This window comes from Perna viridis, chromosome 11 (genome assembly GCF_037379345.1).
Source record: "Perna viridis isolate PV_CMFRI_1.1 ecotype Kerala chromosome 11, ASM3737934v1, whole genome shotgun sequence".
Taxonomy (NCBI): domain Eukaryota; kingdom Metazoa; phylum Mollusca; class Bivalvia; order Mytilida; family Mytilidae; genus Perna; species Perna viridis.
The window spans coordinates 212060-284148 of NC_142455.1; the positions used below are offsets into that span (position 1 = coordinate 212060).

Here is a 72089-nt window from a genome sequence, read left to right on the forward strand (position 1 = left end):
TGGATAAAAGAAAATATCAATATTCATATTACCTGGGATACCGACGGTGACTGTAGGTCCACCCCCACCATAATATTCACAACTCCAAAACATCACCCATCACGCTTAGGGGTAACTACTCTGTGAAATATATTATTCGACCTATGCACAGTATATTCTAGGTTAAAAATATATAATTCACAAAGACAAAAAAGTGATTTATTTTCTATGTGACGATTTGTTTTTGTTTTTTGTTTAATTTTTTTTAATGAAGAGTAAATATAGAGTGAAAACTTCATAACGATGTAAAAACTGTGAAAAACGCAAAGCAATTTTGTTGTTATCTGCACTCTAACGCCCTGGACCACTTCATATTCTTTTAATGAACAAGATTGACACATATCCAATATGGACACACATGTTGAACATAGTCAATTATTCAGCAGCAATATATATATAAGCACAAAAACGTACTTTCAAAAATTTGTAACCCACATTAATATTATTGAAGTTCAGTCGCCAAAACGAAGATTTGCGACTTGTGTTTTTTTTTATTTTTCTTCTTGTGAACGTGAAGATGTCCGAGCGATGACTCGACGACCGTTTATTTGATTCATACCAAAGTAAAAAATCAAGCATACTTAGTGCATGCAATTTATGAATTTATGAAAAAGCCACCAAAAGAAAACCCGAAAAATGAGAAAACAATCTATAAAATTACTGGAACTATTTAGTTACAAGTGTGAAAGTAAATATAAATAGCAACTATTGACTTGCTGCCATCACAGGCGTCAACACTTTCTTTAATAAAGCCGCATTTTATTCAAAATGGCCATCAAATCGGCAAAATGCCAACATTGTTTGATTAAGATGAAATTTAATTTCCAGGTTTAACGTGAACACGGCCTTCTAAATTCAATATCGGCTTCGTAGTTAGGTTGATTCCGACTATTTGCAGGTTTTGCCAACTTTTGTGTTTTGCATGCATGCAAACGCAGTATCACTTGTTTCATTTTGTCTTTTAGTTGCTTCGTTAATGTTTATGCAGTTATATTGAAGACAAGTAATATCCGTATTGATTACGATTAAATTATGACTATATTTAGTATAATATACAATAATATAAACCGACTTTAGAACAAAAGTATTTTTAAGCAGTTGTACTGATAAAAATGATCACATATTCTAGTAGACATGGATTGTGAGCCAGTCCGTTAGATTGAAAATCTTTCTTTTCCTTGTTTGTTTCTTTCTTTGTCTTTTTTGATAAATACATGTATTTTTTTCCATTCTTACTGATTGTCTTTTTACCAGAAACATATTTTTGCTCAGTGGAAATAAATGCTACGTAGCACGCATAATGTGCATGTACTCCATTTTATATTACGTAAACTCTCTTGTTTATTTTCCATGTAAACAACGTCAGCTCTAGAGATGCAACTTCAAAATAAGATGCAGTGCCTTAGAATATTCAGTAGGCTAATTTTAACAGGAATGATTGGCAAACGAATATATCAAGCGCTACGTTACACGTCAAAAGTCATATTATACAGACATGTGCCATGTGGATAGATAACGTTCACATAGCCACAATATCAACGGTGAACATAATCGTTTTCTATCGTAGATTTATTTGTCAAATGTAAATGTGTCATTGTCTATGTAGTCATAAATTTATATGATTAAATTCATTTGCCATTAATTATTAATTACAAATACGTAAAAAATCATGGATAAATACGTAATATGCCGACAGCAAATACAGAAAAAAGACAACTTTCTTCTGGAATCATTTATCTCCCGTATAAACCAAACATATGTCTTAAGTGAACAAAAGTTAGGGTTTAAAGTTGATTTGGTTTCCACATCCATCCATCCATCATAAAATTTTCTTACCATCGACGGTACCATCGTTACCACCATCAAAAATGTTATCAAACTTTAAAGTTATGAAAAATGAATAGTAAACTAGTTTACTATTCACTTTTCAATAGTGAATAATGTCCGGTCATTATTTTCTAGTTTCTAAGACTCTTCGGGAATATTTGGCAAATAGCGACAAATGTAGTGATCGTAGGTATCTGAAGTCACCAGGTGATACGGGAGGTCAATGTAGGGAACATCAACACCGCTCTCGACAATCACTATCCCTTGTTTTAAGTAACTAATTATGAGGCACCTGTTTTGGTTATTTTATGATCTTTGTTGTATGTGTCTGTTTTCCGTGTCTGGTTTTTGTCCCTAGATTACATTCTTTTGATCACGCTAGAATGAATCTTTGTTCCATTGATTACTCTTTCAATACTTTTAATGTTTATGTGTCCACGATGTGCAAATAGTCATGGCTTCGTAGGTCACAAATTTCAGTTGCAAACGAAATATTTATTTTATTTTAACCTTTTAAGTGGACAAGAAGAAACGAAATATAAATTTTATTTAAACCTTATAAGAGGACAAAAAGAGTGTGCAATTCCACTGTTTTGTATTAAAAATTTGAAGTACATGCGATACTATCATATAATAAGAAAATCAGAATTTTTTAATTATCTCAATAAACAAAAAATAGAAAAGAATTAATTGGCGTCATTGAAAATATACAGTAATTTTCAATGCATTTTTAATTTTTTTCCTGCTTCAAGAAATGTTCAAAGAAAAGTTGGAGGAAGGTTGCATGCATTGACAAGTGTACTTTTGCGTATCTCTTCGCTGTTCCACATGCTGTTTAAACAACCTTAACCGCCTTGAAAAAAATATAGCCTCCGCTGTATTGTTCATTTGCAGCATAGCTTTTCTTAGACAGGGAAGGCATTCATATTTTGAATTTTTGGAAAGCTGTCACCTGCGTTTATGCCCCAAGTTATGTGTAAAATTATCCCACCATCCGTGGAGAATTGTTAAAATTCGGGATTTTATATATATTCTGAAAAATTACCCGCTTAATTTTAAAATGATATAGCCGGAGCAGCTTGGAAAGTTAAAAGTGAGGGTTAAAAAATGTTGGTGTTCGCTTCTATAGCAATGTATATGCCTACACCATATTACTTTATATGGTAGAATGAAATTTTCTACTACCTTTTCCTCTTGTTTAGTTCGTCTGGTTAGTTGTAAGGAACACTGACAGACATTACATTCCAACCATATTTTGGGGTCCATTTAAACTGAAACCTTACCGTGGGATTTCTTAAAGGATCTACCGGAAAATTGATACAGCTCTGAAATTGTATACACTTCCCATTTTAGCCATATAGCATGCCAAAACGCCCATTCTCTATTGTTCCCATCCCCATTCCCTACAGAAAATTCTCAATATAAAAATTCCCATCCCCATAGAATCCCATGGCTTTTTTCATCAAGTATTTTCTTTGTACTTAATACTTTAACATTTAAAGTGTTATTTTGAATATAAATTGATATTCCCGACTTTCGATATATGCAGTTATCTAACCTGAATCGAGTTATCGTCCTTGACAGTAGGTATATCTACTTCCGTTATCGACCAAGAATGGGGAAAACTACTGCGCTATCAAAGATTGCCACAATACCAAGGGCGTAATAGGACGTTTTGGTATACCAGTGAAGCTACACCATCTCACAAAGGATAAAGATGTACGCGCAGCGTTGCTACGTGCCATCAGTCGTAAAGATTTTAAGCCAAGCAGCTACACGCAGGTAAACAGGAAACGAGCTATATAATGTGTGAATTGACCAAACATACCCACACCCTAGAAGGATTTATTTCTTTTTATCCAACTACCTAACTCATTCATTAAGTGTGCTATATTTCCCTTGCATTACTACTATAGAAAAGTGAATTGGAAATGTGAAATGCACATGACTGGTGATATAAAAAATGTACATTGATAATTGTATTACATAATCTACATTGTCCCTCATTTCTTTTGGTTCTGTGTTTGCCTTTAGGCACTAGCTTGAAGGTTGTGTCTTAGGGTTTAAAGTGTGACTGTTTTAAGTTCACATATACTCCACTTCGCCTCAGCCTGTTTATCAGGGTTTTTTAAATCATTTTTTTAAGCTAAAAAATCCTTTAACAAAATACCATTTTATTCATATTGTTCTGTACTACAATTCTTATTTTTTTAAATGAAAACAAGCTGAGGTGAAAATGAAGTATGCACAGTTTTCCTACATATGTTTTTAGCCAGAATTATGTTTTGAATAATAAGAGGCTGGTTATTAAAGATACATTGTATATGTCCAACTGAGTACTATATTTCATTTTATTGTGCTTCTTGGTCTGAACACTCTATATTAGTGTACCAAACCTTGATCTTTCAGTGTATTTGGCCCTTGTCAGGTTTCAAGCCTTTATATGTATGATTTTAGTTACTTTATATTCTTTGTCGTGTATGTCTGTTTTCCTAGTCTGGTCTTTGTCCCTGGATTACATTATTTTGATTACCGCCATAATCTTGGTTTCCTTGATCACTCTGTTACATACATTTGCTTTTCTCATGGCCATTAAGATAAATGTATCAAATTGACAGTAGAGACTGTATAATTATATTTTGTTTGCAGGTTTTCTCAGATCACTTCCCAGGTGGTAGAGAGAAAACCTGGTGCCACAAAGTTCCAACTTTGTTCCTGCCGCAGAAGATGACACCAGATACACAAAGCCCAGGAAATCAGTAAATAGCAACAAGCATAGGTTTTGGTTCAGTAGTCTTGGTGGTGAAGATGTAAATGACAACATGGAAGTCACTTACACAAATCCAGGATTGTTTGAACATGAAATTCATGCGTAAGGTTTTATATTGCATTTTTATGTAAAAAAATCATAAAAGTAATGTATATATTTTATTTCGATACAGACCTCAGTACTGTACATGTAAGATCTTTTTTTCTAAAATCAGACACATTGTACATAATACTTCATGTACATGCCTTATATTTCACCATATCTGTTCTTTTTGCAATGTGTTTCCAGCTGTGGTTATATGTGTATTTAATGCAAGTCTGTAACCCAGACCATTTTTCTATTAATTCTAAAGTACACAGCAATTAATCAATTCTATTAGATATCACTATGTATATTGTAAATACCTTTAGGGAATAGCATATTTCAGTTATTACATTTATTCTTTATTTTGCCGGTATTTTATCTTCAGTTATTCCAAGAGTAATACTGAGCAAGGTATCAATTTTATGTACACAAGAGGAAGATCCATCCAATGATTAGTGAGGAATAATGTCTTGGTAAATAAAAGTTCTACGGAATTTTATCATCATTTAACACAAAAACCATCAGTTTGTGATCTTGACTTCATATTGCACGTGCAATATATGTGGACATGTAATGTTTTTATACTTAATATTGACCTGTCAAGCCATTATTACAAGGACGATGATTGTGATTTACCGTCTATGTACTGGATTCCTAAACTTCACAAGAATCCATACAAACAACTTTTCATAGATAGATTTGCAATATGTACCACCAAACCTCTTTCAAAACTTTTAACTTCTATACCCACAACTGTCAAAGAGGGTCTGCAGTCCTACCACAACACTTGTTACTCCCGTAGTGGTATTAATTCAATGTGGATCCTGAAAAATTCGAAAGATCTTTTGGAGACAATCAGTTCAAGACTATTATCTGAATATAATAGCATTAAAACCTTTGATTTGTCAACACGGTATACGTCTATTCCCCATACTCAGTCCCGACTTAAAAACATCATGCATCGTGTTTTTCCAAAAAAGATGGTACACCTATATACAAATATATAGTTCTTGGTAGAGATTCCTCATACTTTGTAAGAAATAATTCCAAATCATCTTCCAAATATACAGAGGAAGATGTTTACAAAATGCTGGAATTTTTAATCGACAATATATTTGTCCAGTGTGGTGGACATGTTTTTCAATAGACGGTCTGCATTCCAATGGGAACAAATTGTGCTCCTTTACTTGCTGACATATTCCTTCACTCTTATGAGGCTGACTTTATAGCTGCTCTGATCAAAAAGAAAGAATATCGTTTGGCTAGATCCTTCATTCTGAATTTCCGCTATATAGATGACGTATTATCTTTCAACAATCCTAATTTCGGGGATTTGATACATCGCATCTACCCAAAAAGGATACTACAGACACTGTAAAATCAGCCTCATATCTTGACCTACACTTAGAAATCGATGGTAAGGGAAAACTATTGACCAAACTTTACGACAAACGTGATGACTTTTCATTCAGAATTGTCAACTTTCCTTCATCTGTGGCAACATCCCTTTGGCTCCTGCGTATGGCGTGTTCATATTACAACTCATACGTTATGCCAGAGCTTGCCGAAACTACGCAGACTTTTTGTATCGCGCTAGAACTCTAACAAATAGGCTTCTGGAACAGGGTTATATGTTGCTACAAGAATGAAGTTATCACTACAGAAGTTTTATGGCTGTCATCAAGAACTCGTGCATCGTTATGGTGTATCTATCACCACCACGAACACTGATTTACTCAACGGGTCATAGTTTTCCTTTTCTCGTTCGTCTACCCCGGACTTGACTTTTTATGAGCAACTCGGCGGGTGTTTCTAGAAAAGCAGAGGACGCTTACCCTACCGATGCACCTGGTCCATGCTCCCAGTTTTTAGTGGAGTCCGAGTTGCTCATTTACTTTTGTTACTTTGTATGCATGATTTTAGTTACTTTATATTTTTTGTTGTGTATGTCTGTTTTCTATGTCTGGTCTTTGTCCCTGGATTAAATTCTTTTGATTACCGCTATAACCTTGGTTCCATTAATTACTCTTACAATAACTACATACATATATAATTAAAATTATTTCTATGTGTAATAAAAGAAATATTTAAGATTTTCTAACATATTCTCGTGTCTGGGACTACATTGAATGTATTAATCAAGATAGAAAATCATGCCTAATGGAAATAAGTACAAAGTGTACATGTACATGTAATATCTCTTAAAGAGAGTTAAAAGAGTAACGGAATACATTTTGCCCTTTATGAACCTTGTTACTTAATTGATTTCTCATAAAATCTAAACGTTGTATTTCTTTGATTTTGAAGTCCTAACTGAACATTCTGTAGCTGAGTAGCAGCTTATTTTTTCTGCCAATTTGGAGCTTTCCCAACCTTACTCCTTTATTTTGTGTAAACTTATAAAATTAATGACAGTTCATCTACCTTTTTAGTCTATAAAGCATTTTGTAAATTGTTTTTCATTCACTGCAAAATATCATTAAGTTTAGTGTTGTAGTTGTATAAACAATTGCACATGTAATGTTTTTATTAATTATTTAGTAATTCAAAGAACGAAATCTATGAAAATATATCCAGTGATGAAAAATGTAAAATGGTTGATAAAAGTGTACAAGTTTGTTGTCCAGAAATTACCATAGAAGATATCAGAGATTCAGATGTTCAGGTTCTTTTTTATGCTGGTCAGCCGAACTATAATACATTCATTGCATTATATGAGAGCTTACTGAAGATTGGTGCAGACAGAATGGTTGTCGAAAATGGAACTTTAATGCCAAAAACCCTCTAATCGTAAACTTAGGCTCCTGAATGAATTTCTGATGGTGCTAATGAGAACAAGACTTGACCTACTTTTAAATGATTTAGAAGTTAGATCAGCTGTCAGCTGGAAGAATTTGAAGAATATTTAATTCCTGGATAAATTTAATGGTTCAAGGATTACGATCAACAGTTTTTATGCATCCTTTAGAGATAATGCAGTCAAAAATTCCAAAGTGCTTTAAATTTTTTCCGATACCAGAGTTGTATTGGACAGTACAGAGATTTTCACCAAAACAAATTACAAACAAACTCTAATTACAAATCTCATAATACTTTCAAGTCCCTGATTAGTGTAAATATGACCGGAGCAGTTGTGTTTGTCTCTCCTTTACGTCTGATGTTTATATAACCAGAAACAGTGGTCTCATTGATTTGTTACAAATTGGGGATGCAGGTATGGTTCATAAGGTTTTTTTTCCATCTCCATACAGATTTGAATAAGAAAGGAGTTAAACTTTACTGTCCACCATTTTTATCAGCAGTCAACAAACAGTTTACAAAGTCTGAAATTGAATTTACCAGGAGGGTAGCTTCTGCCAGAATTAACGTTGAACGAAAAACGGAACAGATAAAAAACTCCAGAATATTGCAGGGAATTATGCCAATAAGTTTGAGTTGTATTGCAAACTCAAGTTTCTTTGTGTGCAGTGCTTTGACAAACTTGCTTCCAGCTTTGGTTAAGTGAATAATGCATTATACAATAAAATTCAACATTTATTACATTTAAACATGTTGGAAGAAATTCTTTTAAAAAAAAGTTGTGATCAGAATTTGAATAGATGCGATAACAATAAGGTCCTGCATCATGTACATGTACACAAGTTCTGTTGCGGTGGTTTTGAATGAATATTCTAATTGGTTGATTTTCAATAATATTTTCTACAAATCATTGAACCTATTGATTATGATATTACTATATCATTGCATATATATTTACATATTAAGGTCCTAAACAAGTATTGTTTCTCACTTTTGAGCAGACCAGAATTTCAAAATTGCCACCAAAGGAGATCAAAGTTTGTAACTACTTGATTACATGAATAGTACCATAGATTTATACTAAAATAAAGTAATACATTTAAAAGTATATAGATCCCTTTTTATTAATCTTCGAGGACATCTTTAGATGCTTCAATAATGAAACGAACCATGTGTGTTGCATAAAATTTGCTCAGTACTGGTCTTATTTCAGACCAGTAGTCTTGGTCAAACTATACTTCACTACTTTAAAGTCTTTTAAACAATATATAACAAAATCACACTTCATTGCCTGACATATTGCCATTTGGCCTTGTACTTGAGCATAATATTTGTGTGACCTTTTCAATCGTATTTCATTGTCGTCGTCGATTTCACACAAGAAATCTCGGTCTTTACAGGCATCCCGAATGGATTTAAAGCGCCATTTATACGGACATTTGGTCACCAAGACCCACGACCTGCACATATTCGTTTTGTAGGTAATAATGCCATCTGGACTTGCTCCTAGGTAGCAGCATGATTCACAGAGAAAAAGACCACATTCACGCACACTCACATGTTCAATATGCGGTAGTTTTTTGTAGGTAAGATACTTTTTCCTTGCAATAGCCTCTCGTTTTCTACCCCATTCCAAATAAGGAGTATCACCATATTTAAGTTTGTTTGAAAACGTTTCTAATAGTTTGTCAACGTTTACCTTTTTTCTGTTAAAATTGCATAAAAATTTGAAGTTGTAATTTTGAAGTGTCTCGGGGATTGCCAAAGCCGATTTGCATTTTGTCCTATTGTTCTTATTTCAATTTCTTTTAAAGTGTCTTTGGAATGTTTGAAAACTTTTCAATGATGCCACTTTCGTCAATATTTTCTTTTTTGGCAATAGATAACACATCAATATATTTGTCCGATTCTTTAATGATAAATTCTGAGGTTGAAACCTCTTCAAATCGTGATACATTTAAATCATCCGAAATATCGACATTATTCAAAGGCGATGGTATTAGATCGAACAGTACTGGATTTGCAATTGCGGAGCTTCCGAGGTTAGGGTCAATGTAACGAAGAATTCTTTCCAGGTTTTCTGATTTTGATTTACACTGAAATCCCCTCCATACTTCATTTTAAAACTGTAATTCATTCACTTCCATTAGCTCATCTTCTTCTTTCCGACCTTACTCCAATCACATTGCTTAAATGTACATGGAACTTCGGCCAATTTATTCGCAGTAGCCTCGATTGTAAATTTCCTTCGCCTAACCTAAAGGAAAAAGAACCTTCGACAGACGGTTTAACGCCACTCGCAGTCTAAACAAGCAATACAAATACTGGCGACGATATTATTAAAATAAATTAATGCTAATAATGAATTATTACAAAAATAAATAGAATAATTGTATAATCTTGACTCACTGAGGATCGGGGGTACTTGCATGATTATTGGAATGCGGGATTTGCATCTGAATGGTAGAAACCTTGCCATAGTTTATGCAGACCATATGATATTAGAGATCCAAAACTATCCAAGAAGGAACCGGAATAATTCCAAGCTACCAAACGTTATGGGTACGTTACATCATATAATGTCAAATTCCAATTCTACTTTTAAAAGATCTGTATAGTTAATACAAATTGCTGCATGTGACCACGAAGTACCTTCCATCAATACTGACAAAATGAAAATATGATGATATAGACCTGAAATCTATGCAAAACGAGTTCTTCCTGGGGACAGGTCGACTTGACTATAAAAATGCCAGTTTTGTTTTTAATTTCAAAATCCTGACCGAAATTATTCAGGTCACGCGAATTTCTTGACCAAAAATTATGCAATGATGCGAAAAATCTGACCGGACCGGAACTATCAAAATTGAACAATCACAGAAGACAATCAGAAACAAGGTTAATTGTATAAGCCAAAATGTTCAGAAAAAATAGAGAAGTTTGACTAAAAATTTCAGGAAAACGTATAGCTTTGAACTTTGAACCAAAATCCTGACCTAAATATATCTGCCTCCCCACCCCTCGGAGCTCTAGATACTATACGTCACCAGTTTATTGTGTCTGAATCTTTACTGTAAATACTAACCCGGCTGGGTAAGTTCAATTAGCCTGTGAAATGTAGAATGTTTTTTTCTTTTGTCAACAAGAGCCTTTGAATATATTTTCCCTGTTTCATTGAGGGGATAACACTTGGAGCACCCATCATCTATTGTGTTCACCATAACATCATGAATATACTTTTCTTTATAAAAATTGTAACCCCGTATAAACTGGCGATAACATTGCATTTTTTCTTGGTCCTCTGTTCTATGGGAACTTTCCAATACATACGCTTCTACGTCTTTATGAGACAGTTTAGGGAGTAACTCTTCTATAACCTTGGTTCCATTGATTACTCCTTCGTTACTTGTCCACCCTGAGTAAAGCTCAGAAATAAGAGGTATAAATTAATTTTCATTATTTGATAACTCTCCAGACTTCTTGCTATCATTATTCAAATTATGTATTATGCCTTCTTGTTCTTAGGGCAAGTTTAAATTTATTTCCCAACATTTTGGCATTCGATTTCCCGAGAAAATTGGTAAGATCTACTTTTTTCAAAGTAAGAAAGTCTTCAGGTGTTGTTTTTGAGTTGACATCGTCAAGTGATTTCATTTTTAGGTATTAAAGTTAATAAGATAAATAATAATGTTGCTGTTTTTAAATTTCCGCCCTTGAAATTTTAATACAGGAAATCGATATACCTACTAAAAGGAACGGTAACTCGTCTTAAGAACGCCAACTCGCGTTTGCCGCAAGTAGGGAATATGTTTTACAAAAATAAACACTTGAAAAACTTATTTCCCTATCCCCTTTCCCAATTCATAATCCCAAACTCCTTACACTATCTCAATTCCTCATCGTCACATTACCATCACACCATATACGATAAAAAAGAAAGGATTCTCCATTAAAGTACTAGTTTGATATTTACCGAATGTTACAATTTCATTGTTGTTTTGGGTTGTTCCTTTACATCTAGATATATGATATGACACAAGCTACAATACAAACAATATCTGAGGACCTAGGTATAAAAAGATAAGACACTTTTACCACATATTTTGTCACTGTTCGATTTTATAGACAGATGATTATAGGCACATTTTTGTATGTTCTGAATTTCATATTCATATGATTTGTTGATACTAAAAAGCTATTTACCTTAGACTTGGTTTAATAACGATCTTAATTTTACCTCGAGGTGATATAGCTACATGTGTGTCTAAGTCAAATGTTTTGATAAATCTTTTCTGATGCTATTTGATATGACTTAATATATGTTTCATCAAAGTGTTTAGTCAATGCATGCATCTTGAAAGGAAGAAATAACTGTTCGTCCTAAAACGTTAAATAGCTGCTTAAAATTGTAATCGTAATTTTGATAATACTACTGTTACATTTTAAGATCACACTTTGTTCAGCAGCAATGTGCATTACAAAACTTACATTTGACCTTGACGGTACTGTCGACAACAATATAAGTGCGCACAATTTTACTTGAATGTAAGTGCTACAAAGTACATAGTATGAGCACAGTGAAGTGTATACATGTATTGGTTTGAATTATCCTCTTTGTTCAAATGTATTCACAAGTACTTATCTTAATTTTAACCAAACATCTTTCTTCAGTTTTCATACTCTCATAATTGACATAGTATGTATAAGTAACACAGGATGATGCTATTTATGATATTAATTATATATATTTCCGTCGTCAGTATGAATAAATGCTTGTCCTTGCTGGTGAACACAAACGAGTTCGTACAACTACAAACTTGCTTCAAGGAGGGAAATTTCACCACGTACGTGTGCATTACAATAATATTAAGTTCTTGAATATGAGAAATTCCCCTCTTCTATTACTTCCTTTTTGAAACAAAATAACGTTGTAGATTAAAACAGTATCACGAAGCCATGTAAAAATAAATTAGTTTTCTAATACCACAAATCAGGTTCTATCCCATCTTTAATAAAAATCTTAATTAAAATTCCTTTTTTTATTTCCTAACTGAATAATAAATAATCTATGTATTCACTGTCATGGTGTCTTATAAATGTTTCATAAGAATTTTTGATACTGATGTGTCATTTATCTCCATTCATTTAAACTCGTGTTAGTCGAGAGTTTATTGTTGATTCGATTATCTATAGAAAAAAAACAAAAATTTCTGTGAAAGATTCATTATATCAACGTCTGAATAACATAGTAAAAAGGGGCTTCCCTGTCTGCAACTGATGTCATGTACCAATACTCTTAAACATTTCCCTGTCACACATAACTACACTAGTTAAGGCCAGAATCAATCATATATCTTGAGTCAAATAAACTGATGAGCCATTTTACCATAAGACGTATAAAAACAGTTTTTAATATTGGTAAGATAATACTAAATATATGGAGAACGATGTTATGTTTGAAAGATAACGTTTAAATATCTTCCTGCCATTTGTTTCACCTTAACACCTGTCATATTAACCATTAAAGATAACTTGTATTAGTTATATAAAATATAAATTTATAAATATAAATATTAATATATAAATTTTCAGTCAACAAATGACCTTCTTCAGTGCCTTAAATAAACTGAGTGTGTATTTAAGGCACTGAAGGTCTACTACAAATTTTATCCATTATATACTTTATTATAGTGTATTAACATCTTTATCGGTATCGTTGTACAATTCTTTAGACTTATATATTTAGACTATATATATGTGAGTGTGTGTGTGTGTGTGTGTGTGTGTGTGTGTGTGTGTGTTATATTGATGAAACGTCCGATGAGTACGACATTAACCATTAAATAATTAGTTTTAATGTACGAGAGAACATTTGATTGTCTGCTGCTACACTTATATATAGAATATAAGGTGTGTGCTTCACTGATCAAAATAAAATGTGCTTTATTCTTGAAAGAACTTTGTAAAGAACGCCTGTATTAATTAATTAATTAAACGAATGTGGACAACAATTGGAATCACTGTTCTGCTTTTGTTTATAATATAGCCAGTAATTTGACACTTTTGGCACCTGCGTTTGGAGTGTTCATATCACAACTCATACGTAGAGATGTAAAATATGTTATGGTAGGGGGTTTTATCCGGAACTTCCTTGTAGTATCTGTAGGCAAACACATAAAAAAGATACTAACTTGCCGGAACTACGCAGACTTTTTTGTATAGTTAAACCCATAGTACAGACTTTCCCGTAAAGTACTTCCTGTTACCCATAGATATAACTATAAGTGACTTTTAAGATAAACTATAGTGCCGAAATGTGCAGGAGAGAAAATAGTTGAATTCAAATACATAAGTTGAAGTATATTCATAATACAACTCACTTTCTGGGGGTTAAAACCAACGGTTTTGAAACTTGGAAACACCATGAAGTTGACAGGATTAGCTGTTATTACTTTGGTGTTATTGATAGAACCTGTTAACTCTTGGTCTGGGTAAGACATATCATTGCTTGTTTTATATTTATATTCTTATAATTTTATTACTTTCTACCTCTGTACAATGATTTTTTTTAAACGAATCACCTCTTATTGTATTATGTTACCATTAAGAAAGCGTTTTATACCCATTTAATGTCATAACAGTCACGTTCCTTCTGAGGTCTTACTAATTTGATTGTCAATCATCATACCATGTAATTTACAAATGCTTTAATCAATTGGAATCTTTAACTGCTACATTATGGGTAATAACAAAATAACTAAACTATTGAAATCTAGGCCGTATTCAAAAGGACACATAGTTAAAGGGAAAGTTTCGTATAGCAAAGGGCAATATCAGGGTGTACCTGGAAAATTAGAAAGTTAGGTACAGTCCTTGAACCGATCCGCGTAACGATTTGACAAATCGTATAAATTGATGTTTAAATCTATTACAGTATATAAATATATGTGAAATTGACAAAGAAAACAACTAAAACATTAAAATATATTCACTGCTCTGTGGTTACGTGATGCGATCATCAGTTAAATGGATCGGTTTGACGGATCGATGACTGACCTCAAACTGATCGGTGATCGATAACCGATCGCAATTTTTGTTGGACAGGTCGGTTTAGGTACTTTTCCAGTTTTCGTAGACTTCGTGGGTAAGGTAAACCACGAAATTTGATTCCCAACGAAAAGGATAATTTTCTTTATATTGAATGACAGGATCGCAACAACCACAATTCAAGAATCCACGATCTTTTCCTCTTAATCACGAAAGTTGATACCCACGAATATAAGTACTTTCACAGTGAAAAGAATTTAATAGAATACAATTTATGTAAATCCGAGCCAAAAGCTTTAGAACAAGTTTTGAATTTTGTGGGGAAAGTGAGTCAAATTCGAAATAAAGTAATAAAGTAAACACTGCAGGAAATGCATTTGTAGTCATAAGAGAAAATGCATCATGGAACAGTTAACATGACAATACATCGTCCAATTTAAGCTTTTTGATTTCCCATGATTACTCTTTGATTAAGGACTTAATTTCAGTCTTTTAAGAATGTTTATGGATAACTTCTCTAAGATAAAATGCCTAATAGATAACTCTATTTAAACGTCAGCTAAAATAAAAACGTTTACTGAACACCAATAGGATATCACTACTATGTGTACATTTACTAGTATGGGCATGTGCAAAACTGACATAGCAAGCCTGACAAGGAAATCATTACTCAAAAATTTAGTCGATGAAAATGTGCTTTTGTTTTTCTGATCGTTGTCTCGTATTAAGTACACAGATTATACTTCTAAAATATGTTATGGCAGGGAGTTTTATCCGGAACTTCCTCTTGTAGTATCTGCAGGCAAACACATAAAGAAGATACTCTACTTTATATTCTGTGCAGTCACATTTGCTAGTTGAAGGCTGTAACTTAAATTGTATCTTCAATTACAATAATTTTTATCCATTTTTCTTTTTGATTAACTTTAAAATCCTGATTGCTTTAATTTACCATTCAAATACATTTAGTTTTATTTTAAGGTGCAATTAATAAGTTCTTTAGTAAAAGTGATTATTATTTGTGAAAATGGAGAACAGTTTTTCATGCCATCAGTATTGCAAATATTTCGCGTACAAAACGATGGAGAGTCGTTCTTATTGAAAGTATGAATGTGAAATGAATTATTATCACAGGGTAAATTTTGTCATTCTATATTCATCGGATGGGTACTTGTTGTGTTTAATGTGTTTATTTTTTTCAATATCAAATAAATTGTAACGCAGAAAACTACTTGTGACTGTGTATATATTTATGTTTCTTGGAAACATGGACAGATACATGTATGCATTATAAAAATGAAAACAATGCAATGCACCCTTTAACGAGTTACAATGGTATAGTTTTGTATGCGTAAAAGTGTTTGTCATTGTTTTTGTAGCTTTCGGTTTTGAATAACAATATATTTATGATACTATTATTCGGTAAATTCATGTTTTACTGAAAAGTGTTTATGAAACTTTGAAAATGTTAGACTATATATTCAAGCTGTCGTTTGGCATTTTCTGTTTCGTCAATATCTATTTTTTTTTACATTTGGTCACATTACAAGAGGCAGTATTCCCTTGCTATGATACATATACTAGCTTATTTGTTGACATAAAATGTTACAAATATGCGAAGACTTTGTTATCAAATGACAATACAAGGCTGTTAAAAACCTAAAAGTATTTGAATTTCTTTTTTTGAAATACTTTTCCCACCAACCACTTCATTATATTTTTATCAACTTTCAATATCTATATCAGTTGCTTCAGTTTTTAGTTTTTTTCTAGAATTCTCAATAATAACACCAGTTGCATGTAACTTAATATTCTAGCTGCTCTATTATATGAATTTTTCTGACAATACACCCGTTTACCACATGGAGATCTACAAGTATATTTCGCCTCTATAATAAGTTCATCGCTCCAAAATGTATGTGGTTGTATTTTGAACCTATTTTACTGATATTGAGTGTCTGTTTTTAACATTATAGGAAAGCTCCATTTGTCATAGATATTATTTCTCCATCGCTAGACCACCTGACCTGACGGAGTCCGAGTTGCTAATTTACTCTGTTACTTTGTATGGATTATTTTAGTACTTTGTTGTGTCTGTCTGTTTTCCATGACTGGTTTTGTCCCTGGATTACATACCTGTTTTATTTCCGCTGAAATCTTAGGTCCTTTGACTACTCTTTCAACGAACATCAGAGAGTTGTTTATCTCCAAAACGACAGGAAGTGCTCATCTTTTCGGGGTATCTTTGATCACATTCGGGTTTAATGAGAATTCATGCTGTTTTTCTGTGTGAACTGTTTAGCACCAACGTGTTGTGTTATTTTTAGAGATTGGCACAGTTCAAAAAGTCTGCGCAGTAAACTCTTTGTAAAATGTTAAATCATGTATTGTTTTCTAGCGCCTTCTTCCCTCGAATTATTTTTATCTGGTTGAAACCCTTTCATTACTGTTTTCTGATATGTAAATTTTTAAAACCCGACACACATATAATGTATCTTCAATAGCCTAGTAGAGTGGGTGATATGTTTATGATTTAGATATTTTGCCGAAACCATACATTTTTTTTTCATAACAAATTGGATGTATATCAAGCAATATGAATACCACACTAAAAGCGTCTGGCTAAACCATTGCAAGAATATCAACTTCAATACAAATAACACTTTATTTGATTCTTGTAGAGAGTATTTTTTATATTTCAAGTACTGGCTGCATATTTGTTAGTCTTTGTTTGTGTTTAGCTCACTTGGCCCATCCAACTGATTTGGAGCTATTGTCATCACTTGGCGTACGTTGTTATAAATTACTCATTTTCGTCTCCTCATAAAATACTTGGCAGATTAGAACTACACTTAATGTGAATGTTTCATAAGGTATTCTTTATAGAACTGATGAGGGGATCTTTTCATCCGTTGAAAAACATGACTGCTATTACTAAAATAGAACATAGGAGTCAATTTTTTGCATATATCTCCAAAACCCTACGGTTAATTTCTGACTTGTTCAGCATGATTTTATCTATATTTGTAAACTTTTTGTGCAAACCTATTGAGCCATATTGGAGTTCTTGCCCTTTTTGACGTTTTTTTGCGATTTCCAATGCTGTCACTATAAAAGACTACAGGACTAGTTATGGCGAAACTTAAAATGACTGCATATAACTGATGTAGGTTTATGATCCAACGAAATCCACTGCTACTTAAAATGGAACATTAGGGTCAGACAGAAGTTTTGTGCATATATCTACGCAGACTTTTTGTATCACGTTAGAACTCTAACAAATAGGCTCCTGGAACAGGGTTATGTTGCTACAAGATTGAAGTCATCACTACATAAGTTTTATGGTCGTCATCAGGAACTCGTGGTTCGTTAATGGTGTATCCATCAGCACCATGAAAACTGATTTACTCAACGGGTCATAGTTTTCCTTTCCTCGTTTGTCTACCCCGGACTTTACTTTTGATGAGCATCTCGACGGGTGTTTCTAGAAAAGCAGAGAACGCTTACCCTACCGATGCACCTTGTCCATGCTCCCAGTTTTTAGTGGAGTCCGAGTTGCTCATTTACTTTTTTTACTTTGTATGTATGATTTTAGTTACTTTATGTTCTTTGTTGTGTATATCTGTTTTCCATATCTGGTCTTTGTCCCTGGATTAAATTATTTTGATTACCGCTATAACCTTGGTTCCCTTGATTACTTTCTCAAAGACCGTTAGGTTTATCAACTTTCTGACAAGCAGTAAAAGTGTCTAAAGAGATCTATCTGTCGGCAACTTTTCGGGTAAATCTGTTGAGCCTTTTTGAGGGTTTTGCATTTTCCGACGCATTCAGTATAGTTTCGCCTTTTACCCTTTGACCTTAAGGACGCTGTTCTATGGAAACGTTAGTCATCTGATCGCAATTCTGTTTTCTGATTGGCCAAAATGATAACGTAGAAGCATTGTTCTTTTTTTTTATTTTGTGTATTGTATTTTTATTTTATCCTAGTTTTAGGTACTGATATGAAAATTGGTTATGTTTGTACACACTTAAATTAATTGGACTATTAACTGTTTTGAATTGTAAAACGAAGACATTTTATTATTACTAACAATGTCATCACACGTTTATTCACCAGGCACACTTGTGGCCGAGTTTACAGATACTTCTCGAGCTACAGCTACTGTAGTTGTAGAGGATGGTGGGGGTAAGCTAAACAATAATATAAATGGTAACAAAACTATTCTTGAAAGCTTGATTTTGTAATTGATGATAGGAATAACAATTTGATGTATATTTATAGCATACACATTGCCTATGTTTTTTTCCACACAAATTTGAGTTTCAATTAAAATATTGCCTTATTAAGCTTGTTTTAAACACATTATTTTCGTAGTACACTATTTTTATTATCACTGATTAAATAACCAGTATTTGGTTTTTAAAATTGATTTCTATTTGATTATAATACAATGTATCCTAGTATTCATTTTCTAAAGAGTAATGAAAAGTAATATTTGTCATGGAAATAGTGAGGTTTTTTTTATACTTTGCGTTGTGTCAAAAAACTTTGACATCTAATATGCAAATTAAATTCCAGATGCTTTCACTGGAGCCGTATTCGGAGAACACATTATGCAAGACAAACTTATTGTTGTCCCGGTTGGAGACATAATGGCAATTATGATTGTACTATACGTAAGTAAATATTATACAGAAGACTGATGTTCAAAGTACTGTTACAACAAAAATGTCAAGGTCAGAAATAACCTCTGACAATGATTCAGCCAACAAGTACAATGTGCCATTTCTATATTTAGCAATAAAGGTCAAACAAACTTACAATTATTACAAATATACAGCATCCTAACACCCCCCCCTAAAAGAAAGTTTGAATGCAATGAAAACTTTTAAACATGCAACAAATACTATATACATATAAAATGAAATATAAATTCAAGACCTAGATGATGCATCAGGTATAACATTTGCTTTACCTTTGATATGTTTAATTATATTGTCGTATTCCTGTAATAACAAACTCCATCTGGTCAGTCTTTGATTTTTATTTTTCATTCTATTTAGGAATGTTAGGGGATGATGATCCGTTAAAACCAAAATTGAATGTCTAGTGAAACCTAAACATGCTAAATAAACATCAAAATACTGTAAAGCTGACAAGATTGCAAAACATTTATCAAATTTCTTAGAAAAAATATGTTATTGGTTTGTCAACTAGATCAGGTGTTTCTGGTACAACACAACTCCTAAGAGTGTTTAAGACTGGACTACTGATTAAAAGTGACTTGCTATTTTCAAAAGCCATCTCACATTTGTCATTCCACAAAAAATTTGAATTTTTGCCGAAGACGTTGTGTTAAAGGTTCAACAACAGTGGCAAAATTTGAACAAAATCTTCTGTAAAAAACAATCATTCCCAAATATCCCGTAAGTTGCTTTTTGTTGGTAGTATGGAACTGAACAATTGCTTCCACCTCAGCAATTAACGGTTTAACTTGCCCTTTACCTAGAGTACATTTGTATGCCCTAAGTATTCAACTGTAGCTTTACAAAATTCACTTTTTTGCATGTGTTCAGACCAGCTATCACTACATACAATTAAATCATCAATGTAAACATATCAATAATCCAGATCTTATATAACATTTTTGATCATTCTCTGAAATGTTGGTGGTGCATTTTTCATTCCAAAAGGCATAATTTATAATAAAACTATGGAGAGGAATATTTAAACGACCTAACTCCACACCAACAAAGCAGAAGCACCAACAGAAGTGTTCTTAGACGAAGGCAAACACCTTCCAACAACAAAGTCAGAGAAGCAACGGTGTCCATTAAGATGCTAATGGATTAGAAAGCAGAATCTTTTTAAGGCTTTTAATCCTCCATATAATCACAAAAACTGGACTTAGAAACCTGTCTATCAACAGAATTGATAAGTGTTGTACAACCACTTGGTTTGACCTTTTCCTCTCTTTCTCAATGTAAACATAACAATAATCGAGATCTTATATAACATTATTGATCATTCTCTGAAATGTTGGTGGTGCATTTTACATTCCAAAAGGCATAACTTTATATTAAAACAAGCCATCTGGTGTAACAAAAGCAGATAACTTACGGGCTCTCTTTGTCAAGGGAACTTGCCAATATCCTTTTAACAAGTCAAATTTAGTGTCAAATTTTCATTACCGATTTTATCAATGCAGTCATCTATTCAAAGAATATGATATGAATCGGATTTTGAAACGGAATTAACTTTTCAAAAATCTCTGACAAAGCGAAATGTCTTATCAAGTTTAGGAACCAGTAGGCAAGGAGAGCTCCATTCACTTTAACCTGGCTCAATAGTTTCATTTTCTAAAATATATTTGACCTCTTTCCTCATGACTTTCAACTAAAAAGGATTGAGTCTGCAAGGATGCTGTCTTATAGGAGCAACATGAGCAACATCAACTTCAGCAGCAACTGTTTTGTTATGTACATTTGGGAACATTTTTTTTGTAAGAAAGTACCAAAGTTTTAATTTCTTCTTTTTGATCAAAATTCAGATGTACTACGTTTGAACCTAAATAAGTCAAAATGTATTGTTCAATATTTCATGCTGTACGAACTCTTTAAACCCATTTACCTCTGAAGTTGCGTTGTCATGAGTAGTAACATTAGGTACAATTGTGGCTAAAGTGGAAATTTGTTTACGATTGTCAGAGCGTTCAAAATACTCTATTAAAATATTAACATGACACTCTCCAGTATTGTACGCCGACTAGGCGTTTTGACAACATAATTTAGATCATTGATCTTACTATCTATTTTTCGCATGTTAAATTCTGCTTTCCATTTATTCATTTTTTTCTTTTCTTGCATTTCTCTTTCTTTTTCTTGCAGTCCATTTCCATTTGTAATTATTTGACATTAAGTTGATGGTCCAATTCCATTTGTTTCGATTTAATCATATCTACGTTTTCTATTTTCATGTCAAGAGCATCTTCTCCAAAAATGTCAAGTTCAATCATTTTGTCAATTAACAGATTTTTAAAAGTTTGTTTTCTAATTGAAACTTTAAAATCAATGGCAAGCAACACTAAATCATCTTTTTTTCAACTGATCAAACTCATCTTGACCTGGCTTTTTCAAAAAGTCCTAAGCAACATAAACCATTTAATTTCTTATTGGCTTTCTAAACATTAAACTGAAATATTTTTAAAATGGCTCCCGGACGAGCTCCCAATGTCTGTTACAACAAAAATGTCGAAGTCAGAAATAACCTCCTAGAAAGATTTAGCCAACAAGAGACAAATTACAATTTCAATCATTTTAATTTAACTAAATAAGTAACGTGTTACAATTTACAGTATTATAATTACAAAAGTTACTTATCAATATACAGTCTAGAAAGTTTACTAATCCGCCAAACTTTTGATGTCCACTTTTGAATTCTGTTATATATAGCAGGAATCCGAAAGTTAATTTAAATAGTATTAGTCCGGCACGGAATAATTTCAAGCACTTAATCCAAAGAGTAATCAAGGGAACCAAGGTTATAGCGGTAATCACAAGAATGCAATCCAGGGACAAAGAACAGACATGGAAAACAGACATACACAACATAGAACATAAAGTAACTAAAATCATACATACAAAGTAACATGCTACAAAGGTGTCCTCAGTGTTAACGCATGAATGTACTAACAAAACAGCATTCAGTCATTCATCAGTCTATTAGATAAATTTCCTTTTCAGATGTCCAGTTTTTAAATAAAATATCATAAAAATCTAGAAATACTAAGAAAGTTTTAGGACAATTTAGAAAACAATCATTAATGAGTCAGATAAACAATACTTGTTTGTTTACAAATTCTAGAAAGTTCTATTATTGAAATTAAGGTGTTTACAAATGTGCCATTTCTATATTTATCAATAAAGGTCAAATAGATCAGGTCAAACAATCTTACAATTATTACAAATATATAGCATCCTAACAGTACAATGTCAACTAAAGTATAAAAGGTTTTAAAAACCGAATGGTCTATTGATTTATATATAATGATAGTCAATGACGCCTTACCGAATACTTGAATGGAGGTTTTGGACTTCGAACAATGATATGTAAATGTTTAGCATTAATGAGAAAGCAGTTTTTAGTAAAATATGTACACAGTACTGGACCAATTATTTAAGATGGGATACCCCTTTCAACGTATCCCATTTTAGCGTTCGTGCATTGTTTGTCGTGTGTTTACACATCGTTTTATGTTTGTTTTTACGCGCAATAAGCGAACGATAGCAGCGTTGGTGCTAACGCACGATAGGAGCCTTTGTTTAAACATTTATATTTATACATTCATTATTTCTTTTATTGAACTGTTATTTTTTATATTTTCTGCAATATTTCTTTTTTGCTTTTTGATAAGTCTATCTATGTTTTTTTTTTCTTCATCAATATTATATAATTATTTTCCATCGTTTCTGTATCGCGCGTTTAAACGCCCGCTAAAAAGCATTTGTTTATCGTGCGTTCGTTTATCATGAGTTAAAACAAACGATGGGAGCGCACATTTAAACACACGATAGAAGCGTTCGTATATCGTGTGTTTGGTGAACGTTTAGCATGCGTTTAGGTATCGTGGGTGCTAGAAACCTAAATGCACCAAGGATTGTATCTTTTGATGTTATGATCTTAATTGTACAGCCCTATACCGAATATTCACATACTTGCATTAAAGAATGGTTAAATGATAATGAATTCTTAATCGTTATCCTTGCAATTTTATATCGGATTGAATTTTATCTAAGGTGTTTTTTTTATGATTACAGCTATTTGCAGTCCTTCCTGTCAAAACGGCGGAATCTGTGTCCGACCTAACACTTGTTCTTGTAGAGACGGATATGAAGGAGACATTTGTAGTGGAAGTTTGTAGATATATGTTTTATTGTTACTTCTAATTGTAAAGTTAACTTACCTTTGTTTCATCATATAATTTTGATATATCGAGATGATGAATGAAAAACAAAATCTTCCCATTTCAATAGCTAAATATCATTCTCAGAGGCGGATCCAGGACTTTAGATTGGGGGGGGGGGCACAATAATTTTTTTTTAGGTTACATGTTTGAAATATTCTTCTAGAGTGGTTGCAATGTAGATATCTTTTATGGTAAAATTAGCGAGAAATTAAAGTTTCAACCTAAAATCGCCTAAATCTACCCCTGACAACCCATGCTTTGCAAATTTTAGGGGGGCGCACGCCCGACACGCCCCCGCCTGAATCCGCCCCCGATTCTTATCTGCTTTGAAAACTGAGGGATCTTATTTCTTCTGTTAAAGTAATTAAAATATTGGTTAAGGAAATAAATATTTTTTTTCACATTTCTATTTCTAAGTTGCTGCATGTTCCCACCTAAAGCCGTGTTATCCAGGACGTTGCTATGGGAGTCGACATAATAGCCAGTGCATGTGCTCGGAGGGCTTTGGAGAATCCACCTGCAAAAGACGTAAGTTATCCTTATTTAGTCTGGCAAACCTGACTTTTCCTGGACCCGGTTTCGATCTTGTTGGATAATATGTATGAAACGGATCGTAATCTGTGATCTAGAGACTGTGTGACAGATTAAGTTTATATTTACATTTGAAATGGTATTTTGATTTTATATACACTAAACCCTATCATAACCATTTCTTTCTATGAAAGTATTAACGGAATTAAAGATTTATTTTTTAGCAGCGCATGAAACTTTTTTTTATATAGTTAAAATTAAACAAAATTACTTGTGCTATGACGTTTTAATAGAATACATAATTACCTTTCTAAGCCATTGTTCCTTCTATTACTCTTCTCCAAAGAGTATGTTTTATCTGTCCTTTCTTCAATTATGTTATACCCATTCCAATTACCAAGCACCAAGAAATGTTTTTGCTTATCTGTGAAATACTTTTTGGAAATAATCTTAGTTCATTTGCATGAAGCGCAACAATTTCATCTCTTATCAATTTCAAAAGCATTTCGAATAAAAAGAGAAACAAATTGCGCTGATTGGTTGATGACCATTATACTCCTACAATAATAGGCTTAATTCAATAACCATTTTCTGTGCCTGCAAATAATTTAATCAAACTAAACACTGCATTAATCACGCAAAGTGTGCACAGTCAAATCAATTGTACCAACGTATTGCGGAATAAGAATAGTACTGTCATTTGAGTTATTCAGAATAAGAATGTCATTTGTGATTTGTTAATCTATCCAGCCTTTTATTCATGTTTTGTTTATTTATTCAAAATCAGAATTGTCAGTGATATTTTACTCATTTATTCAGAATGAACACTGTTTTTCGTGTTTCGTTTCGTTCATATATTTAGAATAAGGACCTCTTCGGATTATTTAAATATTAATTCATTTTTTTGATTAACATGTATATTTGATAAGTTATTTCACATACATTTCTCAGTAAAAGAGCAAGCTTACAGAGGTGTTAATCTAACCGAACGTAACCAATGATATGAATTGGAAGCGACACTTTCTATAATTAATTGTTTGTGTTCAGGCACACACTATACATATTTCAGTTCTATTTGATTGATATGAGTACTAAAATAATGCTTCCTATTTCAGTTGAAAGTGATGACTACAGACCATTGATAGAAAAAGCTAATGCGACATTTGCCAAGTATTTGTATACACAAGGAAATAAAATGCTTTATCTTTTCATGACGGACGCAACAAACTCGACAACTAATGCTCTAATCTGGACAAACCAGGCAGAGTTCAATGATATGAAGTTTGATATAGACGCCTCTATTGACGCCAGATATGTGTTTCAACACATACCACCAAAACCACGATATATCAAAAACCAGAAATTCGGAATTGTCGAAGCAAACGTCTTAATACAGCACTACAAATTGAACAGAGGTGAGATTGTTTTTTTTTTTTGTGTATCACATATACACTTGGTAATAGAACAGGAACCACTATTAAAGTTTCAGTGGAATTGTCATTTTTACTCTGACATTTCATCGCAAATGTTATAAAGTTAATTAGATTCAATCAGTTGTACGTTTCTGTTTTTATCGAATTTGGTATGTACTTATGGAAATAATAATACAGTTTTTAAAGTTCAAGATTTTAGGATCATAATACAATAATTATCCCTTGAAACTCAAATTATTCAGCTTTTGTTTAAGGTGATCTATGATTCGAAAGATGCTGAAATAAACATTTCTGCTTCTGGAACTCAGTGTTCTAAAATTGAATGACAAGAATAAAATTATCTAGTTCTTGCCTTGTCTTCTTAAAGAGTGATAATAAAACGTACTTAGATATAAAGTTTGGAAAGTTGGTTTTATCTGCAGTTTTTTATCAAAACTTTTTGTTGTCTTATTAAGTCGCCGATCACGAAGTGGCGGAGACTTATTGCTTTTACTGTGTTTCTGCTTCTTGTCATTATTTTAATTCTCCTGTTATAAAAAAAATCACTGATTTGTCCGCTGGTTTTATCTGATTGAGATGAAACTTCACAGAAGGTTATAATGACTCTTTGAAAGATTCAGAACTCAAAAATTTGTATTCCAGCTGCTGCCATTTTTTTCCAAAATTACCGCCGAATTGAAAATACCCATTTTTTTACACGGGAAATTTGAACATCATATATCTCGAAAACTGCTGACCAGAATTTGACGAAACTTGGTGTATTTATTCAGCTCAATAATTTGAATTACGAATCGATCCACATTTTCAAAATGGCCGCCACCGCGATAAAAATTAAAAGTTGTTCGATTTCGGCAAAATGTGATATCCAGGTAGGTTCTTTGCGCTGTCTCGATTTATTATAAGCTGTTCAATTGACAATATATTGTTCAAAAGATTGATCAGGAAATGGGAGGCGACTTCTACACATTTCGAGGCAACGTAAATTTTAATTATTATTATTATTATTTTAATTCTCCGGTCATAAAAATTGTTCGAAGTGTCTGCACTTTTTCTCAAAAGTGGCTTCTCCGATTGAGATGAAACTTTTCAGGAAGTTAGAACTACTCTTCAAGGGATGCAGAACTTCTAAAAAAACAAATTCCAGATGCCGCTATTATTTTAAAAGGCCGCCGGACTGGACGTATCCATTTTTTTACACCGGAAACATCTTATAACTCGACAATTGCTGATCAGAATTTGACGAAACTTGACTTGGTGTATATATTAAGCTCAAAAGTAAAAAAAAAAAAAATCACAAAAAAAGTTGTGTGCGTCTCGGCCGCCATTTTCAAAATGGCCACCACTGCACGCGAAAATTCAAAGCCGTTCGATTTTGGTGACAATTGGTATCTAGGTTTTTTAAGAATCTGCACCTCAATCGATAAATTGAACTACGTATCGACCGACTTTTTTAAAATGGCCACCCCCGCGATAAAAATTCGAAGTTGTTCGCTTTCGATGAAATTTGATATGTAAGTTCTTTGCGCTACCTCGATTTTTTATAAGCAGTTCCATTAACAATATGTTTCTCAAAAGATTGATCGGGAAACAGGGGGCGACTTCTACACGTTTCGTGGAAACGTAAATTTTAATTAACTTTGTATTTTGTATTCATTGGATTCCGAAACATGAAAGTAATTTAGTAATATCCTTTCAATGTTTAGAATGAGACATAATTCTCATCCTTTGGGTAAACACGTAAAAAAGACAAAATGTATTTATTTAATGATTCATAATAGGAAACCCTATTGTTTTCATAACAGAGAGGAAAGAAGAACTTGTGAATCGTGATACATTTATCTGTGAAGGACTTAGTGACACAGCACCGATTGCAGACGACACATTTCAATGTCGACTGACGAATGGAACAAATCTATTTCAAGTTGATTCCGGGGATAGGTATCAGTTATTAAGAAAGCTATATGACAAAACAATTTTGGGAAGTACACATATCGATAAAAGGTTACACAAATATATTTAAATACAGATATGTAGTACTTGGTAGAAATTCCTAATCCTTTGTAAAAAAAGATTCCAAATCATCTTCCAAAATTACCGAAGAACATGCTTTGAAAATCCAGGAATTTTTTGTCCAGTGTTGTGGATAGATAAAAGGTACTACAGACACAATGAATTCGTCCTCATACCTTGGCCTACACATGTTGAAGGATGGTAATGGAAAACAACTGACCAAACAATACGACAAACGCGATGATGTTTCATTCAGTGCTGTCAACTTTCATTTTATCTGAGGCAAGAACCCTTCTACACCTGCGTATGGAGTTTTCATATCACAACTCATACGTTATGCCAAAGACTTTTTGTTTCGCGATAGACTTCTTACAATTAGGGTTTTGGAACAGGGTTACAAGATTGAAGTCATCACTTTAAAAGTTTTATGCTTGTCATCGTATACTCGTTGATCGTTACACTGTAACAATCAGCACCATGAGAATTGATTTTGTCAACGTGTCATAATTTTCCTTTCATCTTTTGTACCCTCAAGTCTTGATTTTTATGAGCTACTCGGCAGGTGCTTTTAAATAAGTAGAGGATGCTTCCGCTACCAGTTCAGCTAGCCCAGTGGAGTTGCTCATTTACCTTTTTGAATTGTACCTGTTATTTTGGTCATTTAATATCCTTTGTTGTGTTTGTCTATTTTTCCTTTCTTATCTTTGTCACATTCTTTTGGTATCTATTAGAACCTTGGTTCCATTGATTACTCTTTGAAAATCAAGACGATATTGTGGAGTATCCATTATTATGTCTATCCACCAGTCCGTTCTGTAATCTCCTACATATAAATTCACATCATCACGAATCATAATTTGAAGGATGTTTAGTTACTATATAAATATCATGAAAGTCGACATTCCGATTTACTTCTGCAGTTCTTGTGTGTTCCAAGTCTGGCGGTAGGATGATGATTAACATTTAGTACTGCGTAGCACGATGTTATATTTCAATGTCATTACAGGTACGTTCTAACTTACACAGTTAAAACCGGCGGTTACAGAGAACTGATAGACACAAACACTAATAACCTGTATAGCTCAGAAACTTATCAAGGTATTAAATCAAAAAGCACCATGGAGTTCCGGTTTGACCGAGATGCTCCGATACACTGCAGCGAGAGTAGTTCATGTCTCGGTAACCAACCACCGTTTAAACTTGAAAAGGATATAACAAAGGTGTTTATATGTAGATGTTTTTTTAAAACATTTTGTTTACCAAAACGTTCAATAAATCGGATTTACTTCGAAATCTAATATCAAAGTAAAACGTTTAATGATAGTTGTCATATTCTAATTAAACACAAACTTGAAAAGGCATAAATTTGTCGGTGCTTATTCATTACTTTAGGGACCAAACAATTATTAAACTTCGTGTCAAATGCTTAAAATCATACTACAACGTAGCTAATTACAAAAAAAAAAAAAAAAAATACCAGTTTTATATATTATAAGTTTCGATATGATGTACACGTATTTCAAGGAGTAATATCTCAACAGCACATTTAAATCAATTTTTTAGGAAGATCTTAATCAAAATATTAGCTGTATACAAGAAGTATTTAAAACCAAAACTATCGAACGAGGAAGCCAAATCCATCATCAAAAGGTTCTACCATATGCATTGCAAGGAATGAAGCCTCAGTGTTTTATATATTTTTAAATTTGGAATACTGCAAGATTTCATAAATAGGGTAGATAAAATAATGATATATTTCGGGGTCAGACAAGTCTGACAACCGTGTTGGTGAATATCCTCGGGGACCTCAGGTTTAATCGTTTCAATGACATAAATGCCACGATGGAAGTACTTTAGTATTGAAATGAAACCGTATGAAAAACCATTTTACATGATAAAGTTGACGAACTGTAAAAACAATACAAACATAAAGGTGCTTGTTGATCTAATCAACGATTCCTGAATATCATACTTATTATCTAATTGTTGGTCATTTCAGGAATCCTTGAAACCTAGCTGGTTTGGGTGGACAGACCACTTATCAGGTATCGTCAGATATTCCTTTGAAGTTTGGAAAATGGAGTACAGTCATGATTATGACGTTTTGAGGGAACCTAATATTAGAAGAAATATCAACCCAGTCCCAGATTATATTACCAGTCAGGATTCAGGTAACAGCAACCGTCCTGTCTATGAACCTAAAGTACCTGGTGTATATTCGACAATTTTAGAGGTGGTTGATATGGCCAATAACTCCCGGTACGCCAGGAGAATAGCTATTTATGATAAGACTTCTAATATAACAACAAGGTCAGAATTTCCATTGTACGTCATTTCCGCTAATAACGAGTCCAACTATAAGTGGCAGACGACGCCGAATTCCGGAAGTAATCCAAGCGATACAATCACATTAGAGATATCATGGAAAGATCATTTCATCAATCAAATACATGAAAATGGACACTTCTTGGCAAAGATCCAGTCTTACGAGCCGCGACTCAGTGACGATATCGACAGGATAGATTATAAGAAAATTGATCCTCAGTTTGATGACAACGAGGGAAACAGAACAGTTGCAGCCATTCCAAACGTCAACTCCATCGTAAAGTTTGAGTTTAATTATGGCACGGTCACTTCAAGCGTTCCACCAAGCGGATGGGAAATCATCCCTCTACAAGAACCAAAAAAAACTAAAAGACTTACAGGAGAAACTATTAAGGACGGAGATTTCCGCAAGATATGGGTTAGAGCTCACGACATCATGGGGAATACCAATGTAGACTCTGTTGTCATAGGCTTTGATAACACTCCGCCCCTTGTGTACGATACATCGAACGCTGTACAGAAGAATGTTGATGACGGAAAGTATCCCTTTTCTAGCAGGTAAGTAAAACAATTGAAATCATTCCTATTAAACGTTATTAAATCGTATTAAATGTATCCAGTACGTGTCTACTATAATTGTTTTACACGACTTCATTCCCATGTCCTATTAATTTCTTATTGTGAAAACGTTTATTTATATATGTCGGTCTTAAGCGAATAGTAAATTGAATATGTGAATATCATATATTTTTGTGTCACTTCTGAAATCGATTAACATTGATCACACAGGATATTTGATAAACATAAATTAATAAATATTCTAAATTTTGAAAAAGAACGTCATATACACTAAAGGGGAGTCAATGCAAAAATCAGGCAGTGGGAGGCACAGGACAAATTTAGTTTTAAAAAAGTCGCACATTTCATACCAGCAATGCATCCTTTTTCAACGTTGAGTGTTTGTTTTTGATTGCCTTCAACGATTAGAGAAATAAATAACAAAGAAAGCATTGAAATTCATACATTAAGAAACGGAGATAGCCTTTCATTTGAACAAAACGTGTTTGTTTCGTTAGGAAGATTTAAAGTCAGTGTCTGATCCATTCATTGTCGATTAAAACAAATCTTATACTAGTGGACAAACACATCTAAATGCATTACATTGGAACAAAATATCCAGTTGGATAAAATTTACCCTGCGTCAAACATATCACAGAATCTGCGCAATTTTAACATGGACAACCTCTTAACTAACATGTATCTTAAATTACGTTTGATTCAGAATAATGGTTAGTGGTGAAGATAGAGATAGTGGTATTAGTAAAGTTTCCTTCAAATTCATTGTAAGCGATACTGGAGAGATCAAATCACAACATGACTTCACGATACATCCAAAATCACCAGTAAGTAATGTCATATCTAATTTACCGTTAAAAATTGAAATAGTTCTAATAATGCAACCGCAATTACAGAAAAATCATCGGTAACTTGTTACTGCTGTCAGAATCATCGGTAAGTTATTACTGCTACCAGAATCATCTATAAGTTGTTTTGTAGTAAAAATTATTTGTAAGTTGTTATTGTGGTTACTATCGTTAGTAAGGAATGGTACAAGCACAATCATAATGAGTTATTTTATAATCCCATGAGAAGAAATGAATGACAAAAAAAAATGGTAAAGTCATTATCACCAGTGAGTATAATATGCTGTGTAATCTGTAAGAGAGTGAAATTGAATAAATTAATATTTTGATATATAAATTATTGGAAAATCTTGAATCGATGCGAGGCTGCAAGTTTGTGATGCAAATGTGGTCGCTCCCTCGATTTGAACCCCTTCTCTACTTTAACAACTTTGGCAACAACGACGCCTGCATTAAATCCAACGCTCTAGATTACTGTGGCAACTAATATATATAAATATATGGCTTTCATTAACCGAGTAATAAATCTTCGAAAGTAGGTCTAGAGTGTGAACATTAGCAGATGATTATAACAGGATAGTGTTTCTGATGGTATCGGGTAAGACAGTAGAAAATATGAATCGAAATACAGGTACAACAACACCTAATAATTTACATAGAAACATTACTATATAGACATGTGTCATACTCGACTAGGATCAACATATGATGTTGATGCAAGGATGCGTATACATATATATTATATACAAGTGTTAAGTCATCCAAACTCTGGAATCGATGCGAGGGCGAATTTGGTGACTTTCTCAGCGGGATTCGAATGCCTGCGTTTAGTCCAACGTTCTAGACCACTCGGCCAACTAGGCTATAAATACAGTTTTTTTATATAACCGATTGATATTTCCTCGAAAGTTAATCGATAGTGTGGACATAAGCACATGTTGTAGACCTTGATTGCTATATCGAAAAGAAAACCTTTGGAGGTATCGGGAAACACAGCAGGGTATCTGAACGTAAATACAATATAAGCGATATCTATTACGAACCATTGCTTTAAGACCACAAACCAGGTAAGTATGATAAAAAATATGACCTCAACCGTTATAAAATATAAAACATGGTACGGACTCAATCTACAGTAAGTATCATATATGATACGGTCGTAATTTTTGGTAGGTATTTTACATAACACGGAGGCAATTGTCGGTAAGTATATTACATGATCGAGTCACAATTGTCAAATTGTATCAAAAATGATACGGTTACAATTCACAGCACGTATCGTACATGGTACGGTCACAATTGTCGGTAGATTTTGTACATAAAAGAGACGCAGTTGTCTAGTACAATACATGATCTAGTCACACTCGTCAATAAGACATGTTAGTGTCATAACCACAGAAAGGTTTTGATAGAGATACAATTACCAGTAAATAATGACTAAAGCACAACTGATAATTGGCAGATGATTTATCACGATATCTTTTTTTAAAAGGGAAATAAATAAAAAACCAATGGATGCATTAGGAAATCTTGCAGTATTCCAAATAAAAAAATAAAAATACGTAAAACACCGAGGCTTTGTTCCTTACATTGCATATGGTAGAACCATTCGGTGATGGATTTGGCTTCCTCTATCGATAGATTTGATTATGAGTACTTCTTGTATACAACTAATATTTTGATTATGATCTTCCTACATATTTGATTTTAATGCTGCTGATGAGAGGTAATCCTTGAAACACGTGTACCGAAAATTTACAATATATAAAACTGGTATTTTTTTTTGTATTTTACATCTATATGTGTTGGTCATTACTGAAAATTTGTCTTAAAAAAGGATAAATCACGTTTTGATTAACGTTACATAAAATACGCCGATACCCTAACAGATAAACACATACAAATGTTCGCTTTAACGACTTTTAGAAATATAAAAAACCAGAAATTAAAAAAAAAGAAAGAAAAAGTAAAAAAGAAAAATAATGATAAAAAATACGAGGAAAATATTTGTGTAGAAAAACGTGTTGATATACTAACAGTCACTAAGTATATTAGGTGTAAACTTGTGTGTATTAAAATATCAATATAGAATGTCTGTACACATACATTTCCAAATTCAATTTGTTTTTATTTTATTTAGGGAGGAGGCTGCCCAGGGTCAAACTGTTATTGTCTCAATCAACACTGCTACGAGGAGCAAACGGTTCTTGAGATGAACAATTGTTGGCTTAGAGTTCCAATTGACAGAGTAAAAAACGAGGCTCACGAACTTGAGATAACAGTATATAACTCAGCAATGTTATCAAGTTCACGCAATTTAAAGGTGTGTGATACATTTAAATTAATAATATAGATAAAATAAGATACCCTTGCATTAAGTATATTTTATCGAGGCGTCAGTTGTATATATATATAAACATATACACACTCATTTCCCTACACTGCTCCAACGGATCAAATACAGGGAAGATAACGTATTCATAGAAGTTCTGAAAAAATCAAATCGATTTTAGAACTGTCAAATTTGCGAGGCAATTTTTTGATTGTTCCTTCCGTGGGACTCGAACTCGTACCGCTGTGACATCTTTGGCAACACCGCCTGCACTACATCACTTGGACATCTAGGCTATATAACATATAGCTTTCACTGGTCGGGTCATCCCTCCTCGTATGATAAATCACGGGTTGTAACTTAGGACACGATGTATGTTAGTAAGGAACAGCTCATCTAGGTGTTTTTATCTAGGATAGAAGACCAAATTAACAATACATGTCACAACAAATCAATATTATATATACGTCTAAGAATGTTACGAGTCTATTTGCTTCACTGCTCAAGATATACTCTGATTAAATGTACATGTAAAATTAGCGCAAATCACGTGAACGTCCAATAAATTATGTGATCAAAGTAACAGTAATCTCAGATCATCATATTATATGAATTTGATTTCAGCTTGGAACGGTTGACGCATTTGATGGCATTCAAGAATGTTAGTACCTTAACAAATAGGAATGTAAATGTTTAATTTAACATCGTAGAAAACAGTGTGCATCTATAGAATCGGAATGTGTACTACAAACAAAGAAAAAGAAAAAGAAAGAACACACGTGTTGTGATTAATCGGGGGATTATAATTTTGCAATATGCTAAATTTTGAAAAAGCCCATAATCTTGAATATCTTTTACATCATTTGATACTTTAAATGGTTTAGAATATCTAAAAGAAATTCATCTGTCTTATGTTTTAGTTTCAAATTTTAAATGCGATTTAATAATTCTGACTATATGACTCTTCATTCTCTCTTAATGTGTATGTATTAAGAGACCACAGGTTCCTGGATAATATTCACCTCCCCTTTAGTCCTGTCAGATTTGTTTTGTATTGAGAAAAGAGAAATTTATCCCGTCTTGTTTTTGTTACAAGTTTATATTTTTTCATAGATTATAGCCCCTCAAATATTACTGTGCATGACACCACTGACACGTCATTAAGTATCAGTTGGATCCAGGCACCTACTTGCTATGAACGTGCTGGAATTTTGATTCGACTCTTTCGACCCGACAACACATCACAGGACTTTAAGGTTCACAAGGACGCCACATCATTTGACCTGACAGGACTTTCGGCGACGACCCATTACTGGTTTGAACTATACACCAAGTACGGCAACGATACAAACTTTCTTATGAGTGGTTCTCCAGCCATTTTGAAGTTTAGGACAACTGAACCACGTAAGTAATGTTTATTTACTTTTTTGTTATTAAAACATTGTTAGGGTGTAATTTCTTCATTATTAAAAACAAACTTGTTTGGATTGATAATAATATGAAGAACAACTTATTATTTGTACAGTTTGGAGAGAGACACCTTTATTTGCGGGGGCACCGTTATTGGTGGACGCCGTTTTTGTAGAGGCAGGGCATAGACCTTTTGAAAAGAAGTATAAATTGTGCCAAGTCACATTGTCAAGTGTTGTAAATAATGTCACTTTTTACAAAAGCACCTTCATTCAGATACATGTGTAGCGCTTGTCAATATAGCTGAAGTATGTACTAGGTACATGCATTCATCGCTCTTTAAAATTGTAGTATACTTGTGAGAACACTGTGTCGTCCGATTCTGTTTCTTCTATTATCGCATTAAGTACCCAGAATAATCTAAAAAAATTGAAACAATTCTTCGAAAATATAATAAGTTTGACTCTTTGTAAAACCGTTAGTTTTAAAAGTGAAATGATTTGGATCATACCAGGACGTTTATACAGGATGACTTTAATTAATTGCAGTAACTAGTGGACTGCCTCCTGGTGGTGTCGGAGGATTATCTGCAGGTACGTAATACAATGACTAGTGGTTACATGTAACCCTTTAGTGGTGTCGGAGGATTATCTGCAGGTACGTAATACAATGACTAGTGGTTACATGTAACCCTTTAGTGGTATCGGAGGATTATCTGCAGGTACGTAATACAATGACTAGTGGTTACATGTAACCCTTTAGTGGTATCGGAGGATTATCTGAAGGTAAGTAGATACAGTGACTAACGGTTTACCGCCTGGTAGTGTCGTATGATTATCTGTGTAACTACAATGACCAGTAGTTTAACCCCCTGGTGGTTTTGTACGAATTATCTGGAAGTAAGTATTGACAAGTGATAAACACCATTGTGATGTTGGATGGTTATCTGCAGTTACGTAACTACAATATTTAGTGTGGTACCCGTTGATTTTGTCGGTGGATACCTGCAGGTACATAGCTACAATGACTAGTGTCCCCTTGTGATGTCGAAGGATTAACTACTGGTACCTAACTACAGTGACTTGTGCTTTTACCCTTTGTAGTTGTTGGATTATCTTAAGGTACGTATCACAAATGTTTTCCATGCCAAATTCGGAAGAAGAAACAGTTGTTAGTTAGGTAGAACAAGTCACCACAGATGTGAATAAGGATTATCTGGGCCATTGTAATCAGCAAGTAGTAATTATGATGTGACCGGGTTTGATTTGCATGATACATTTCTTTAATCCTTCATTCATACATTCATTCATCAATCGATCCGTCCCTCTATCAATTCATCCCTTCATTCATTACTTCTATCATATTGACGACTACCACAGACTATATTTAACGGTATATGCCTTACGCGCTAAACTAACTGACTGCCTGAGCACTCGCACTACATTGGTTTTTAAATCGAATAGGACACTATTCTTTGTCAAGTAGTTTATCACATATATGGCGTATCAGTGACATTGCCGTCTCTCAGGGAGTTATCTAAATATTAATATTTGTTAAATTCATTTTGGTGTATAAGTTTATTATTAGAAGAGTTAATGTACAGATTGTATTCTTGTATATTTAGCCTAAAACGTCTCGCTTTTGTATAGAAAACTCTGAACTTTGGAAATTGAATTTAGCTGTGATTCGAACATTGGCATATTTCTTAATAACAAAAAATAGTTTACTTTGCGGCAATATTTATATAAAGTATGCATGTTACATGTATTGCATGTTCTTTAATATCCTAGGTTACAAATTATTCATATCATTATTGTTTGAGAGTTTATTAATTTTGCTCGAATTTATTTGCATTTTAGAATTGTAAATGCAGAGTCATAATATGTACTTTTTGAATGAAATTATATTTCCTTAGATGGCCCAATGTGAAGCAGTTGCCATATTTATACATTAGCAGACCCACACCCATCATTTCCACTGCAACATTTGGAAAGTTTATTGATTTTGGTCGAATTTATTTGCATTTTAGAATTGTAAATGCAGAACCATAATATGTACTTTCAGAATGAAATTAAAGTCGATTTTGTCCAACCAATATTTTCTTATAGAACAACCCAACAAACTCAAACAATTTGGATGTTCTCATAACATTATTCCTGTCCTGGTACAACGTACAATTCTGGAACGGCTTGAAAAGTTACAGATTTCAAAACAAAGCTATGCTCTTGTCTGAAATATTAATTTAAAGTCAGTTTGTAAATTGTATCAGACTGATGATATGGTCAGTATTTATTTTTCATTTTGTTTCATTTCATTTATTTCCATGCATCATTTATATATTTGTCTATTAAGGCTTCTAATGGGGTTCGCCGCTGGGAACATAATCCCAAACGAAGGGAGGGGGGCATAGCTACTTGAATCCAGAGAAAATTTAGTTGATAATTAATCAATCCTCATTCTGAGTACAAAGTTGTAACAACTGCAGAGTATGATAAATAAAATCAGTCCTATCTTAAAACTAGTATTCCTAAGCCATATAAACGTCAAGGTAAATCTGATACAGGTCTGCAATAGGTCGACCCAACTCCTGTAAATCCTAAACGTGTTAATCCAGTGATTGACAGTAAACATATAACGGATACTTATGTACATTCTTATACTACACCCTACATTTTCTGGGGAAGATAATAGTGAAACTCGAGAGCTTGATAAAAGCTATTGTTGAAAAGGACATATAAATCCAACAGCTAAAAATAAATGTTAAGATCTTAATTTTGGTCTCAATTGTGGTATTCTTTTTTGAAAATTGCAAGTAAATAAAAAATATGACACAGTTTTGGATTATGATAATCTTCAAATACATAAGATTTATAAAATTTATAAAATTATTCCCATAGTCAGATTAGAATATCAAGGACCAACAGCAATGCACTGTGATTCAGTCGGATAAATTTGACGAGCTATTGAAAACAGTGAAGTCTTTATATATGAGAATATAATATATTAAGGAAATAGTAATAATGGTCAGTATCAAGGTCAATATCGTGGTCAATATCAAGGTCAGAATCGAAGTAATTATCAAGGCCAAAACCGCGGTCATAATCGAGGTAGGGGCTACCAAATTAAGAGTCAAGATCTGGGTCAAGGCCAACCAAGTCAACAGGATCACAAGGTCACAAAGTAATATAATCCCTAGAAATCCCTATTGAGGGACAAAAAAAGATATTTAAAATTTCTTACCGGCAATTAAGTCCCAAGGTTTTTGGTAAAGCCGCTATTCATTTCACACAGAAACGTTTAGTTGATACAATGGTTGGTACAGCTAACGTGTACTTTGTGAATGGTATCAAATTCAAGGCTTAGATTGAGATAGTATCGTAATGATTTCCACAATATCTAGTGGTGTAATGAATTCGTTTAAATCTGAATGTGAGATAGTGAATTTTGACAGTGAATGTTGCAACGGTGGGGGGTAATCCTTTTCATTCATATGTTGAAGTTAAGGGTAAGGTGAATTTTATTTCAAAAAGTGAAATGTTTGTACGATTGTTAGTTGTCAAGCCTACGGAATATTATATCAATATTTCTGTTATTGTGGGCACAAATATTATCAAATATTATCCTTTATGTAGTTCTGAAGAAGAATCGAGTCATGTTCCAGATAAATTGTCTTTTGTGGTCGATTCTTGACATGATCGCACAGTTGAAAAGGTTAAGTGTCCCCACAAAAGGGTCGTAAAACTAAGTCCAATGTCAAGATGGTTTCGGGTTTACATTGCAAGATCACAATATTCTGAGGTTAAATCTGTAGTTACAGAGAACATTAAATGAGTATTCAGATGCAATATATATTTGTCCTTGTGCAATCAATATGAAAGGTCAAGTTTGTAGAGTCCAAGTCATAATATAAATCATGACTGTTAAATTAATTAAGATTAAGCCCTGGAGTACATGGTGTAGTTTAAGCGAGGCCAATGTCATAGACTATGTAGATCTAGGATCGAAAAGTCAGGATACCTTTGATTCATCCGATTCTTGTTTTGACACTTAAGTGATAACCTGTAAAAAGATGTCAAGGATAGACTAACACTTAGATTACTACATATAAGTCTGAATTTCCTAAGGGATAAAGGTCAAACTGATTTAATAAAGCATGAGATTGAGCTCACAGACAATAAACACTTAAGAAACATTACAGGTGTATACCTCCTGCAATGTTTGATGAAGTTCGTTAACGTCTACGTGAAACGATTGAAGCTGGTTGCATACGAAGTTCAAATAGACCCTTTTGAAATAATGTATTTTTGGTTCGTAAGCGGGATAGGGGTCTTCATTTTTATATACACTTTTGGCTTCTTAACCGTAAAAGACAGTTATGGAATTCCGAGAATTGAGTAGACCATTAGTTGCCTATCTCGGACCGAATTCCTCAGTCGACTTGACTAAAGATCAGCCTATTGCGGCAGTGCGGAATTACGGAGTCTGATCGATGAAAACTGCTTTTTTCCTTGGATTCGAACTAAAGCGTCTGAAGGATCATGGTATAAAAGTTAGAGGGGAGGAATGTGATTTTTTACTTGGATGTTATGGTTATTGTCCGAAAATGAATAGTGTTATACATCTCAGAAAATATATCGGATTTACATCATATTAAAAAAAAATATTTGTCGCAAGAATAATGCAGCTGTAATGAAGCCATTGAACAATTTATTAGTCGTGCACCACACCACTAAAAAGACGTGGTACAAACGGCGATGGAAACAATAATAGAAAGCTTTACAAACCCACCTTTTTAGCATATGCTGATTACTTTTTGACTTAGACAATTTTTGGCCTTAAAATTAGTAATAAAGGATAAATTTCAGGTTTACCAATTTGGTAGTAAGTTCAAAATCAAAACGATTCGAAAACAGTCCACTAACATATGTGTTAAGCAAGGCAAAGCTTGATGCTACCGGCCATGGATGGTGGCTACTTTATCCAATTATGATTTAGCCCTTACTTACGGAGCGGGTATAACGAATGTGGACGCAAATGTATAGAAATTTTTCAGAATTGTTTGAAAAATACATCAAATAACATCATAAAAGGCGTATGCAACTTGGTATTTGTTCCGCAATCAGGGCAACCAGTTATTGGAAGTATATTACTTTCCCAAGATGTTCAGCTTGTAGAAAATGAGCCAATTGTCATGTTTTTTTTCAGATTTAGGACATTTAGATAAAAAGGGAGCAAAATACCGATGCAAAAATAAACAAAGTCGTATATCTTTTGAAGTCTGGGCACAGACCGACAAAACATCAGACTTCACAAAAATCTGGTGATGTTAAAAGATTTCTGAGAGATTGGGACGTATTATGTTTGCAGGAAGGAATTTCACCCGGAATGTTTGTATCAATGATGAAGAGATATCTCGTGTTGCCAGGTGCGTATCGTAAAACTGTTCTAGTTGGTCTTCATGATTACGTTGGGCATCAGGATGAGGATTGCACCTTGATTGTACCTTAAGTGAAGGTATTTCTGGCCAGGTGTTGACAATGACGTCGAGCAGAACATTTCCACGTGTCCTAACTGTATATCCAGTGTGTCTAAATCTTGGAAGTTTGCCGAATTAGCCAATATTAGTTCAACTCAACCACTTGAGATCATACGTATTTAATATCTTACATTAGAACAGTCAAAAAGTGGTTTTGAGAATATTTTAGTTATAACGGACCACTTGACGAGGAACGCACAAGCTGTACCTACGAGAAATCAGTCTGCACAAACAACTGCCAAAAGCCATTGGGAAAACTTACTTCAACATTTTTCTTTTCGAGCTAGGATCCATAGTGTCCAAATGAGGAATTTCGAATCCAAAGTCATTTAGGAACTTTGTATCCTCGCTTGCATACAGAAATATCCCACGATCCTGTATCACGCAAAGGAAAAGGTCAGTGTGAGAGATTTAATCAAAGGCTGCTCAATATGCTGGGTACACTCGATGATGACAAAAAGATGAAAAAAACAGTTCTGAGAGCAATTTTGAAGAGTCTGGTGGGGAAAATTTTGTTTTCATAGTCATGGTCACGTTATGGCTTTTTGTATCCATTGTCGAATGAATTTGACCAAAGTCTTATAATAGACATAATGTAACTCCACTTGCATGGCCTGAAAATATTTTTTTCAAGGTATAACAATTCTGTTTCTGGCAATTCGACCCAATAGGTTCTGGGTCTCCCAATTTATATTTGTAACAAAAGTTCACAAACCGGAAACGAAAAAAATGCTGGTTTGGCGGTCAAGTCGAAAATCAAAACCACCAATTCGATTTCCGTTATTTGGTCTATTTTGTCTGTTTATATATCATGTAGACTAGAGTTCGCCGCATATACATTCATCAATTATATATATATTTTTCATGGTATTTTTATTTGATTTTATTTTTTTCGTAGATATCATGAATCCTCATACTTATGTGTTCATTTCGAGCCGAAGTCGGTTCATGGTGAATCCACGGTTTCTTTTGTTCTTGAATACCAGATATTTGTACTGTTGGTAGGGATTGTTAATATGTAGAGTCATATTTTGACATGGTTGATGGTGATTGGAAGCCCATTTATCATGTAAAAAAAATGAAAATCTTTTATATGAAGTTATTGATATTATGAATTGTATACCAAGGTGTAAGGTAATTTTTGTCGCTATTACTATTACATGTATATTATCTTTGAAGTTTTGAATAGTCTGAGATACTCATAGAAAAAACTACTTATTTGAAGTATACCACCATATATGGTGATATGCAAAAAAAGTTGAATTCTTGTTTTCATGAGATCAATACTTTTATTAGAAATATTTATTCCAGTACATTTGTACTTTCACCTTTTCTGCATTCACCAGTGCCAAAATATAAGAAGGTGCAACTTGGTATTGTTACTCAAAATTAATTAATGGGGCACATATTGATCCTGATTTGATTAAAAATTGGATAGACGGTATGTCGTATGTAATTGAACAAAATGAAGGTAACCTTTAATAGCTGTATACATTGTTGTTGTTTTTACATTTGAGATATGAAAACTTTCTGGGTTTGTTCATGTTTCTATGTATAGTGGTACTTACCGCATGAAAGGATGAACAAATTCCATATCAGGTAGACTGTTTTGATAATCATGCTATGCACTGAATATTTTAGTCCATTTTGAATATACATTGTATTTAATTTTTTAAGGGTTCAGGGACCCATTCGTTATGACGCATCGAGTTTAAATTGCATTATATATTTCTTTACTAATTCATCTATCCATCATTTCTATCATATTGACGACTAAAACAGGGCGGTTGGAGGAAAAGAACTTTACCTTGTGGACGAATAATATTTAACTAAATATGCTTTGCTTTGGCGCGCTAAACTAGCTGCCTGAGCACCCGCATTTCACTTTTTTTTTAATCAAATCGGACTCTATTCGTTGTCCAGAAGTTTGTCACATATAGGGTGGAGGAATAACATCGCCGTCATTTAGGTAGTAATCTACAAAGTCGTTCTTGTTAAATCCATTTTGGTTTGTAAGAAAATAATAGAAAGCTTTAAACTTAAGAAATTAAATTTAGCTGTGGTTCGAACTTTGCATAGTTCATAATTATGAGTTAAAACATTTGGGATCTATAATTTTTGGCAGATCATCGGTTAGTTTATAAATGTTTCAACTGATTGAGTAATGTTTAACCAATATCCAGTTTTGTGATAACCATGACTGTATAAAGAAAATTATATATCGTATTAATAGGTTTGATGTTTGTGTTTGTTGGGGTTTAACGTCCGAGCAGCAATATTTCAGCTATATTCAGACGATGAACGTGAAATGATGATGGAATGAAAAAGGGATGGGATACAAGGACAATGGGGTCGACAAATTTTAATTGCCAATGGAAATAGGGAGAGGTGAGTAGGATCGGGCAATTTAGCCTCCTGTGGCGGAGCCCTATGGTTCCTACTCCGGGAGAATACCACAGTAGGGTTCTTTAACGTGCGAGGAACGTGGCATCTTTCCCAACACGGTGCACCACTATGGTTTGCGGTCAGGTTTTCCGTATTATAGCCTGACAATCCTAGCATGCAACACGCCAGGGGTACCCCATTCCACCACCTGGGGCACACATCCCAGAAGCTCTGTGGGCAAAGCGCCCTAGCCCCCGGCACTATTTAGTCGCCTTTTACGACAAGCTTAGCGCACCTGTAGGCCTATTATTTTAACACCCGAACCTGCACGGGGTTAATAGGTTTGAAAATAAGGTTTTGCTATAATAACGTGATACATTTTTTCAGGTTTCATTCTTATTATCATTGTTGTTGTCGTCGTATTGGTTTTTCTTGGACGAACAGGTCGATTACAACCTGCGAAGGCAAGAGTGACGCAGGGAATACGTACCATTCGTAACACAGTTCGTGTGAGAAACAATGCTAGTCGTACCAGAAGTATTAAAGTAAGTCAGCAAAGCTTATCGAAGATGACAACAAACACAGCAATCTGCAATCAATATTCGAGCAGCCTAATTTAGGTTGTTTTACTAAAAACGGGTAGTTATAAGAGTAATCAAGGGCACCAAGGTTATAGCGGTAATCAACAGAATGTAATCCAGGGACAAAGACCAGACATGGAAAACAGACATACACAACAAAGAAAAACTGGGAGCGCATGGACCAGGTGCACCGGTAGGGCAAGCATCCTCTGCTTTTCTAGAAACACCCGCCGAGTTGATCATAAAAGTAAAGTGCGTTTGTTTTGTTTGTTTGTTTGTTTGTGTTTAACGTCCGAGCAGCAGTATTTCAGCTATATTCAGACGATGAACATGAAATTGATGATCAAATGAACATGAAATGATGATGAAATGAAAAAGGGGTGGGACACAAGGACAATGGGGTCGACAAATTTTGATTGCCACTGGAAATGGGGAGGTGGGTAGGGTTGGGCAATTTAGCCTCCTGTGGCGGAGCCCTATGGTTCCTACTCCGGGAGAATACCACAGTAGGGTTCTTTAACGTGCGAGGAACGTGGCATCTTTCCCAACACGATGCACCACTATGGTTTGCGGTCAGGTTTTGACAAACCCAGCATGTAACACGCCAGGGGTACCTCATTCCACCACCTGATGCACACATCCCAGTTGCTCTGTGGTCAGAGCGCCCTAGCACCGGCTAGGGTTCTGAGCACTATTTAGTTGCTTTTTCGACAAGCTTAGCGCTGCTGCATACCTATTCTTTTAACACCCAGACCTGCACGGGATAGTTAAGTGCGGGGTAGTCAAAAGAAGAAAGGAAAACTATTACACGTTGAATAAATCAGCAGATGGATACACTGTAAAGATACAGGATGACGACCATAAAACTTCTGTAGTGATGACCTCAATCTTGTAGCAACATAAACCTGTTTCAGAAGCCTATTTGTTAGCATTCTAGAGAAACGAAAAGGTCTGCGTAGTTTCGGCAAACTCTGGCATAACGTATGAGTTGTGATATGAACACTCCATACGCTGGTGCTGAAGGGATGTTGCCACAGATGAAAGGAAAGGTGGTAATTCTGAATGAAAAGTCATCACGTTTGTCGTAAAGTTTGGTCAATAGTTTCCCTTTTCCAACGATTTCAAAGTGTAATAAGGCTGACTTAACAGTTTCATATATAAAGTAACTTTCCTAGGGAAAAAAGCCGTGGAATGCGTAGATACAGAGATGAACCCTAACTTTAAAAAAGAAAAAAAAGGTTATTTTCGGTTTAAATCTATTTCAATCATTTTCTAACCAAACTTAATACATCTTTATAAGTTTTTCAGGAACATCAAAATCCAACTGAGTGACTCGTCGATCGTAGATACTTGTGGAACAAAAAATGATATTTCTAATATTGAAACGTTATATGTAACTGACAAAAAAAAAACAAAAAAAATACATCATTTACAAGATATTTTCCCCGAAGTTGACACATTGAAATATACGGAAAAAAAAGAAAATCAATTATTTCAATCATTTCTATGTCTTTTGATTCTAGAGAAGGATACTAATTTCTTTTTCAGAACCGGGCGTACACTACTGATATCGATGACGATATATATTTCTACGGACAAATGGACATTAAATCTGACAACTTGATTATTTCACGTAAAGATGTCGCGTTAGAATCTCAGCTGGCAGAAGGAAAATTTGCTACTATATATTTAGCTAAATACTATTGTAACAAGAAAGATGTTCAAACTGTAGTTGCTAAAGTAGTTAAAGGTGAGACCATTTAATAAAATATATTTGCTCTTAATAAAAGAGTCTGTTCCGAAAATCGCATTCCTGAAGATTATGTGGTTGTGACAGGGCACGAGGTTATTTAATGGTGCTAGTTGCGCAACAGATTTACAGATTTTAAAATTTGATATTGATTAGGTCTCAGATAAACAATCATCTTTTCGTTACTTTTCCCGCCAAATAGGAGACATAATGAAATCGAATGAAATGTTCAAATAATCAAAATGGTGTCATTGTAGTCCTTTATTATTTCTGGATCTGAATTGTTCCTGATACAAAACATAGACTTCGTTATCCAAGGGGTAACCAAGGAGGTAACCAAAGGGTAACCAAGGGGTACCTCTGAAACTGTTTTGAATTTGAACTTTCACAGTTTTAATCACGCAATTAAAAACAATCACGCAATACCATTCCTTGCCTTATATATGTTTTAATCTGAATAATCTTAATCATTATCATTTCACAAAACTCATGAAAAGTTATTGATTACCCTCAGCAACATAAGGTCTTGTTCTGACATGATTTTCGTTGTGTTTTCGATGGATTACTGAATTGTTCGTACTGTTTCAATTATTTATAAATTTTATATTTCGACCTTATTAATTGTATCTTGCTTCTTTTTTCAGATGACCAGAAAGAAGAAAACGTGATGAAGATGAAGGCAAAAATAAACTTTTATACAGATAAAGTTGGTCAACATAAAAATGTTATGGCTTTTATTGGCTCAGTTCAGGATGATCAAACACGTGCGTAAATTATTAAAAGAAAGCGGAATAAAAATATCACTTTAATATTTATCATATTTATTCTGATATAATATATTTTTATACACCTTGTTATATTCTGATTTGAATTATTTTACATAGATTATTTTACACATGGGAGTAGATTATAAACATATTGCTTTCGAAGGAAGATACAAGTATTTACACATAAAAAAATGAAAAAAAGAAAATTAAAATCGTTTAAACATGTTATCAGCTTGTTCTCTATACTTTTATGATTTTTTTTAAATATATGAATGTTTAGTCTTTTGTTATTTAGTTATCCTTTGCATTTAGGTGGACCTTTTATGGTTCTTGAATATTGTGAAAAAGGAGTTTTAAAAGACTTTCTTATCTCTAAGAGGAATAACGTAACAATGGACATCGAAGAGAGGTTATTCAGGATGTGCTTTGGAGTATGTCTTGGAATGGACTTCCTGTCTAGTAGAAAAGTGAGTTGTATCTTAACAAGGATATTTTAATATTGTTCCAGCGATAAAGGATTTGCAATGTTGCAAAAACTTTAAGTGTTCTGTTATTTTTTTTACGATTATCGACATAATGGTCCATTGAACTAACACAATGATCAACGACAATACCTTTAAATGAATTAAAATGTGAAGCAACTGCTAACTCATTGGACTATTTAGGGATATGGCGTTGATATTTTGGTTGATGATTTTTTTTTTGTATTTGCAGGTTTTTTTTCCTGTGTCCTATTTTTCAATATAAGATACCTTTATATTGATATTTATTTTCTAATTTTTCCTTTTTTCTGTTATCAGGTTGTTCACAGACGTTTGGCTGCCAGGAATATACTATTGGACTACTTGTATGAACCAAAAATCACAGGATTTGGACCGGATCCAGATCAAGAGGGGGAGGTATTGCAATGATGTGATTTAACTTATTTGATACTACAAATTAAATTAACAGGTGCACGTTCACAGTTATTGGCACTGCGTTTTTTTATTCATTATTTATTTTTTTTGTGCAAAATATGATCAGTCATGAAACACATTTATAATCAGAACTAATTTTTTTTCCAAAACTAATTGCATTATTGTTTTGTAGACAGAATTTTAAGTGTGGTACTTTTTGCAATGTTTTTTTGCAAATGAATTGAGAACTTAAATTCATTTTAACTGCATGATATTTTATATGTTTCTTTTAAGGAAAGGATTCCGTTGAAATGGATGGCTCCGGAATGTCAAAGGTCATCCAAAGCTGCCAACGAACTAAGCGACGTCTTTTCATATGGTGTTGTAATGTGGGAAATATTCTCACTAGGTAATAGATCATGTTATTTTATGTGTGTCGGCAATGTGTAAGCTTCTTTTAAAACACATGGAAAAGTTTATTCGCTAGTATCCTGGTTCCCTTGATTATTCTTTCATATTTTTTTTCTAAATTATTCATGTATTAAAAATAAGTGGATGATCTTTATTTGACTGATGATTTATGTAAAAATTGATTGTCATATACAATAATTAAATCGACTTCATTACAGATGATCCATTTTCTGAATATTGGACGAGTTTTTTGCTGTTCATTAATCTATTTGAAGACCCTCTGCACCTAATTTTCATTTATTTTCAAAAGGCCTTGAAATCATATAGGAAAAGTGTAGATATGCAGACGTCTGTGTCCTATCTTAATTCAAATCAAAATTTATAGTAGAGAAAAGCTTTTGAAAGAGCTCTTTGCAACTTGGTATTTGTATCAACTCTCCTAGGATGCGTTCGTCGTCTGTCATCGCTCACTTTCTTCAAAATTTCCTCTGAAACCACCCAGTTTATCAAATGTGGTCAACTGAAGATGAAAATCAAGAAAATACATATGATTTATTTCTAAACATAGAACTCTGAGTGGTAAATGCAGTTTTAGCCAGTATATTGGAAACCATGAGAGAAGAAAAAAAATTCAAATGACGAATAATCTCAAGAATGTCAGAGGGTACCATGCAATTGTCTTTTCGGTTAAGGTTGTGAGGCGACTCCTTGTTCAAGTTATAGATGCAACTTATGAAGGTTTATGGAGTTGTTTACAGATATCATGAAACCAGGATGGACAGAAAAACTTTTCATTGATGAAATGATCCTCATAGTAAGGCCAATATTTTTGGTGAAATTGTAGGAAGATAAGGTCTACATAAGTCTTTATTAGTTCTGAGTTTTACGACGACTCCTTGTTAGAGTTATTTTCCTTGAATAGTGAACAATGACGTAAAGAACAAAAACTCAACTGACGAAATGATTATTACGATAAGAGCTATAAAATATCCATTAGGTCGAAGATAAAGGACTACTTTTTGTTAGTTGTCCCATTAAATATGGAGAGAATGAAGCAGGTGAGCCATTCAGGCTCCACGAAACTTCTTGTTTCCACATTGTCAGCTACTTAAACATGGTGTTGCTCGCACAAATCATTACGTTTGCTAGTAATAGCAGTCAGTATTCGTTATACGGTTCAATCTAGTACATAAAGGCTCATTGGAAATCGAAAATTTGGTTTGTCGCTCTGAAAACTCTGCTGTCGACACCATTAAATATTTAATCGCTATGGAACCTAAGTTTTAAGTACATTAAAGAATGTCTACTTATCAATGTTTTTCATACGCTTTTTCTTGACATGACATTTAATGGACATCACAGTAGATGTCTCTTAGGAAGTGTCAGCCTTCGATCACATTTTAGTTATGTTCTTGTTACCCATTTTTGTTTGTCTTTTTTTAGTTGTATGTTGACTGTACGAATCTGTCATCCCCTCGTTTAGCATTGTGTTATTCCTACACTTTTTATACATAGTATTCTTCATTTTACCTCATATTTTGACCTCTGATATGTTCCTTTTTATTTTGTTTTACATTTCTGCGTGAAGATTTGTATAGAATACTATGAATTTATTATACAATTATTGGAAACATTTAAGGAGAATCCCCGTACCCTGGTATCCAGAGCAGAGACGTTTTCACCAAACAGAAACAGGGATTTAAGATGAAGAAACCAGAATATTGTGATGATGCGTAAGTGTTGAATAGAATACTATAAAACAGATTTCTTTAGAAGGAATTAAAAAAATAGAATTAAATTCATGTATAGTTATCCATTCAACTCAGAAATCAAAACTATGCTTTTTGTAGATTAAATTAATAATTTCAACCTTTCGGTGCACAAGTTCAATATAGGAAGAACCCGGTTTTGCTAATTGTATTAAATTTCTAGTTGTGTCTGATTTTGGTTGTTCCATTTTCTTTGTTGTCTGGTTAATATAATATCTATTGTTATTACCTTCTAATTCACGTTCCCTTTTTATTAAGATAATGTTCAAAAAAAAAAAATGATGTCGGCCTAGAAACGTTAATCTATCGTTCACAAGAGTAATTTACATGCTTATGTTTTTACTCAACTGAAGTATTTTATTAAAATGTTGTAGATTTTATAAGTTGATGTTGCAATGTTGGCATTACGACCCTAACAAACGTGTAGGGTTCTCCCAAATCAAAGACGAGCTGAATACGATGTTCACAGAGGCTCCTGGTGATGATTACTACTACAGGTCTAATGAACTAGAATCATGAAATATAGAGACATTAGGCAAAACGATGTTGGCTTGATTTAAAATATACATCTTTAACGATACACTGTAATTCTTCAAATTATTCTTCATAAACGTTACCTGAGTAATGTTCTCTGTACTGTTCTCCATATTGTTATCAGTAATAATCTAAGTAATAATCCAACTGTAATGAACCCAGTAATGTTCAATGCAATGTTCTTAGTCCTGTTCCCAGTAATATATTCTCAGCCCAATTCCACGGAACCTTTCCATTAATGTTCCAAGTGGAATAATCTGGGGAATGCACTTTATGTTCTCAGTAAAATTCTTAGGAATGTTCCCGGTAAACTTGTCAGTGATTTTTCCCTTTAAATGTTCTCTGTAAATTCCCAAGAAAGTTCTCAATAATGTTCCCAGGAAAGTTCTCAGTCATGTTCCCAGGTGTATATCCAAACGTAATGTCCCCAAGAATGTCGGTAATGTTCCTAAGAATGCTCGGTAATGTGGTAATGTACCCATTAACGTTTTCGGTAATATTCTCAGTAATATATTCTCAGTCCTATTCAACGGAAACTTCCCAGTAATATTCGAGGTATAATAACCTAGATTGGTCGGTAATATTTTCTGTCCTGTTCCCAGTCATATTGCCATTAACCTTTCCCTTGACGTTTTCAGTAATGTTCTCAGTCATTGTTCGCTTTGAGTTTTTAATAATAATCCCAGTGGAATGATCCCAAGAATGCACGGTAATGTTCCTAAAAGGGCTTGATAATGTTCCAAATTGTGTTCTTAGGAATGTTTATATAGCTAGTAATGTTCCCAGTAATGTTTCTCGTTATGTTCTCAGTAATGTTCTCTGTAATGTTTTCAGTTTTGTTCTCTGTAATGTTTTCAGTTTTGTTCTAAGTAATGTTTTAAGTAAGAGTCCCATATATTTTCCCTTTTATGATCTCAGTAATTTTCCCAGTAATGTTTTTGGAAATATTCTCAGTAATGTTCCCAGTAATGTTCTTGGTAATATTCTTTGTAATGTTCCTGGTTATGGTCCAAGTAATGTTTTCAATAATGCTCTCAATAATTTTCTTCTTTATGTTCTCAGTAATGCTCCCAATAATGTTCTCAGTAATATTCCCAGTAATGTTTTCAGTAATGTTCTCAGTAATTTTCCCCTTAATGTTTTCAGTAAAGTTTTCCGTAATGTTCTCTCATCATTCAAAGTATTCTTAATGTTATCAGTAGAGATCTCAGAAATGTTCTCAGTATTATTCACAGTAATGGTCCCAGTTATGTTTTAAGTAATATTCTCAGTAAAGTTCTCAATAATGTCCTCAGTATTATTCTCAGAGATGGTACCGGTGATGTTTCCAGTAATGTTTTCAGTCATTTTCCCTTTAATGTCCTCAGTAAAGTTCTTAATGACGATCTGAACATTATCCACAGTAATGGTCAATTTAATGTTCCCAGTAGTTGTCCCAGTCATGTTTTCTGTAATGTTTTCAATAATTTTCCCGTTTGTGTTCTCAAGTAAAATTTTCAGTAATGTTCTCAGTATTATCCACAGTAGTTGTTCTCGTAATGTTCCCAGTTATGTACCTAATAATATTCCCCTCTATGTACTCAGTAAAGTATTAAGTGATGTTCTCAGTATTGTTCATGGTAATGTTCCCAATTATGTATTAGTAATCAGTAATGTAACATTTCGAATGAGGTCGTATTTTTACTTTAATACATATTTTTTTGCTAGCTATCATAATACATGTAATTATGTTTTATTCATTCAAATTTCTTATGTTTTTTTATGCGTATGCATGTCTGTATGAATTTGTTCGTATGTTAGTTTTTTTTTACTTTACTTCTTTTTTATGTTGACTGTTTGTAATTTCCGTTATTTGAGCTTGCCGTATAATAAATGTGTTAACGCTTTACAGCTGAGTATTTTTGGGATGAAGTGTATTTTTGTATGTATTGTAGAATCGTCTTTTACAGTTAGTACACAATGTTAATAACTATAATTCTAATGACGCAATTTCCATTTAATCTCATTCTATATTCTATTATATTAAACCTAGCTAAATCTGACTGATACATTGCAGGGTATTGCTTGAACCATGTGACTGTAACATGTACACGAAAAAATTCGCCATCTTATTAACCGGATAAAAATATTACATTTTTTTAAAAAGATGCCTATGGTTGTAGTAAAACATTATGTTAAATTATCCTTAGCAAAATAAATTGTTCAAATCTGTAGACATTTTATCCCATTATTTTTCGGGTAGAAACAGTCAATAATAATTAGAATAAAAATAGTTCAAATTCAGACATGCTACAAAGTCAATGGCATAAGATAATAAATAAGATAAAAAACATAAAAGATGTCGTAGCTTAAAATGAAAACTGAGTAACCTTGGAATGCACATAAGGGTACCATCATTCGGGCAAAAGAAAAGACCAGACTAAGTAAAACAGACAAAAGACTAATGTAACACATGCAAAACTAAACGAATACACAGAGAAACTTAACAACAATATCGATAAGCAACCCTGACTCCACAAAAATAGAAATAGTCTTTCATATATACATTATTAAATGGCAAATCCAGAAGGAAATGAACAACACTGTAACATGTCTATTCTCTCAACAGAGATGCCAACAACATAAATATCAACAAGTGCATAATGTCAACTATTTCATAAGGTGTAACTTGTAAATAGAAGACTATTTTGTAAAGAGCTGAAAAGGATACTTAAACGTCATGTGCATGGCCATGTTTCGGTGATCCATTGGACTTAAATATTATAGACTTTTCACGGACTTTTCTACGTATTGTACTGAAACAATCCAATCTTAATGAAGTTATTGTTCATGTATTATTTATGAAGTTGCATGTCCACTTTTCACATTGTACCTATAGTAAATTTCTATAAAAGATTTTATTCTTTACATTATGCAAGCTCCAGAGATTGAACCACCTCAGCCATATTTCAACAACAATTGTTCTGATGCCATGCAGGCATGTTGAACTGAAATTGAAAGGGATGACATTTTTTTTTTAATTTAAACGATAACACATGGGGTAATTTTCCTATTGGGACTGAAAGCTGAAAGCTCTGAACCCACATTTCGAACTGATAGGCTGTGTTTCTGTGAGCTTCAATTAATTAGTGAAAAATGGTGTCTTCCTGAACAATATTTAAGCAATTCGGTTTAAAATGAATGTAACATCAACCATTTTTAGGAACATTTCTTCATTTCAATTCTCAGGGTTAAGTAGGTTTTTGGAGAATATTGATTTTCTCAAATCATGTGTGTTATATAAAATCAATGACTGCATGTACTTCCAAAACTCCTTCTTGTGATATAAACTTCAGAAACAATGACATTTAAAGTAAATTTGAAGAGAGATTATACAGATATTATCCAAAAGATTTATTTAATGATAGGGACAAAAAGGATATGTCTTCCCTTCAATCACCGAACGGAAAAGTTGTCTTGCACGTATATAACTCAACAAATACACTACATATCCAGAGTGCTGGATGAATTTATAAGTTCAAATCTTGTTCAAGATTTATGGTGAAAAATTACATAAAATTCATAAATCAGAATATCTGGAACATACAGAAATAAATATTAAGTATCAACAGAGTTCAGATGAAACCACTATGGACTTTGATGAAATCCAGATGGAAGTTTCATAAATGTATGGCGTGTCAGAAGCCTATCCCCAGATTAATTCATATGAACACAACATGACATCTGATTCCTCAGAAACTGACATGACGCAAGTTGATAATGATAATACAATAATTTCAACATCAACATTCAGCAGGAAATCATCTGAGATGTGTACTGATAAATTGTCTATTAGTAATCTATCACCAATTAGTGCACCTTAAGACAACATGGTTCGGTATGAAAATGATCTCAGGACGATGTTGTAGAACTTGAACAACTTGTGTTCCATTTAAAAAAGGAAATAGCAACTAAGGTTAAAAAAGAAACAATATCAAAATGTTATGCCTCGACTGAAATTACCAAACCATCGAACTACCCCAAACTGCCATAAAATCTATGGCAACTCAAATACATAAAGAAATAAATCAAACTGTAGCTGGATAAACATGATTATTAGTACAGCCCCAAAAAGTATCTGAGAAAAAATTGCAGAGGTATAAAAACAGTGCAAAACAAAAATCATCATTGGTAGTTCACTCCTCAAAGATTAATCAAGGGAACCAAGGTAATAGTAGTAATCACAAGAATGTAATCCAGGGACAAAGACCAGACATGGAAAACAGACGTGCACAACAAAGAACATAAAGTAACTCAAATCGTACATACAAATTAACAAAAGCAGATGAGCAACTCGGACTCCACTAAAAACTGGGAACATGGACCAGGTGTACCGGTAGGGTAAGCGTCGTCTGCTTTTCTAGAAACACCCGCCCAATTGCTTATGAAAAAGTCAAGTCCGTGGTAGACGAAAGAGGAAAGGAAAACTATCACACGTTGAACAAATCAGTTTTCATGGCGCAGATGGATATACCGTAACAATCCACGTGTTCATGATGACGACCATAAAACTTCTATAGTAATGTCTTCAATCTTGTAGCAACATAACTCTGTGCCAGAAGCCTATTTGTTAGAATAGAAATTTGTGGCAACATCCCTTCAGCACCTGCGTATGGAGTTTTCATATAACAACTCGTACGTTACGCCAGAGCTTGCAGAGACTACGCAGACTTTATGTATCGCGCTAGAATTCTAACAAATAGGCTTCTGGATGTTTTCACTTTTCTCAAGAAAGAAATGTCCGAAACGATTTGACAGGTCAAACACGCTTTGATGTGAAGGAAGGATGAGGTCATTACTTTTTCCCAAAAGTCCGTTAGTTAATTTGAACAGTTTTTTGTGATCATTTCCGATATTCGAAATTTAGTTTGTTCGGTCGCATTGTTATGATTTTATTTTGAACAGGTGCATGTTCATCTAATACTGCCTTCAGATCGGAATTATGCAATTCAACCAAATTTTCAATATCAGTATCATTACTGTGAATGAAACAGTTCGTATTGATGTCGGCTTGATAAGTTTTATACCTGAATTCGACTTGTGGATGATCACTACTCCACCTCCCTTTCGTTCAGTTCGAGATAAATGATGTATGCCATACCCGTTTGGCACAAGTTCGGAAATGACGCATTTATCAGCGGCGGAACCAAGTCATGTTTCCGTGAGAGCTAAAATGCCAATATCGTTTGGAACTAAGTAATCATTGATGGAAAGGGCTTTATTGTTCACATATTTAGCATTTCGTAATGTTAATAAAAGTTGGTTAGCGCCGTTCCAATTATGGGATTTCTCAGGATATACTAAATTCGATACGTTGACACTACCCGAAAATAAAGTTTTGTTGGAACGCTGACGAATTAATGTTGGAATATTCGACGAAGCTTCCGTTATCGAAGAGATACGATTGTCATGATTTATTTCTGTAATGTAATAATTTGAATTGTCTGTATATGAGCTAGTTACAGTTCGAATGGATCAGATAACGTTTCTACCAGCTTTCGTTCCACGTCGTGTGCGTTTTGAACAATTCACAGTTGACGTACAGTTGTTTAAAGTACCTGTGCACTTTGGTCTAAATTTAGCCAACGATAAAAATAATTGTGTAGTAAACATAGGTAATCGAAGCGATGTAAACAGTTAATAGAAATATTTATAATGTCAATATTGCCTTTTATTTGAAATAAAGTTCTAAACCGGTTATCCCACAAGGATGAATTATCGGTTAGGTGTTTCCGTGCCAATTTTGGAATCGAAATGTTTCATAATAATGTCATATATTGTAAAAGTATCACTGACACTGCGGGAGCAGCCGTTTGGCGCTAACCCTAAAAAATTATACTCAGCAAGTTCAAATAGGTAATGTAATGTCGGGGGCTAGGGCGTTCTGCCTACAGAGCAACTGGGTTGTGTGCCCCAGGTGGTGGAATGGGGTACCCCTGGCGTTTACATTCCAGGGTTGTCAGGCTATAATACTGAAAACCTGACCGCAAACCACATTGTTGCAACGTGTTGGGAAAGATGCCACGTTACTCGCGCGTTAAAGAACCCTGCTGTGGTATTCGATAGGAGAAAGAACCTTTGCGCTCCGCCTCAGGAAGCTAAATTGCCCGACCCTACAAATCCCTCTATATTTCTAGTGGCAATCAAAATTTGTCGACCTTATTATCCTTGTGTCCCATCCCATTTTTCATTTCATCATCGTCATCATTTCATGTTCATTTTATTATCCATTTCATGTTCATCACCAGAATATATCTGAAATAATGCTGCTGGGCCGTTAACACCATCGATCAATCGATCAATCAATTAATGAATCAATCATGCTGGTCAAAGCATATAGAAGATGTATGTCTAAAAACATCTAGTCGTATTTATCTGTTATCTAATATAAACAAATTACTAAACCATGATTCAAGGAAACTTTTTTATTCAGTTTATACTTTACCTTTTATTGATTATTGTATACATGTAGTCATTTGGGGAAACTGTAGTCAGGAAAATCTAAACAGCATATTTAAACTCCAAAATAGGGCTGCACGACCAATCCTTGATATAAATTTACTTGCACCACCTGTGCCCTTGTTCAAAAAACTAGAATGGTTGACAGCGGATAACAGGATAATATATCACAAATGTTTTCTAATTTTTAAAAAAGTAAGAGAAGAAGCTCCATCGTTTCTCTCTTATGAAATAAAATATATATCTGATATCAACTCTTACTCATTACAAAACATAATCAAAGATAACTTATCTATTCCCAAAACAAATCTCAATTCTACAAAAGATTTCTGATTAGTTACACAGGCCCAACTCTCTGGAACAACCTACCAACAACAGTAAGAAATTCCAAAAACTGCCAATCTTTTTTAAAACGGATTAAGATTCTATTTACTCAGCAAACAGAGTTGATGTTTTTGTGTTACTGTATGGTAGTGTTTTTTTATAGTTTCACTTTTTACCCTTTGACCTTTAGGACGCTCTTTCATGGAAACGCAAATCACCTGATCGCAATTATGTTTCCCGATTGGCCAAATACTGCTAACTTAGTTGCGTTTGAAAAAAACTGTATCACAAATAAAAAAATGCGTTTGAAAAAAAGATCGAAAATTTGACATTGCGTGCCATGTGTTATTTTCTTGAAAGAAATGTAGAAACAAAAAAGGACATTTTTTTTACTGCGTCGGCTATCTTTTTTTTAAAGGTAGTACTTGTTTAAATGTATTATTGAATTTTTGTATGAGTTTACTTTTGAAGGCTTCAGGGAAGATTAGTGTATCTACTAACTGTGTTACCCTCTTGAAATAAAGTATTATTATTATTATTATTATTATTACTATTATTATTATTATTATTATTATTATTATTATCATGATTATTTTATCCCTATGAAAAATGATATAGCAAATTTTGTCAATAAGATCTCAAAGTAAAGTATGGAAAATAATGGCAATGTTGTTTTGTTGGTAAATCAAAACTTTGATGGTCCTAGTGAGCACAAAAATGATTGTGTTATAACTGTAAGGAATGATAAGATTGCAGTCAGTATAGACAATAATGTGGTAAGGAATATTGAAAACATTGATTAGTAGACAAAAGTTGACGATTTATAAAATCTGTTCCAGTAAAAAACCATCAATGCCTTGGTTTCCGATTGATGGTAAATTATGGTTACGCTTTAACACTAATTATTTCTAATTTTGCTGGAAATGGAATGTTTAATATTCACTCACAAGTATTTTTTCTTCAAGTATGCCCTTCTAGCATAACAATAATTTGTTTTGCTAGATCCTTTAATCTCAGTTTACGCTATATAGATGATAAACAATCCTAAATGACTATATAATATTTCTGGCAGATCATAATCAAATGTTGACACTGTGATTCATATAGCTATAAGTTTCAGAATGAGATAGACCTGCAAAGTATCAAATATTTGAGTTTCACAGCTATAGTCTCCTACAGAACTAATCTGGTCATTTTGTTTTGTTGTTAAACTTTGAAAAAGAGACAATTACAACTTCATTTTTTGTGGGTTACATGTATTTTGGTCTTTTATTCCATTGAAATATTTGACTACAAGAAAAATAGAATGAAATGTAATTTTATATCAAGGAAGTAAATCGAATCTTAACGAAACTGTCTATAGGATTTATTATGTTTAATAAAAGATCGTGAAATCAATAAAATATTGCATTGAACTGTTTTTTTCCTACCGATTATAATCATTGATTTTTAGGAAGATATACGTCCATGTTTTTAGTATCGAGATCGACTAAGTACCGTCTTTTTGTTATTACTGTGTAATGACATAATTTATAAAAATAAAAAAAGCATAGAAAAGTAAGTAAACATAAACATTATGTCCAATAATGCATCTGGTCCGTGACTACGCAAAATATTTTTTTTACAAATATGATATTTTAGGCCCTTTTGACCCTTAGTATCTAAAAACAGTGTGAGGAATTCCAAAATACAGCCAGAAAGTTTCATGTGGATTAAATCAAATGAAAATAAACTTTAAAGATGAAGGGGCATTGTTACATGTACAACAAACCAAATTGCTTGTCATGGTATAAAAGTAATCTCCCTTTAATCACAAAAATGCATATTTCTTTAATAAAGTAAACTACCTTATCAAAAAGTGTTTATTTAAATAGACTACCTTATCAAAAAGTGTCTATAAAAGGTTCTCAGTTTGGGATATTTGAATAAATAATTATTCACCACTCTTCAAATCCTGTTTTTGGTTTGGATAATTAAGTTAATTTAGAAATTAACCGTGGAACTAGGAAACTATAGTCTTAATAGCTAATGTGGTAAGTTAAACAAGTATTCTTTTTTTTCATAGGTATATCTAGGAAGTTTCACCGTGCACCCCTCCCCACTCATCAACTTCGTGGTGATTTTAGGTACCTTTATACCTCCCATTGCCTAATCAATTTGTCGTATTTTTTCAGTATAAGCCTATATTTTTACCCCACTGGGTAAAAAATCCAAGATTTTTATGACACAATTGCTTGAGCGTCTAAGCCTTCCTTGGATACATGTAGCATGTGTGAACAAAGTAAACAAACGCATCATCCCGTTTCCATGGCAACTGGTAGAAATTTTGCATGTATGATCATACTGACTTTGTTTTCATGATTTATCAGTCAAATAGTGACCATATGGACAAATTCTATGAGTAATGATTTTTTACCACTTGTATAAATTATTTGGTTCTTACAGAGACTTCATTTTAAGGTAAAACAAGCCCTAGATGGTCTCTATTTACATTACATGTATAGGGCAGATACGTTTTTTTATGAATATATTTTCTAAAAGGTTGTTTTAGAAATATCCGCAAGTGAAGACATGTTGCTTAAAGTGCATGGGGATGCATCCATTTTTATTGTGTAATACATTAAAGGTAATCAGCAAAGTACCAAAATAAAAGTGCAAAGTTCAAAATGAAAAGATTTAGTAAATCTATGGGTAGTTTCAGTTAGTCGGCGTCATTAAGACTAATGACACTGCGTGAAGAGTTGACACATACACACATGATGTATGGAAGCTAGGTTACACTCCAATTTGTACCACTAGGTTGGAAAAAATTCTCCAAACATATCCCAATTATGAAATCGCCATTTAATGAAATTCGTAGACATTTAAAATCACATTTGCAGTACTGTGCCAAGTCCATCGTAAGTCCATCGTCAAAAGAGTTAAACTCAATGAGAAAAGTCTGTTGGCCTGAGTAGAGTCATTTTTGTTGCATGTACATGTAGCTGCATGCCGAGTTGGGGTATGGCTGCAACCAAACACTTCAAAAATACTAAACGATTTCATGGTAGCCCAGTAATGGTTTGGGGATTTTTATCATATGACTGTGAGGTTGACCTTATAAATGTTTGCGATAATGTGAATGCACATAGGTACAATCATTACATGCATGCAATTCACCTGTAGATCAAATGTCCCCGGTGTTTAGAGGCGGTCATCTATGTGAATTAAAGTTACATACTTTGTTATAACTTTTCAATGGAAATGAGTAAGCCCAACAGTGCAGACGTTTTTAGCATGGCACTGGTTTTCAATGTGAATTTACTCTACAAACAGCAAAACTTGAATATTTTTGAATAAATTTGTTTATGACTACAATTTAATATTTCAATGCTATTTATCAGTTTACACTAGTCGACGCTTATATTTAGTATACAAATCACATTTCAGCTGCTTTTTCATGAACAAATGACTTTCGCATAGTTTAAACTTTGTTAACTGCAAATACTCGAGTGTTCCAATATTTCCTTTTCATGTGTATTTTTAACACGGTTAAATAGTACCGAAATTGTTAAGGCAAATGTAGTCTTGTACGGCAAGTGCTTTCTGCTGTCCGTATATATAAGTAGATTTGTATCTGGGGAGCATCTAAGCGCATGGTCTATGTGTAGACGAAATGCAAATGTTTTAAGAAAAACAGAACAATAGTAGAAGTTTAATGTTATTACATTGATTTGTTGTCGTATATATATATATATATATATATATATATATATATATATATATATCTATATATATATATTATTTCTGTATTAGAACCTTTCATTATTTTTATATTGCTTTGTTTAAAGGTTAGTTTATTTTGGATTTTTGTTCTTTTTTTACCAACGTACTTTAACTTATTAAATGATAATGGACAAGGAGCAATCCACATTAGTTAATTACGGTACATTAATCACAGGAGCAATCCACATTAGTTAATTACGGTACATTAATCACAGGAGCAATCCACATTAGTTAATTACGGTACATTAATCACAGGAGCTATCCACATTAGTCACAATACATTAATTACAGGGGATAGCCACATTAATTAATTACAGTACATCAATTAAAGGATATAGCCACATTAGTTACGGTACATTAATTCCTCTTTACATTTACCCCTGATTAGTAGAGTTAATCTGATGAGTGAACAAAAAGACGGTGCAACTTAAACCTAACCTTGTTCCTCAATCATGACATTTTGTAAGGAAATAAACTGGTGACATACAAGACTATTTTTTCTGTGGTTTTCAAGACATCGAGCATTTTTATGTAGTATGATGAAGGTTCAGAAGATGATTATATATGTCTCTACAATATGAAACCTTGACACAAAAATAAGAAAAGAAAGTGAAACAAATATACAAGTACCTATATGTAATTCATTCAAAAACGAAATTTCCTTTGATCAAATGAAGGTAGTGTAATAGTGTAACTGAGATCGTCTTTATATGATCCGTTGTAAGTAAATATGGTGAACTTATTTTTCTTCAAAACAACTAATGAACTCAGGATAAATTAACTCGACCATACAAAAGTTCTGTCCAAATTACCTTTAGATTCTTGAAGTGATTTGATCTAAACTACATCTTTATTCGGCCCCGTGCAGGTCCAGGTGTCAAAAGAATAGGCCTGCAACAGCGCTAAGCTTGTCGTAAAAGGCGAGTAAGTAGTACTCGGAAACCTAGCCGGTGGCCAGGCGCTCTGCCTACAGAGAAACTGGGATGTGTGCCCCAGGTGGTGGAATGGGGTACCCCTGGCGTGTGACACGCTGGGGTTTTGTCAGGCTATAACACGGAAATCATGACCGCAAACCATAGTGATGCTCCGTGTTGGGAAAGATGCCACGTTCCTCGCACGTTGAAGAACCCTCCTGTGGTATTCGGTAGGAGTAGGAACCTTTGCGCTCCGCAACAAGAGGCTAAATTGCCCAACTCTACCCATCCCCCTTTTATCTTGTGGCAATCAAAATTAGTCGACCCCATTATCCTTGTGTCACTTTTTCATTTCATCATCGTTTCATATTCATTTTATCATCCCTTTCATGTTCATCGCCTGAATATAGCTGAAATATTGCTGCTCGGACGTTAAACCCAACAAACAAACAAACTTTTTTATTCGTCTGATGATTTATGTGTTTGCTATTGATATCATGGACAAATTTAAGGATAAGTTTTTGATAAATTCGTCATGACATATTTGAGAAACAAAACCAACAGAAGAAAATGAGCCTAAACATATCACTGCTAATATCTACATAATTGTTCATTATCAAGAATCTTTGACCATTACTGAAATGCATTTAACATGAACGTAATGAAACAAAAACTGTGCCAAGGTTTGTTTTCCTGGTTGTCGTCTCATGACATGTTCAAGAGGAGTACACTTGAATTAGTTTTATGGTAAGCACTGGTACTTTTTTGGGGAATTTGGGGAATTTGTAATCAGTTTAAAAACTTCCTTATGTGAGGCGTATTTACCAGAAGTGAACAGGTCGGGTGGAAAATATCATGCTTATTAGTTAAGTATAACCTAATCGAGTGGAGTTTTAACACATAACCAGTTATATGAGAAGTCATCCCAATTAGTACTTTAATATAATTGTTTTTTTTTACAGATAGTAATGTTAGTGATAAATCGAGAGTTAAATCATAGATAAGTTTTGTACAATTATAAAAAAAACCATCACAGTACAATATTGCTTTATTTGTGAACATTTCGTGTAAAACAAGGGTTGTATCTTTTTACAAAGATAAAAAGGGGTAAAAGAGGATAGTTTAATGTTGCAATCGGATGTTACCTTCGATACTGAATACATTCAGTAGTAATTAATCCGTCTACTCTAGGCTAAAAACCACTAATTCCACTTCCCATAGGCTTCTATGCTAATTTCACAATATTCAATGGCTTCTCTGGACTTTACCTTAACTTTAACCTGCAGATGACTATATATCAGCATGATTCTACATATGTCAGCTCACAATCCTCAGAATGGCATGTGGGGTTAGCAGACTTGCAGTGCAGTACTGGTCACCGGAAGTGAAGGGTCTATAAATAGCATGGGAAATCCCAGTGTTTTCACAAGATAGGGGTATATTTAAAAATCATTATGGAGATTAGGCTTCACATCACAAGAAGCAAAATGCACCTATAAAATGTACAGAAATGTTTTTCCTTTCAGAAACTGTTTAAATTTTTTAAATAAGATGAGAACTTTTTTCACAGCACTATGAGGAACAGGGGTAATTTCTGCGTAGGACTATTTTTGCGTACGTTCCGAATGCTCATTGGTTGAATTGGTGGTCTGTAACCTCTATTGGTGACGTCCTAATGACTTTTATAACATGAGTCTTACTTGTTTTACATATATATATCCCATTAGACATGTAAAGAAAGTGTCCAGATAAGAATAAATATATTATCGTGTACTGTATTATATAAACCTGACTAGAACACACACTGTATATAGCATGTCTTATCCTCGTTATGCTCTTGTGTCAGTACTAACTGATATTTCTATCAACAGCAATTAAGTTCAGGTTCCTCTTAAAATCAAGCAAAATAATGAACAAACACTCTTTCACAAATCTCCTTTCATTATTACAATTCCGATAAGAGTTAGGAAAGCAATGAAACAAAAAGTCCAATGATATTTTTACCGTGTACTATACAGCAGTAAATTGTAGCCTCCTTTATTACTTTTATTGGTTCTTAATTCCTTAATGAGATATATTTAGAAACTTTCCCACGTTGTACGGGGTCTTAGTTGAGCCAATATTTAGTTTCCCAATGAGATATATTTATGAATTTACACGAGTCTTAGGTCACCCTGTAGTTAATTCTTTGGGGTTGTTGGACATTGTACTGGCTCCAACTTTTCCTGAGTTTTGATACTCCCTTTTCTTTGGGGTTTCTGAAAGGATCATAGCTATTTGTTGAGAGTTGTACTAGAAGTATAACTCCAACCACAGGCAGTTAGTGTTCTCAATCTTAATCAAGGTTTTTTCCCTATGCAATTGATTAATTATACTATTTTACACAAATCATTTTATTCATTTACTCCATACTAATGTTTTAGTCAATTTAGCATTAATGATATTTATATGCCAATGACATCATAGAGCCTCTGTTTGGGGAGGTCAATCACAATTTCCCCCCATCTCAACCTCTAAAGATTTGGGGAACATTCTTACACAGCATTCTAAAAAAAAAGCATCACAACGGTAAACATGTACGTACAATTAACACAATCAATTATCAACTCTTAACTTGTTTTTGTAATGTTTCTACTTATGAGAAACAATATAGTTATATTTTATATAAATGTTCTGTTTTAGAATATTGTTAGACGAAATATATATAGTCTATAGTTCCACTTGCTTATAAATGCTTAACATAATTTCTTTGATATTTTAGTAACTCATAAAAAGGCTGCAAAGATGATAATATTTTGGCCCTTCGGACTGTATTTGGCCCATAAAAGATGTGTGCCCACCTTTTTCAGCATCCTTCTAACACAGTCTCAAGAACTGTGCCCCCTCATGACATAAGATACTGGACCTACAAAAATAAGAATCATTGTTGTTGTTGAGAAAATGTTTACACCAGTATTATATATTTACAGAATAATTTTAATAGATAGTATATCATTGCAGCTAATTAAATCTACACAAAATCCTGTAGAAATCGAATCTTGAAAATTGACCAAAGTACTCATGTACTGAATCAATTTATATCGATCAATTGAGTTTTTACGCCTCAATTATTCGTCATATAGAAAAAATCTGGAATAAAAATAAAATACAGTAATCGAATTCAAACGTATCTTAACACAAACCTATTGTTATAAATGGTTATTTTAAAGTATTTGGTTTAATTTTAAATTCACCATTCTGACATTTAAACACACACACACACACACACACACACACACCAAAATTCATAATCCAGTGCGCCAGATTGCGTAATATTCAGGTTCGATATCGGTTTACATGGAAAACCTAGATGAATGAACACGAAACTCTCCTGCATAGTGCATAATTTAACTACAAACTACTAGATTGCCATTCCCAGCTTTGAACTCACCTCTCCAAAGGCCAAATGAGCGTATGCCATCACTTGGCGTCGTTGTAGTCGTCGTGGTCAACTTTTCAAAAGTCATCTTATCTGAAAATAGTAGTCCGACAAGATATAAACTTGGTATTATTGTTCTTTATGGTATTCTGACCGCTTGGATTTTGATCCGTGAAAAAACATGGCTGCCGTTACTAAAAATATAACATAAGGCCTGAAAGCAGTTTTTTTTGCAAATTGCCTTTAGCAAATTTCTGGCATGGATGATATTGTTCAGCGTCAAAAACGGACCTATGCCGAAATGTTCACAACGATTCGTCGACTGATTTAGGAGTTACGGCCCCTTAACCTTTTTTTGCATTTTTCGGATGCAAAAATCTGAAAATCTCAAAAACCAATGCACAAAAGTAAACAAAAGTTACCATATTTGTTCCTTGGGATATTACTCACACAATAACTGTTAGGATTGTTGATCCGTGAAAAACAACATGGCTGCCATTACTAAAAATAGAACATAGGGGTCAGAAGGCAGTTTATTTGCAAATAACTCAATAACTCAATGAACGAGTTGTTAATTCGGTAAATGCATAGAAATACACAGGTACTGATAAGAGGTCATCTACATTGTATTTTCTAATTACAAATTATTGGGTTTATTCATTGGCGTCAATAACATAGAAACGAAATTTATATATTAGAAATACCTACAGAGTGGACTTTATTATCTGCATGTGAACCTTAATTGGGTATGTAAATGGGACTATTTTCCCGCATTAGAGTTAGATGATTGCGGATGCTATCAGACTTTGGCGACTGCTATATCAATTTTGATCTCCGATCTAAATTGATAATTATAATAATAAAACTGTAAAGAGACGTTTTATATTTGTTTATGTATATCTCGAACCTTGGCAAACTGAGCACCTGTCTAAACTGTAAAAATCTGAAAGCCCAAAGGCGTTTTGGTTTAGATTACTATCACTGAAATAAAAGTTTCTTGTTTAATTAAAATACTATTTTTTTCCTAGAGAATGTTGTCAAGGAGAACAGTTAAAGTATTAAATGGATAAGGGGAACACATTCACTAGTATCTTCTTGTACAAATCATCCTTTAATTTGTCATTTAATTCTTTCATTTTTTTTAGTTGATCAAAGGATTCGGTATTTTGTCTTATACAATGAAAGACACAACACCACTGCTGCTTCCTATGACAGCTATCTGCGTTATGGCAATTTCGATGACTTTGACATTTCTGTATGGCATTCACTTTTTGCATAATTATAGTCTGACAGTCTTAGAAATAGTAAAAGTGTTAAGTATACAGATAGTTCATTTTAAATGCCTGTTTGACAGATAGAAGTATAATATGACATCACCAATGTTTCGTGCATTTCAGGACAAGAATATTTTACAAATTAGACACATAAGGCCTTGTAACAGCTGGGTCTGCTTTTATTTTGCTAGATCAGAAAGGCGACAGTCCAATTAAAACACATTACCTACTCAGAGTCACCCATTTATCACTATATCATCTGAATACTTGGCGGAGTGGCTGTGAAGTCGTAGGCACAACTCCATTCGCAACTGATTGACCTACAGCACTTTTGGCAAGCGCATTATTCTGAGAACACTGAGGTGTTTAATTGTGAAGATGAAACTACACTAAGTGCAATAAAAACAAGCACATATTGAAAACTAACACTAAAGATAAAATCAGCATGTTTGGCAATTTATACTATGAGAATTATAAACGATCATCAACACAGTATAAATACTTCATGAAATACATGACATATCTGTGTCTACCAATTGGCAGAAGGTCTAGGAGTTGTGATTTCCTGTCTCCATTCTCTCTGTGGTGTGAAATCTGTAGCCAGGTTGAAGTGAAAAGCTTTTTCCCTCAGCTCATGCTCTGTGTCGTCTGAAATAAACATAAATATAAAAAATGTTTTCCTGCTGTAAAAGAATTTTTGCACCTCACTAATCATTCTGAAGTCTAAAAAGGTCCAAATAGAAATTAAAAAGCTCTTTAAACAGATGTATGTATGGCATTTTGAGGCCAGCTGCAGCAGCCTACCCTGTGGTGTAAGAGTTTCATCGTCATTCATTGAGTCCCATGGGTGGTATTGAGCTGACATTTTTCATCCCGGTGGAGTTGTTGCATCTTTGACATATACATCACATTTATACTTGTTATATTCATAAGATATGTGCTAAAATTACAAGCCCCCCCCAAAAAAAACAAAAACAAACAAAAACAAAACAAAAACAAAAACACACAAAAACACACACAAAACAAAAAAAACAAAACAAAAAAATGTCAAATGTACCCTTGAGCTGGTACAAAATTTGTACTTTCACCAATGTGTGAACAAGTGCAAAATTGATTTTTGTGGTTCAAATTGTTGCTAAAATAGAAATAAATTACTATTGATATTTTTCAAACCGGTTGCATTGACTAACTGCATCAGTTATTAATATGACGAAAAAATATCTACAAAATTGTGCTAGACTGACGGACTAACACTGACATATGAAAATCATACCATCAATACTGTATTTGTTATGTACAAAATTCAAAAATGAATTTCACGTTAGTATTATCTACATGCATCATTCACTATTATCAAATCATCATACTGGATATTTTTATAGCAAATCAGCCATATATTTATATCGACACTATGCTTCTGTAAATGTATGTTGAATTAACAATGTGCTGGTATGTACTGTCTTTTGTTTAGTACTTCTGCTAATCTTAACACCTTGTAGAAAGAACAAACTTAAATCTTTCATATAAGAAAATGTACATGCAATTATCTGCCCTTAATTCATTTATAACAATCATTGGGAAACTGCTCAGGTAAAAACACACTTTTTGTTTTATTTTGGTATACTAGTATATAAATGCACAGTTTGTAGAAATTAAATCTTATATTTACTTACAAGCCAAAATTTCATGCAGTATAATAAAACATGCTACTAGTGCATTCTGATGACAGGAGCGTCATCTTCGTAATTTTGGGGGGAAGCTTTATAAACACTAAATAGCTTTGAATCATATGGTGTATGAACTAGTTGTTCTGGACTTTCAACAGAGCAGCATATTTTTATTGGATCATTTGGGTCAACTAGTTCAGTGCTTGAAATACTTTCACAGCAGTGTTTATTTTCTAATACAACTGCATGGTTTGGTGTTTAAACTTGTGACTAGTGGATCTTTGAAAACCAATCACGATGATTTCATTGTAAACTTTCATTTCATTTCATTTTGGCATCATCCCGTCAGCGCTCGCGTATTGAGTTTTCACATCACAACTCATACATTCAGGGAGACCTCGCTGCAACTACGCAGACTTTTTGTATCGCGCTAGACTACTTACAGTTAGGCTTGGTAACTTTAATAAATCTTTCCTACTCATTTAATCTTTTAAGAAGTAGTATCTTACCATTTTCTTTAACATCTGTAATGCGAATGCTAAACAGTCATATACGTCCCATGTCCTTTAGCTGCTGTTCTAAATTTTCCTGTTTCTCTGTCACTCGGAACACCTCAACCTTCAAATCTAGATTACTTTACTGACACTATTAGATAATTAGACGATTCCCTTCAAAACCAATTTCTCTTTTCTGTTAATCACTCTACAAAAGTCAATGTAATGTTTAATGCTCATGCTGAGCCTTTCTGAAAGGAACTTGATTACAACCTAGCTACTACAGTTGTGATAAGACCTATACTGCTACCACTCTCTCTAATGAAGAGATTGTGGAAAACTATAAATATGTGCTATCCTCTTTTAGTCTCTCTACCATGGACGATGATTGTGATTTACCGTCTATGTACTGGATTCCTAAACCCCACAAGAATCAATACAAACAACGTTTCATAGCTGGATCTGCAAAATGTACCACCAAACCTCCTACCACAACACTTGTTACTACCGTACTGGTATTAATTCAATGTGGATTCTGAAAAATTCGAAAGATCTTTTGGAGACAATCGGTTTAAGACTATTATCTAAATATAATAGCATTAAAACCTATGATTCTTCAACACTGTATACTTCTATTCCCTATACTCAGTTAAAATCCTGACTTAAAAACATTATACATCGTTGTTTTTTTTTCAAGAAAGATGGTACACCTACATACAAATATTGGTAGGGATTCCTCATACTATGTAAGAAATAAATCCAAATTTAAATCCAGAAAGATGTTTACAATATGATAGAATTTTTAATCGACAAAATATTTGTCCAGTGTGGTGGACGTGTTTTTCAACAAAAGTCGGCATTCCAATGGGAAAAAAATGTGCTCCTTTACTTGCTGACCTATTTCTTCACTCTCAAGAGGCTGACTTTATAGCTGATCTGATCAGAAGAAAGAATATCGTTTGGCTAAATCCTTCAATCTCAGTTTCCGCTATATAAATGACGTATTATCTTTAAACATTCCTAATTTCGGGGATTTGATACATCGCATCTACCCAAAAGAACTTGAAATAAAGGATACTACAGACACTGTGAAGTCAGCCTCATATCTTGACCTACATTTTGAAATCGATGTTAAGGGAAAACTATTGACCAAACTTTACGACAAAGGTGATGACTTTTCATTCAGAATTGTCAACTTTCCTTTCATCTGTGGCAACATCCCTTCGGCACCTGCGTATGGAGTGTTCATATCTCAACTCATACGTTATGCCAGAGCTTGGCGAAACTTCGCTAGAACTCTAACAAATAGGCTTCTGGAAAAGGGTTATGTTGCTACAAGATTGAAGTCATCACTACAGAAGCTTTATGGTCGTCATCATGAACTCGTGGATCGTTATGGTGTATCCATCTGCACCATGAAAACTGCTTTATTCAACGGGTCATAGTTTTCCTTTCCTCGTTTGTCTAACCCGGACTTACGTTTGTATGAGCAACTCGGCTGGTGTTTCTAGAAAAGCAGAGGACGCTTACCCTACCGGTGCATCTGGTCCATGCTCCCAGTTTTTAGTATAGTCCGAGTTGCTCATTTGCTTTTGTTACTTTGTATGTATGATTTTAGTTACTTTATGTTCTTTGTTGTGTATGTCTGTTTTTCATGTTTGGTCTTTGTACCTGGATTACATTCTTTTGATTACCGCTATAACCTTGGTTCCCTTGATTACTCTTGCGCACAAAAAGGAATGTTTGGTTGGAAAGAAAACATATCAAAAAGTTAAGTGTAAGAGCAAAATGATACATTTAAAACTCCTTAAACCCGGATCATCACAATAATCTGTTCCTATTTTGTGATTTACCAATAGAACATTTTGATATGATAAAGCCATTTCCTTTGGATTACATGCAACAAGTATTTCTTGGTTTAATGACAAAATACTTACAAGTTGGAAAGAGGAAAGTTGGAAGCATAACCTTGGTTCCCTTGATTACTCAGTCAGCCAAGAAAGAGTCTGGAGAGCTTAGGATGTTTTTGAATGTCTTCCCAATTTGAATGCAGTAGCTGCGAGAGTTTCCCAAAGGCTGGATGGTATGTAAGCACAAAAGGAACCCTTTTGTTCTTTTTCTTGGGTTTTTACTCGAGGAGATCTTTACGGCTGATGTTAGCACGTTCAAATCCCCGATGTATATCTGTTGATTTATAGCCACGCGGAAACAAATGACCACGGAGTTCATCTAGACGTTTGCTGGTGGTATCGTCAGATGAGCAAATGCGCCGAATTCGCAGTGCCTGGCTGTATGGTATGCTTTTAGTACAATGTTTTGGATGACAACTATTGGGAGATTAGTATTGGAGACTATCAGTTGGTTTGCTGTGAATATCCATTAACATTCCCCCGGCTCTTACAAACGTAGTAGTATTCAGCAATGTGATTGTTCTGTCAAATATTTCATGGGTAAATTTGATTGATGGATGAATATTGTTGGCATATGCGATAAAATTGTCTAAATTTTGTTTAGATTCAGTCCATTTCATGTCAACATCATCGATGAATCAAAACAAAGAGAGGGGTTTTGATAAAGATGTTGGAATTATTTGTATACAATAAAAGCTACTGCACTGGAAGGGAATTTGCCATTTTTTGCGACGTGACTTGCAAAACCGAAAATATCATATACCTTCTACAGTGCCGATGTGGTATGCTGTACGTTGGCGAAACAGAACAACCTTTCAACAGGCGTATAAGTGGTCACCGCAGTGACTACAAATGCAAACCAGACCTCCCTTTAAGTCGCCATCTTAGATCCACTGGATACACCCAGGAGGATCTCCACAATATTGTTGTTACGATCATAGAACATAATGAAAACTGGTCAAAATGTAAAAATGTGTTTCGGGAAAGCTTTTGGATGAAAAATTACAAACGGCTTCTGCAGCTTGATTAACGAGAAAAAATAATCCATTTTAGGTCATGGTCTAAGGCTGGTACAGCAATACATGCTATACATCAATACGCCGTACTAAAATATTTTGGCTTTTTTAATTGTTTTCTACAGTTAATTTTTACTTTTAATTTTGATAAAAAGACCCCCTTTGTTATTTTCCTTCAGGTTCCTTATCATTTGCTTATGTATGCCTTTGATAAAGGTACAATCACCTACAGCGTACGTAATTCAACTTCGAATGTTTTGATCTTGAACTTTATGAATTTTATGCTGAAGAAGAATATTAGTTATCCGAAATATTCAATGTAAATGTAAATTGTACATTCTTTTGGTGATGTTTCAGAATGTGACGCTACACTGCTCCTTCGGACCAAATGTTACAGGGAAGATAAAGTTAACTTATAGAAGGGTCTGAAAAATTCCCAACGATGTTAGAACTGTCAAATTTGCGATGCAAATTTTTGGTCGTTCCCTACGCGGAACTCGAACTCGTACCGCTGTGACATCTATGGTAACACCGCCTGCACGAACTCCAGTACCCTAGACCACTCGGTCAGCTAGGATATTAAAAAAAACTTTCTTTCTCTGACCGGACCATTCCTCCTCGTAGGATTAATCTAGGGCTCTTAGTATGGTAGTACTGGACAGTTCATCTGAGTGGTCTAGGGCGCTGGACCTCGTGCAGGCAGTGTTGCCATAGATGTCACAGCGGTACGAGTTCGAGTCCCGCGGAGGGAACGACCAAAAATTTGCATCGCAAATTTGACAGTTCTAAAATCGTTGGGAATTTTTCAGACCCCATATATATATATATATATATTCATTCAGGTAAATGGGAGCCAAGTTTGTAGCGGTAATCAAAAGAATGTTATCCAGGGACAAATACCAAACATGGAAAACAGACATACACAACAAAAACATGAAGTAACTAACATAATACATACAAAATAACAAAAGCAAATGAGCAACTCGGACTTCACTAAAAACTGGGAGTATGGACGAGGCGCACCGGTAGGGTAAGCGTCCTCTGCTTTTCTAGAAACACCACCCAATTTGCTCATAAAAAAGTCAAGTCCGGGGTAGACAAACGAGGAAAGAAAAACTATGACACGTTGAACAAATCAGTTTTCATGGCGCAAATGGATACACAGTAACGATCCACAATCGCA

The 72089-nt window shown here is 33.8% G+C and overlaps 1 protein-coding gene and 1 pseudogene across 1 annotated transcript; both read left to right on the forward strand.

The window, feature by feature from the left end:
- Positions 1–7313: 7313 nt before the first annotated feature.
- LOC148602225 (uncharacterized) lies at positions 7314–8225 on the forward strand (annotated as a pseudogene).
- Positions 8226–13805: 5580 nt separating this feature from the next.
- Positions 13806–51514, forward strand: LOC148602226 (uncharacterized). Its single transcript, XM_088553735.1, has 22 exons — positions 13806–14010; positions 18684–18752; positions 19146–19243; positions 23384–23479; positions 23950–24060; positions 25179–25478; positions 27299–27434; positions 28513–28726; positions 29506–30389; positions 31114–31234; positions 33396–33578; positions 34212–34248; positions 34701–34991; positions 35546–35590; positions 43306–43463; positions 45048–45249; positions 45894–46013; positions 46329–46483; positions 46817–46915; positions 47207–47321; positions 48963–49056; positions 49467–51514. The coding sequence occupies exons 1-22, from the start codon at positions 13943–13945 to the stop codon at positions 49609–49611; spliced, it is 3741 nt and encodes a 1246-aa protein (XP_088409861.1). The 5' UTR covers positions 13806–13942; the 3' UTR covers positions 49612–51514.
- Positions 51515–72089: the final 20575 nt, after the last annotated feature.

What these genes read in the sequence shown, in the direction of transcription:
- LOC148602226 (XM_088553735.1), top strand. Translation starts at nt 13,943, where the DNA reads ATGAAGTTGACAGGATTAGCTGTTATTACTTTGGTGTTATTGATAGAA. An exon ending in ATTTGATGGCATTCAAGAAT is followed by an intron (nt 34,249 to 34,700) that starts GTTAGTACCTTA and finishes ATTTTTTCATAG; the next exon opens with ATTATAGCCCCTCAAATATT. An exon ending in AGTTCAGGATGATCAAACAC is followed by an intron (nt 46,014 to 46,328) that starts GTGCGTAAATTA and finishes CTTTGCATTTAG; the next exon opens with GTGGACCTTTTATGGTTCTT.